Source organism: Juglans regia, chromosome 7, assembly GCF_001411555.2.
Source record: "Juglans regia cultivar Chandler chromosome 7, Walnut 2.0, whole genome shotgun sequence".
NCBI classification, from domain to species: Eukaryota; Viridiplantae; Streptophyta; class Magnoliopsida; order Fagales; family Juglandaceae; genus Juglans; species Juglans regia.
Window position 1 is genome coordinate 14484503 of NC_049907.1, and position 72089 is coordinate 14556591.

Below are 72089 nucleotides of genomic sequence, written 5' to 3' on the forward strand. Positions count from 1 at the left end.
TGGATAATTTTACAGTCTCTCATTGCCTTACCAGTCTCTCAATACAATGAAGGAGATTAGATTTTCTAGAGGTTGAAGGCTCATCCATGGTAATAAACAATAAATAAATATATAAAATATAAATAAAAAGAGACAGAGATTTACGTGGTTCGGTGTGCAGCTATGTCCACCTTTTTTTTGGAATCGAAATTCACTATGATGGATAATTTTACAGTCTATCATTGCCTTACTAGTCTCTCAATACAACGAAGAATATTAAATTTTCTAGAGGTTGAAGAAGATGTCATACTTATGAGAAGATAATATGTTTAGAGTTGCTCCATGTAGTGGAATCCCCCAAATATGAGGAGATTCTCTACCTTTATAAATGTCTTTTTCTTTGAAGTAATTGGGTCATACTTGTTTTATGAAGCCCTTTCATTTCAGTGATGATCAACTATTCTTATGTCTTCTTGATAGGCTTCATTCTTGGCTGTATAAAAATTCTTTGGTCTTTCATTTTATACCCAACACACCGTACAGAGAATGTGTTATCAGTGGGACACTCGAATCGGCCTCTTGTCCTAGTGTTAGACAGCACGGGTGTAGCTGCTAGGCATTAGCAATGTCCGTGACAAGTGTGTAATAGAGAGAAGACCACTTTCAAGTAATATTAAGAAAGCATAACATGGGACAACACCATATATTACAACCTACACTAACGAACTCCAACTAGGTTGTAATGTTACATAATTGATTGTCTTTCGACTTTTGCCTTAGTTTAATTATTTCAACACGCTAAAGAAATTATTGGTGGACTAAGCTTAAGCCAAAACTCTTATAGGTCATAATTGGAAATAATACAAGCATAAAAATATTTAGTTCACATTAAAAATTAATTTCCTAGCACTTTTTTTTATGGCATTATGCTACAGCTTGGTTTCATGAACATTTACAAGAGTAAACCCGGCTCTTATTAGAAGCGGCACGACTTCAATGTTCATATAGGCGAATTTCCTTCACGTCCTTATTAAGAAGTAAGTTTTATTTCTAACATATGAACTTCATTTAGAGTATAACTCATTTTTCACAATCATAACAGCCTGCACATATCCATCTTAAGTGGGACTTAAATATTTATGTGCTGCACTAATCATGGATAAGTAACTTCTTGTTACTCACTAAATCTTTTATTAGATTTTAGTCCAAAAAAACTTGGGTTTCCATTACTTGTGATTTTTAAAAAGTTTTTCAATCCAATTCCAATTGATGCTACTCTTACCAATGTTTTAGATAAACCTTTGACAAAAGGATTTGCCAAGATATTACCTGACCTTAGACAATTGTTATTATATTCCCTTGAGAATTAGTTGTTTAACATTCTCATGTCATATACTTCACTTTTCTTTGTACACATTACTGTGTGCTCTAGACATGGTAACTTCACTATCGTAATGCAAGAAAAGAAATTATTCACATCAGTCACTATTTACCACCTCACACCCTATGAAAAACACCTCCACATCCTATAAAAAAATTATAGGTGTGCGAGTATACGAGTTAATAGTAACTGATACAAAGCATTCCTCGGAAGAAAATAACTGACATTGGTTGTAGCCACAACTTTTTATCTAATAACATATTCCTAAGTCTCTTTCAAACATTAATAATAGTTGTCAATCTGCACATATTCCTCATCAAATAGAATTGTTAATAGACGAGGAAAGCAAATGGGTGAGCATCCAAGAGTTAATACCTACAATAAGATAAAGTCGTTTTTCTTTATTGGAAAAGTAATAATAAAATGATAGAACAATTAAGTGAGAACGTCGTAGGGACAAGTAATAAATCAATTACTACTATTAGGGATGGCAATATGTGACACGACCCGTTAATCCAATACGAACACGACACGATAAAAGCGGGTTAGGGTTTAACTTTAACGGGTTCGGGTCAAAACGGGTTGACTTGTTATGACACAATTGCTTAACGGGTCACTAACGGGCAACCTGTTATGACCCGTTAAGAAAATTAAATTTACCTTTATACCCTTAGACCTAAAGGGCAAAAAGGATGCTCCACTTTCTTCTTCAAGTTCTAAATTTGTTTAGATCTGTATTTTAAATTTTTTATTATATTTGGGATTGTAACATTAATATATTAACATGATATGTTTTGTTTATTATATTTGATAATGAATATTATTATAAAAATTGTGGATCATATTTGTTTGAATTGTAATTTTAGACTTGTAGTTAATTTTTTATTTTTTATAGATATTATTTATATTTAAATATTTATATAAAATCAATTAAGTCAATCGGGTCGTGTCGTGTCATATCGTGTCAATTTATTTATTATTTATTAACGGGTCATAACGGGTCGTATCGTGTCAACCCGTTATCTTACCGTATCGTGTTCGGTTTGAAATTTTGACACGAAATTCTTAACGGGTCGTGTTCGTGTTGACCCGTTAAGTGTAATGTACATGTCTTGACACGACACGAATATGACCCGTTAACACGATTTGACACCCCCTAACTACTATGCTATGAAAAGTCTTTTTTTCCCTTTTATTGTATTAAATATCATAAATTGTAGAAATTTCAGACTTTTAAAAAAAAAAAAAAATTAATGTCAAAAAGTTGAGTGGGTTTATTATTGTATGAAAAACAATACAATGAAAGGTGCTTTTAGCATGTGAAAGTTTGGGATATCTCAATAAATAAAATGAAATAATGAAATGCTCAATAGAATAAGAGGAAAATGATCATAAATTATATAGGTAATAGATTCTTATAGATGCTTCAGGCAACTTCCCACAAATAAAAAATTTGAACATCTACTAAGCATCCCAGGGCATAACTAAGTATCCGCACTGAACCATCCCAGGGCTGCAAGTATTTACAAAGTCAGGTGACAAGTAAAAGAAGAAAAGGTAGAGTTTGCTGATCTCTAAAATGTGAGACACATTGAGTCTTGTTTCCCAGATGAAAGAAACCGGATGCACTACATGCAGTGAAACGGCTATTTCTGCAAATTGCATACTCGACCCTTGTGTATTAGTTTCCAAAGAGCCGCTTTGGCTTCCTCTAATGTTTCAACAGCATGCCCTTCTTCAAATGATATCCTTTGTATGTTGAACTGTAAGTAAATAAGACAAATGAACATGTCTATAGTTGAAGCACCAGGAAAAAGGTAAATCTACAAAAGGTTGCTCCCTTGAGTTGATTCTAGAAAAGAATCCTTTAGAGAAGTACCTGTGCGCCTTGACGAACTCTTATATCGATTCCCTTGCTGTCTATTGATATGAGAGCAGCATCATCTACCTCAGTTTCGGTGGACAAAAGCTCTTTCAGGGGCTTTGAGAAGATTGCGTTCAGTTCCTAAAAAGAGCAAACTAAAACCAATTATACCTTTTGAATTGCATTTATCGATAAAGCACTCTGAGCAAAATTCTGGTTGAAGACCCATACAAGCTGATGATTACTACAAGCGGCCATACATATAACCAGGGGTAATAAAATCTATTAAACAAAGCCTGATCTATCTCAGGTCTATTAAAAAGTACATACAGCATTTCATTGCTGAAGAAGAATCATATTGTAATGTCCCAATGGAAGGCCCAAACCACATGACCTATACTCCAAAAGGACTAGTCAATGATACAATTGGAGCCCCATTGACACCTTATAAAGAGCAAGAACTTCTCCTTCCCAAGCAATGTGAGATCCCATACACCACCTATCCTTATCCATATCATATGGGGTATCACACATATCCTCTTCAAAACTGATGTGCACAGCAATTAAAAGGCTAATAATGACCAGCTAACAATAAAGGAGGAAATAGAATCAAAGAAAAATAGTCATTCTACATCATAAGTCAAAACTAAAGAGCCTGCAAAAAATTCCAAAGCCTCTTCTTTCTTTCTTCTTTACAGTTATTGCTTTTGTGTGGTTTGCAAGAACTCAGTTTACCTTTAAGTTTTGCTCGCCTCCATCAACTGCAATCTTATCAGGTTGAAGGGTCTCATATTCGTTGACATCAACCCAAGCAACAGTGCCAAAACCTCCAATAAAATAGACGTCACTGAAAGCAAAAAATGAACATAGACAACTAAAAATTCATCCCAAATTTTTCATAGAGAATTATCACAAGAAAGTGCCATATAGAGAAGAACAAAATTAGAGTACAGGTCACCATTATCCTGGGTGCAGCACACTTCACCCACATTCAAAAGATTGGATAGTCAATGAATTGTAAATCAATAAAAATCTTCCGAGAGAGAGAGAGAGAGGTTTCATGGAGAGGAAGGAAAGGATGAGAGGAAGGAAAGGATTTATATTAAACTTGCAATTACTTTTATAGATGCATTTTTGGCCAGGCACCCACTAGCAAGATTAAGCAATTAGCAAGCCCAACTTGGAAATTCAGAGCTCATCTTGGTCCATGGAGCCTTTGCATGCTCTCTAAACTGAGGTCCAAAGAATCAGCGGGAGGTAGCACGGAAGGAGTGAAAATTTAAGCTTTGACTAAATCAGCGGGATGTCCCATAGTGTATTGGAGGGGATTTCAATGTGACAAGGTTTCTGAGTGAGAGATCGGGGGAGAGACGACAAAACCATGCAATGGTTGAATTCTCTGATTTCATACTCGAGTTGGAGCTCATGCAAGTTTTTCATGAATTTTTCACTTTTGGGAAATTTGACGAGTTTAAATGCTACATTTATTGCACTTATCCTAAAAAGACTGGTGCAATAGAGGTGCAAGATTTCCGACCTATTAGTCTTGTGGGAAGTATGTACAAGATAATATCAAAAGTCCTTGCTAATAGGATGAGCACAGTTATGGATAAAATCATCTCTAAGTCTCAAAATGCATTTGTTGAGGGTAGACAAATATTGGACTTGGTCCTTATTGCTAACGAATGTTTGGACAGCAGGATCAAGTTAGGAGTCTCAGTTATTTTATGCAAACTAGACATGGAGAAGGTCTATGATCACATTAATTGGGAATTCATGTGTTATTTATTGAGGAGATGTGGTTTTGGAGAGAGATGGAGGGTGTGGATGCAGCATTGTGTATCAATGGTTCGCTTCTCGATCTTGGTAAATGGTGATCCCTTGGGTTTCTTTAACAGTTCGTGGGGGTTGCGAAAAGGTGATCCATTATCACCCCTCTTATTTGTTATAGTCATGGAGACCCTAAGAAGAATGTTTTCGGCTACAATGGAGGGTGGCTTCTTCTCAGGTTATTCAATGGGGGATACTAACCATGGTGTTACCATTATCTCGCATCTTTTGTTTGCAGATGATACGTTATTATTTTGGGAGGCAAACCCAGGTCATATTCAATCCTTAAAGGCTGTCTTGCTGTGTTTTGAAGCGGTCTCCAGGTTAGAAATAAATCTCTCTAGAATGGAGATGGTTGATGTGTAAGTCTCCGTTGTAAGTCTGTCTTGTGTTGTGGCATTGTTGTAAGTCTCATGGGAATGATGGAGTTATTGGTTCGACCATGAGAAGGCAACCATGCTTAAATCCTAATGAGTATGGTTTGTCTAGGGTTTTCTTTTCTAAGAGACCAAATCCTTGATGGCAAATTGGAAAGGGAGAGAGACCTTCGTAGAAATAAGACATGCTCGGCCATCACTAGGGTTTCATGTAGGGATTAACTTAGTCACTTTTTGAAGAAGTCCAATCTTGAGTGCCATGCACTTTCGGCTATTAGGGTTGTTGGATGAAGCCGTACTTGTCATACACACACTCACTTGTGTTTCTCAAGCCATGCGTTTGTGTGATTCAAGTATCACAAAAGAAAGCTTTTTAGCCAATTAGGGTTAGGAGCACAGACCCCAGAACACGAAACGTATCTTTGGTTTTTCCAAAGTCTAATAGTTACAATATATACTTTCAGCTTGCTTGAATATTAGAAAATAATACTTTGTGGAGCTTTATAAGTTAGCCGCTAACTTACTCTTGGATAATGTACTTATGTTTACGTGTAAACTCTGCATTTTGATTGCTTAAATTGATTATTGAATTGCTACTTGTCGCCTGTTATGATTAAATTGTACCTTATATGTGCATGTTATGTTCAAATGATACTTACTAAAATAGTTGGTTCAAATGACATGTTTGGAGTTTTGGAAAGATGAAATATGCCTTGTTAAGCGTTCATATATTATGCTCATGTATATGTATCTGAATGTTGATGCTACCGGCATAGGAAAATGACGTTTTAGCTCAAAAATAATCATCTGTCGACTTTGAGGGTGAGGAAATAGTGGGGGGAAATCAAAGCATGTTTGGGAAGGCTGAAATGGAAGGAGCTTTGGTTTAATTTGAGTCTACTGGAGGTGGAGTGAAGCAATAGTCGTCAAAACTAGTGGTGGAAGGGGAGGAGTACACAGGGATGGGCAGGACACCAAATGAAGGGGAAGAACCTATTCCTCTAAACTTATTTCACCCTAACGTGTCCAATTTGGTAATTCAAAAAGCTATGGAGATTAAGCATTGTGTAGGGATCATGTGCAAGGGTTTTGAAGATGTATTCATGGCTTTACTCACAGCTATAGAGCCTGGATATTCCCATCCCAACTCGGATCCATCTCTCCATTCAGCCAAAACAAGAGAGAAAGAACTAAAGAGGCATACTTGAGCAATAAATGATGATGTAGAAGAAAGGAGCTCTAACGGGGGGTGACACAAGGTTAGAGCAAAGATGGTCTCTTATGAAAGCAAAAATTATATCATGGAATGTAAGGGGGCTAAATGAGAGTAAGAAGTTGCTCCAAGTTAGAAACTTCATTAATGGAAGGGTGATATAATTTGTTTGCAGGAGACCAAGCTGAAATTTATCACAAGAGAATTAGCTCGGAGCCTATGGAGATGCCAACAAGTTGGTTGGTCGTACTTGCCATCTAAAGGGGCAGTCGGGGGTGTTTTATTTATGTATTATAAAAGGGTGGTAAAGAGACCGGATGAATATGTGGGAGAGTTTACTGTGGCTTGCTCCTTTAAGAATATAAAAGACGAATTCATGCGGGCTTTTGGAGTATATGGCCCTAATCTTGATTCAAAAGAAGTTTGTTGTGGGAAGTGTTGTCGGGGCTTCCTAGTTGGTGGGAGATATCAAGCTGTAATGTGGGGGGGAAGGGGGGGCACTCACTTTCCGAGCAAAAGATTGAGTGCGTCTCACATTAACCCCGCTATGAAGGATTACTCTGATTTCATTTTCAAACATGATCTTATGGGTTTTCCATTATCTGGAGGCACGTTCACATGGTCCAACAACCGGGACGACCCATCTTGCTCAGGATTAATGGGTTTTTTATAACTCCAGATTGGCAGTTACATTTTCTGGATGTAATTCAAAAAAGACTAGCAAGGTTATATTTTGATCATTTCCCTATCATCTTAGACTGTGGAGACATCCAAGGGGGCAAAAGGTATTTTAAATTTGAGAACATGTGACTTAAATTAGACAATTTTGTAGATAGGATCGAACAATGGTAATTGTCTTACTGCTTCCAAGACTCCCCAAGCTTCATAATGGAAGTTAAAAGTGCTGAAAATTGATCTAGAGCGATGAAATGAACAAGCTTTTGGAAATGTGACTCAACAAAGGTGCTCTCTCTCTCTCTTTGAGGAGTTACAGAGTCTCAAGGGTGAGGAGGAGGCAAGAACTCTATCTAAATATGAGAGAACTCGCATGGAGACAAAAATTCAGGGCACTATGGCTGAAGGAGGGAGACAAGTGCACGAAGTTCGTCCATCGGTTGGCTAATTCACATAGGAGGAACAATGCAATTGAGATGTTGATGGTAGACAGAGCAGTTTCCTCAGACCAGTTTTCCATCAAGAATCACATCGTACAGTACTACGAGCATCTTCTCTCAGAATAGTACGCATGGATAGTGAAAGTTGATGGATTAAGTTTTGAATCATTAGACCACAAGGTTCAGGGTGGCTTCAGAGGCCCTTCGAAGAAGATGAAGTGTAAAAGTGATCCATAGCATGGTTAGTAACAAGGCTCCATGCCCTGGCATTTTTTTATTTTTATTTTTATAAGAAATTTTATTAATCACATAATTAGGCATAGCCCAGGTACACAAGAAGTATACAAGAGGTGAACCTAATTATAAGCTAAGTGCTGGGAAAATCAGCATAAAAGTCATTAAGGCTAGTCTCATTCAATACAATGGTTGAAGCCCAAAGTAACAATATATGGTAGAAAAAGTCCCTAAACCCTTCCATTGACCATGCCCTGTTGTCAAAGCAACAACCATTCCTTTCGTTCCAAGTACACCACATTAAACATAGAGGCACCATCTTCCAAACAGCCGCTATTTGATGATTACCCTGAATTCGTCTCCAGCATAACAATAAATCAGCCACCTTCCTAGGCATGACCCAAGCAATGCCAAGCCTAGAGAAGATATCGTCCCATAAAGCCTTGACCATTTCACAATGTAAAAGAAGATGATCCGCTGTTTCTCCAATGCTTTTACACATAAAAAACACCAATCCATTATTAGGAATCCTCGCTTTCTTAGCTTACCAATAGTCAATATTTTTCCATGGGAAGCCAGCCAGCTAAAAAAAGTAACTTTTAAGTGGAACATAACTCCTCCAAATACTCTTCCAAGGGAAAGCAATAGAAGAATGTGGCGACAAAACCTTGTAGAAGGATTTGACTGAGAAGAAGTTGTTACCGGTATGCTTCCAACGCAACCTGTCCTCCCCTTCAGCTTTTAGGTTCAGCACGTAAAATGCCCTGCAAAGTTCTGTAATGTCTCCCACCTCCCAATCCTGGACAGCTCTAGTAAACCTCACCAACCATTGGAAGGAACCAGCGGAAGTGACCATGTTATCAGCCACTAAAGCATCCTTGTCCAACGCGATCCTATAGAGTGAAGGGAAAGCGTTCTTCAAGGCTATATCACCACACCATATGTCAGACCAGAATCTGGTTCACGTTCCCCCTTCCCACCTCAATTCTGGAATTGTAGGAGAAATCTGCACATCCGTTCCTGATACATTTCCAAACTCAGACCCCATATGCTCCTCTTACTTCATTAGAGCACCATCCTCCCCAAATGCTCCTGTATTTTACTTCAATGACATTTCTCCAAAGAGCATCCCCTCCCAATGGTACCGCCATAGCCATTTCCCTAATACAGCAGAATTGAAGATTCTCAACTTTCTAATCCCCAAGCCGCCACAAGATAGAGGGGTGCAGATTTTCTCCCACTTGATTAAGTGGAATTTTTTCTCATCTTCTAGGCCTCCCTACAAGAAATCATGAAAAATCTTCTCCAATCTATTAGCCACCCCTACAGGCAAGAGAAATAAAGATAGGAAATATGTTGGGAGATTGGATAGTGTTCTCTTGATTAGGGTCATTCTACCACTTTTGGACAAATAGATCCGTTTCCAACCTGCCAATTTACATTCAATCTTTTTGAAAATTCCATCCCACATTGCCTTGGATTTATGAGGAGCCCCCAAAGGAAGACCAAGATACTTCATAGGCAAGGATGACACTGTGCAGCCCAAGATGGCAGCCAATTCACCTAAGTTATGAACCAACCCAACAAGAACCATTTCAGACTTAGATAAATTCACCTTAAGGCCGAAGATAGCTTCGAAGCCAAGCAATAGTGCCTTAAAGGAGCGAATCTGGTCGGGATCAGGCTCGCAAAGAATCAAGGTGTCGTCGACAAAAAGGAGGTGAGATACCTGTAAAGAACCATTCGAGGAGCTGACCACCGAGAAACCCAAGATTATAACCCTGTCCACCACCGCATTCAACATTCTGCTCATCACATCCATTACTAAACAAATAGGAAAGGGGACAGAGGGTCCCCTAGTCGCAAACCCCGAGAGCTATTGAAAAAGCCTTTTGGAGTGCCATTACCAAGACCAAGAATCTGACGGTTATGATGCAATCTTTTAGCCATTGACACCATCTCTCCCCGAATCCGTGTCTACCAAGGATATAAACAAAAAAGTCCCAATTTACGTGATCGAACACCTTCTCTATATCCATGTTAAAAAGGATACCGAGGTGCCGACTTTGAGTCTGCTGTCCAAACATTCATTGGCAATGAGTCCGGAGTCTAGAATCCGTCTTCCCTTGACAAAAGAATTTTGTGACTTCGAGATGATCTTCACCATGACTTTGCTCATCTGAATAGCTAGGACTTTTGAAATGATCTTATATACCCCGCTTACCAGGCTTATGGGACGAAAATCTTTCACCTCCACCGACCTTGCCCTTTTAGGAATAAGAGCAATGAATGATGCGTTAAGGCTTTTCACAAATTTCATGGTTGAGTGAAATTCAAGAAAAACCTTCATGACGTCCTCCCTAACAATATGCCAGGAACCTGAAAGAAAGCTATTGAGAAGCCATCTGGGCCTAGTGCCTTATCTTTATCCATCCCTCTTAGCACGCCAAGTACCTCATCCTCATCAAATGCTTGCTCCAACCAAGTCACACTTGCCAGATCTATTGAATCAAAAACCAGCATGTCTACCTTAGGCCTCCAAGTGTGTTGTTCTGTGAGTAGTTTAGCATAGAAGTGAACAATGTGATCCTTAATTTCTACATTGTCCGTGACCACCATGCCTTCCGAATGGAGAACCTCAATGGCATTATTTCTTCGGTGGGAGTTGGCTACTCGGTGATAAAACTGTGCTTTTGTCCCCTTCCTTTAACCAAAGAGCCCAGGATTTTTGTCACCAAGAAATCTCCTCCATGAGGGTGATTTTTTCCAGCTCAACCTTGATGACCCTTTTCCTTGCCTTGTCTTCATTTGAGAGAGCCCCATCAGACTCCTTTTCATCAAAATTCTGCAACTCTTGAAAAAGAATTTTCCATTGGTCATTAATGTTCGCAAAGACTTCCTTGTTCTATTTTTTCAGATCACTTTTCAAAGCTTTAAGTTTCCTACCCAACACAAAACTAGGAGTGCCCGAAAAGTGATAGGAGGACCACCATGAGCTTACTTTATCCATGAACCCATCTACTTTCAGCCACATGTTTTCGGATTAAAAGTATCTTCACCCCTCATGGAGGCCCCCACAATCCAATAAGAGGGGAAATGATCAGAGCATAGTCCGGGAAGGCGTTTTTGGCATAATTTAGGAAAGTGGACCTCCCAAGAAGGAGAGACAATAAATATGTCCAGTCTGGACCAGGTCCTCCCATTGGATGACTAGGTATAGTCTCCTTCCGCCAGAGGTAGATCAACCAAATTCAGCTCGAAAACTAGGGATAAAAATATGCCATGGCTGGCCTGATACTAGAGTCCCCTGACCTTTCACTCGGGAATCTTGTGATGTTAAAATCCCCTCCAATACACCACAAGCAGCCCCACCAACTACACAAGCCTACGATCTCATCCCATAAAAGTCTTCTATTGATGTCGACATTAGGCCCATATACTCCTGCAAAACCAAACTTCTGATTATATTCCTGTCAACAATCTTCAACTTAGTCTTCTTCAAGCAGATTACATCAACCTTCCATTCCCGAATTAGGTTCTTCACCCGTAGGCGCTTGTTCGGGTCATTCAGCCCCCAAACATTCCATGACAAAATCTTAGGCTTCATGGGGCACCAAGATGTGCCCTATCATTATGCCTCCCCCTGTTGGCACTTCCTTCCCTGACTCTTCCAGGCCCTTGCAATTTTACCATGGGTTTCTTCCAAGTTTATTGGAAAGTGATCAAGGATGATCTCATGAGGGTGTCTCAAGAGTTTCATGCTAATGAAAGGTTTGAAAAAGTCTCAACGCTACTTTTTTAGCCCTCATTCCCAAAAAGATGGGATTCATGGATGTTTGGGATTACTGCCCTATTTGCCTTGAAAATGGGGTGTATAATATCCTTTCTAAAGTTTTAGCGAATAGATTGAGTAAGGCAATGGAGAAGTTAATTTCGAAACCTCAAAATGTATTCTTCATAAATAGACAAATTCTTGATTCAGTATTAATTGCAAATGAATGTTTGGACGGACTACTCAAATCTCAAGAACCTGGGTTACTTTGCAAACTAGACATGGAGAAAGTTTATGATCATTTCAACTAGAACTTCTTGCTTTATCTACTTGCAAGAAGTGGTTTTGGGGAAAAATGGTGTGCTTGGGCCGAATTGTATTTCTATTGTTCACTTTTCTATCTTGGTGGCTGGTTCTCTGGTGAGTTTCTTTGACACCTCCTATGGTTTGAGAACGGGGGATCCACTCTCTCCAATACTCTTCATTATTGTCATAGAAACTCTCAACAAGATGATCTCGGGCCTTGTGGAAGGCGATTTTTTCTACGTCTTTTCGGTGGAGAATGGTGATTATGGCTCTATTGATATTCTCATTTGCTTTCTACCGATGATACTCTCATCTTTTGTGAAGCAAATCATGGCCTCATTCAATCTTTGAGGACACTTCTTTGTTTTGAAGCTCTCTGGTTTGAGAGTGAACCTTTCAAAGTCAGAATTGGTCCCGGTGGTGGTTGTCCCTAATGCGGTGAATCTAGCTCGCCCCTTGGGATGCAAGATATCTTCTCCACCCATGAAATATGCCAACTGTTGGGTGCTTCCTTCAAATCAGAGGGGATTTGGAATGCTTTGATTGAAAAGGTGGAGCGTAAATTGGCTACTTGGAAGATGTTATACTTGTCTAAAGTGGGTAGGCTTACTCTAATCAAAAGTACCATTTCTAACCTACCCACCTATTTCCTATTCTTGTGCCCGCTCCCTATAAAGGTTGCCAACCGTATTGAGAAACTACAACGAAATTTATTGAGGAGTGGGATGGAGGAAGAGTTCAAATTTCATCTAGTACATTGGCAATTGTTTGCACAGCAATATCTGGAGGTGGATTGGGGATCCATAGCTCGATGAAGTTCAAGCAAACTCTTTTGGGTACATGGTTGTGGCGGTACCAACAAGAAAGGGGGGCTATGTGGAAGACATATTGATTCGAAGTCCAGGAAACTTGTGGAGGATGGTGCTTGAATTACTACACGGACCATATGGGGTAGGTTTCTGCAAACACATTAAAAAATGATGGGAGATTTTTCTAAGACATGCACGTATTGAGGTGAGTGACGGTTCTCAAGTCAAATTTTGGTATGAAAAATGGTGTGGTGAACAAAGCCTCAAAGACACATTCCCTACCATTTTCGAGCTTGTATGGGCAAAGGACACCTCAGTAGCTGATTTCTTGGTCTTCTCTGATTGCTCCCTTGAATGGAATGTAGATTTCAATAGAGTAACACAAGATTAGGAGTTGGAGGTTATCATCGAGTTTTTTGCTTTATTGTATTCCGTAAGAGTGACTAAGGCACCATAGACAAGATCAGCGAGAGCCCCTCCAAGTAAGGTAGATTCACAGTCATATCATTCTACCAAGTTCTAACTAGTCACAGTATGACCACTTTTCCTTGGAGGAATATATGGAGGACAAAAACTGCTCTAAAAGCAGCTTTTTTTGTTTGGACAACCACCTTAGGCAAGATTTTTACCTAGACAATTTGAGGAAACATCATGTAATGATGTTGGATTGGTGTTGCATGTGTAATAAGAAGGGAAATTAGTAGGTCACCTGCTTCTACATTGTGAGGTGGCTAGGACCATGTGGGATGCGGGAATTGGAATATCATGGGTCATGCCTCGTAGGCTTGTGGATTTTCTAGCAAGCTGGAGAGGCCTCCAAGGCAATCCCCAAGTGACAACTATATGGAAGATGGCCCCTATATGTATGTGTTTGTGCATTTGGTGGGAGAGAAATGATAGAAGATTCAAGGATCGCGAGAGGAAAATGGATGAGCTTAAAGTTCTCTTTTTCTAAAACTTCGTTCTTATGGGTGGGGGTCATTGATTATAATGGGCTAAATGTCCAAGATTTTCTACTTTTGGTTGTAAACTCTAGTAGGTACTTTTCATGTATACATCCACTGTACTTGGGCTATGCCTTCTTTTCTTATGAATAAAACTTCTTGTTTACCTTAAAAAAAATGCAAATTATAGCATGTGCAAATCCAAACTAAGATTTAAAGCATTTGGAGAAAAAGAAACAATCAGATTTTTGAGGATATGCAAAAAAAGGCCAAGAATCTTAAGGATGGTAAGGAGTTGCCTCTGGGTATCCCACCAAAAATTGTGAAGTTTTTTTTTAATCGGTAAAAAAAGATTTTATTGATCAAGTAAATAGGCAAAATTCAAGTACACAAGAAGTTTACATGGATAAAACCTAGTTACAAGTTAGGAACTAGAAATGGATACAAGAAAATCATGAGAACTAGTCCATTGAGGACAATCGCAGAAGCCCACAAAAACAAAGTATGAAAGAAGAAACATCTAAGATCATCCAAAGAGCATTCTTGATCTTCAAAACTCCAACCATTCCTTTCCAGCCAAATACACTAAAAGTTGTAACTAATTGGACATCTCTCTTCTTAAGACCCAGGAGAGCTAAATACAAAGATTATGACTACTTGGGTGCCCTTGAGGTAAACTAGCTCTCCTAGATAAGAAAACCTATAGGGTGATCTCTCAAACCATCAAGAAGCTTCTAAGGTACCATATTTTCTCTGAAAACTATTCCCTTTGGAAGGTCAGAAACCCCCTTGAATACTGTACTTTGAGTTGAAAAAAATTTCATTGTCACTCCATCTTGCTTATCATCTAAGAGAAATTTCCTCTCCATTGTTCGAATACCATCCTTTTAGGTAAGTTCCATTCCAAGTAAGATTCAGAAAAAAATGGCACTGAGGAGCTAGTTTTTATTTTTTATTTTTTTTATAAGTAAACAATTGTATTAACAGAATAGGCATAGCCCAAGTACACAAGATGTTATACAAGAGGAAACACCTATCTAGTTTATACTGAGGAGCTAGTTTTCAATATGCAACCTATTCATTTGCAGATCTTCATTTCTAATAGCCTACAGCATAGTGGATTTAACCCCCACAAGGGGCCTGTACGTAAAGGTTAAAGTGATCTCTCCTTGTCCATGACAGGTTCCTCATTCCAACTTGTATGTTTGCACTTAAATTAAACTTCTAATAAAAAATAAAAAAAAACTGTAGTTTCCAGACTTACAGAACAGACACTGTGCAAGGGAGGTCAGAGAACAAGAACGTGTCTGGTTAACGAAATTACTAAAGACAGACCTTATGTTCTGCATCCTGAAGTAGTAGAAGTTACCCCACTGTTGAGAGGGCCCTTGTTGATGCTTTGCTATGTACTGCTTATGAGCCCATTCCTAGAAACAAAACCAAAGTTAATTGAGTGATAAATAATAATTTTGCCTGGGGTAGGAAACCAAAGTCAATAGAGTGATAAATAATAATTTTGCCTGGGGTAGGTTCGACCTACCTGTTTTCCGCTTTCATTCTAGAGAATAAATAAAAATAAAAGAAAGACTAAAAGAACGTTAGAACCATCATAGCTCCTGGAAGAACTAACAGAGGATCATTGAACGACATGTCGTGCAAATCTACCTTTTACAGATCTAATTTTCAAACCCAAATCGTTCTCAAAATTTTGTGAATAGTAGTGAAATGGTTTGAGTGTAGATGTTTTATTGGGCTTTGGGAAAGGAGAGAAAAATTTGAATAAAAATATATTTTAAAATAAGTATTGTATTGGAGTTTGTGAAAGTGAATAGATAAAGTTAAAAATTGTTTGAATGAAATTTTTTAATACTATTTTTGTTTTGAAGTTTGTAAGAGTTTATTAATTTTTCTGTTTAAGTAATGAATAGGTAATGATTAGATTAAAAAGTTGAAAATGTGAAATTGAAAAATATTTTGTGTTTGAGTGATGTTTAGGAATAAAGTTATGAGAAATTTTGAGAATTTTGAAAATTCTCAAGTTGGCCAAATATGCCCTAAATCTATAACATTCTTTAAATTTATAGAAAAATAAAAATATATAGTACCCTTTATAACTATCAAATCAAGTGAATAGATGTCAAAGATATAAACTAAATGTCGTAAGAAATTAGGGAATTTTTCTTTAAAACTCTATGTCTATGGGTTACGGCCATTGTAATGAATGGTGATGAAATGTTGGAGTTTTTCTAGTTTTTTCTTTCCTTTTAGACGCTGTATGTAGGTATTTTCTCTTGTATACTTCCTGTGTACTTGGGTTATGCCTATTTATGGTAATAAATCTCTTATTAATTATCAATAAATATATATAAACTAAAAAATATCTAAAACCATGTTGCATGCCCAGCTTATAATGAGAACCCATTGTTGGGACAAGATTCATGATGGGCCCCATGCTTTGTCTTCCACGTCATTCTTAAGGGCATGGAAGAAAAGCAAGTACTTCCAACTACTTTCAGGCCTACCCCAATACTTCCTTCGCTATATATCAATTAGAGAAATCACCTGTTGATGCTCTGGAAGCGGGTAGACATCACCAAATATAGTTACCCTAGCATTTGACAAGCCACTCCATCCAGGTATCTATGAAACCAACTGTCAATAAAGTCCATACATGGATAACAACAACTAGTGCAAATACAATTAGTGAGAGAAAACATCATATAGCTACCTGCACAACAAGTGTGCATCTGGGATCTGCTAACAAGTTTCGTGTGTGGATGGCCAATGGCGAAAACGAAAATAATGGATCTGTAGATAAAACGTACAACAAAAACAATTAACACAATTACACTTATTAGTGACCATCATTACACATACAAACGATAGTCAATGGTCCAAGATGAGGACCATAAGAAATTAAATGGTTCAACATATCGAATTATAGGGCATACACTATACAACAAAGGCCATCATTGAATACTTAGTTAGGTGGTCACAATATACTTTCCTGTGAACCAGTAGCATGAGGAAAAGTTGAACCATATAACGGCACAATAAATTTAATAGATGGAAAAAAAGACTAGATCTTTCAACATAATTATAAAAAACTCAATGACTTACGCCCCATTGAATCAGGTGCAAAATCTACCAAAGATCCGAATGGATACCCTTCTCGTCGGTGGTGCATCCGAGACATCACCGTGCACAAATGAGCAAATCTGGCCTTAAATTACAAAGCAAGACACACATTCAAAAGTTGAAAACAACAAAACATGAGGAAGCTGCTAATATGATGTGATAAAAAGTTGACCCCAAAGAAGGGTAAGTACGAAAAAAATTACCAGAAATAATATTACCTAGGAGCAAACAAACAGCATTTACCTGCTCCATTAGATTACGAACTGCTAAGGCTGGTCTAGGTAAACCATGAGCTGAGGTGGCACTCTGAACTCCACCAGAAATTGGTGTCCTAAAAAGCCCAGCTCGGGTTCCTCCTCCTGCTACGCTTACACCTGGAGTCGTAAGAGACATGTCCATTTTTAGGGCCTCAGCTGCATCATTCTCAATACTTTGACTGCAATCTAAATTATCCTACACAACACAGCAAAGGCCATTACAACTGAAGCCATGTAAATAAGATGTTACACATATGAAGCAGGCACGTAGCAGAATTGTAAGCCAATCATGGTTACAGACATCCTTCAAATTCCTTTAATCCTTCACCTACATAAAAATAAAATAAATATATAAAAGAAAACAATAAAAATATCCTTTAACCTTTCTGGGAAAATATGGAAAGATGTTAAATTGCATAAAAGGATAGAGAAAATGTAGCATCTAGAATCAAATTTTATAGGCTTTAGAAGTTTGGACCACGGGCCCAATTTTGTTACAGCTCGAAGGAAGATTATTTTATTGGGCCATTAGCCCGTTTGTATTATTTGAGGATCTAGTATTGCAGAGATAGGACTGGATACGAAATTATGGATCTAGATTCAAAATAGAGTAGGTTCGGCCCATTAGGCCCAAATATGGATGGATCCCCATTTGATTTTTAGTTGTTAAATTCGTGATAATTGGAGGAGTTTGCTATCTAAATGTTGTGGCCTACTGATTTCTCTCTCCTAGAAAATTCTCTCCGTACACATGCACACTTTTCTTCTCGTTCTAGTTCCTGTATCATTTTTCATCATCAATGTTGCGTTTGATTGAGTTTTTCTGACATGGTGATGGTTAAGATGGATCGTTTTAGAGAAGTAGTTATTGAATCAAAGTGCTTTACTTTGGCAAAATGTGGAGGTGGTGGTTTGAGAGTCATTGAGTGAAGTTGGAAAACAGAGAACTCGCTGTTGTTGGGATATTCTTCTATTCAGTGGCTTGGGAAGATGTTAGAGGAGAGCCTAAGTAGGGGGAAAAAGGAGGTGTACTCGGCAACACGCAATAGTTTTTGTAGTATTATTGCTCAACGTTGTGCAAATAGGAGAGGGAGATATATTGAAATTACAGAGTATAATCAGGGGGGGAGAAGGAATATTCTATGTATTCCAGAAGGTGAGAATGGATGGGGTTGGAGGAAGATGAGGGAGGCGTTGGTAGAGCAAGGGAAAGAAGACACTAAGGTAGGTGGTCTGCCTGGAGGAGACCAACCGAGTGATGGAAGAGGGAGACTGAAGCACCATGCGCGGTCGTATAAGGAGGTTCTCGCGACGTCGATACCAAAATCTGTGAAGGAGAAGGTGGCTGGTGCTAAGGTTTCTGACAGCGGTAAGGGGCGTTGGCGTTGTGATGGTACGTTGAACCATACCCATGGCAGGGCCTTTGTGGCATGTCAGACATGGGAGGTGCAACGGAAGCTGTTGGAAATGTAGGGGCAGTTGCGTGCCTTGCAGAGGGATATGGCTGCAATTGTAGCCTTTGTCGGTTCATTTAAGGAAAAGGAAGGAGCTGATAAGTTAAAAAGCCATGAAATGGGAAGTGGGCGGAGTAAAATCCATAAAGGGGCTCAACAGAAAAATAAAAGGGATAAGGGCTAGAATGTATGGCGTCGGGCCACGTCACAAGACCCGTTTGGTGGGGCTGGGCCGTCTCAACCCAGGGCCCAAAGCAGCGGGCTTCAATTCAGGGCCAAGAGCAACGGGTCTCTACCGCCCAGAACTGTGGGTCACAACCTATGGCCCAAATAGGCGGGTCTCAACCCAGGGCCCAAATAGGCAGGTCTGGACCTGAGCCAGAAGATATCGAGAACCCGAGCCCTAGCCCGATACCCTCCACTGAGCTTCACAGCCTCGGGTTTGTGCCGAACAGCTTACCGACGACAAGGGGTCAAGCTGCGGGGATACAGACGTCGCCGATGGAGGTAGTGGGGGTCGCCGGTGAGGTCTCGCCGGAGTTTTGCGCGCAACAGACCTTGGTAGGCTTAGAATCTCGGGTTTCTTCGTCTCTGGAGATCCAGAGCTCGCAGATGAGTGGTGCCAGGGTGTTTCTGGCCCCGGCGGCAGTGTCAGTGAAACCGGTTGAGGAGCTCGAGTTGGCTAAGGTTGAAGATGACTCAGATGATTTTATGCATTCCGTGGAAGATGAACTTTTCATCCCCGAGGCCTGTGGGTTGGAGGAGTTTTCAATGGGGATTTCAGAAATTTCAGAATAATAAGATGGGGAATCTTATCCCATTAAATTACTATTTTCCAGATCAAGCATCAGATTGAGTTATACATAAAGCTAAAGAAATTCAACATGTTGTGGGAATTGAATGTGATGGGTATGAGGAGCAGTTTATAGCCTTGTTAACTGCTATAGAAGCTGGACACCACCAAAAAAAGAGGGGGAACATAAAGAAAAGTCGGGAATTAAAAAAATTGATGTGGTTGATGAACTCGGAAGCTAGTTCCAGCAGGAATAAGGCAAAAGGGAAGGGGCTGAATGTTCCCCAATGAAGCCCAAGATTGTATCTTGGAATGTCCGGGTCTAAACGAGGTAGAGAAGCGTCTTCGGATTCGACGTCTACTCTGTGAGTGGAAAGCGATCATTGTATGCTTACAGGAGACGAAACTGAAAATGATTAGTAGGAGGATTATTCGGAGTTTATGGAGTAATATTTATGTTGATTGGGTATATTTGGCCTCTTCAGGGGCTTCGGGAGGAGTTGTGGTAATGTGGGATAGACGGGTGGTAGTGAAAGTAGAGGAGTACATAGGGAGATATATGGTAGCTTGTTCTTTTAAGTGTGTGTCAGATGATTTCTTGTGGGCATTTGTAGGTGTGTATGGGCCTAACTTAGATGTCAACATAAGTTTATTGTGGGATGAGCTTGCAGGGGTACAAAGTTGGTGGGAGCTCCCTTGGTGTATTGGGGGGGATTTCCATGTGGTTCGTTTCCAGAGTGAAAGTCTGGGAAGCAGAAGATTGAGGCCATCAAGCCTGGAGTTCTCAGAGTGTATCTTTAATTTGAACTTGATAAACCTTCCACTAGAAGGGGGTCCAGCTACTTGGTCAAATAATCAGACTTGGTCCCGCTTGGATCGTTTTTTGATTTCTCCGGAGTTTGAAAGCCATTTTCCGGATGTATGGAAAAAGTGTTTGATTCGTATAACCTCGGACCATTGGCCTATTTTGCTGGATTGTGGAGGTATTTGTAACAGCAGAAGGTATTTTAAATTCGAAAATGTGGTTGAAGTCAGAAGGTTTTGTGGAAAGTGTCAAACAATAGTGGACTTCATATCATTTTGAAGGTACACCCAGTTTCATTTTTGCAAACAAACTGAAAGCCTTAAGAAGGGATTTAAAGGAGTGGAATAAACAATCTTTTGGTAATGTGGAGGAGAGCAAAAATACCAAATTGATGGAAATTCAGTATTTAGAAAGACTGCAAGAAGGGAGGCCACTTAATGAGGAACAAGCACAAAAAATTTTGTTGGTTGCTGATCTTGAGAGGATAATCTTACAGGAAAAAATCTCATGGCGTCAAAAATCAAGAGCTCTTTGGTTGAAGGAAGGGGACCGGAGTATGAAGTTTTTCCATAGAATTGCAAACTCACATAGAAGAAATAATAACATTGAATTGCTGAGAATTGAGGGGGCCGAGAATAGAGAAGAAGAAATTATTCAAGACCATGTAGTTGTTTTCTTTGAAAAGTTTCTCACGAAGGAGGTGGGTTGGAGGCCTTCTTTAGATGGATTGGCTTTTGACACTATTGAACCAAGGGATGTTACCAGATTGGAGAGGGCTTTTGAAGAGGAAGAGGTTTTTGCAGTGATAAGAAAGATGGCAAAATATAAGGCTCCCGGACCGGATGGTTTCTCTATGGATTTTTTCCAAGAATGTTGGGAGGTGATTAAAGCGGATCTTTTGAAGGTATTTCAAGAGTTCTTCTTGGTAGGAAAATTTGAGAAAAATCTTAACACTACTTTTCTTGCATTAATCCCTAAAAAGGTAGGGGTCATTGAGATTACAGATTTTCGGCCCATTAGTTTAGTGAATGGTGCTTATAAGATCATTGCAAAAGTGCTTGCCAATCGATTAAGTGGGATATTGGGGAAGATTATTACTAAACCACAAAATGCTTTTGTTAAGGGTAGACAGATCCTTGATGCGGCTTTAATTGCCAATGAATGCTTCGACAGTAGATTGAACGCTGGCAACTCAGCGATTATGTACAAACTAGATATGGAAAAGGCGTATGATCATGTTAATTGGGATTTCCTTCTTTATTTACTGGGTAGGTGTGGGTTTGGAGAGAGGTGGAGGTCTTGGATCAGATGGTGTATATCTACGGTACGGTTCTCGGTGTTGATTAATGGTAGTCTAGAGGGTTTCTTCCCAAGCTCTCGTAGCTTGAGACAAGGGAATTCGTTATCTCCTTTACTTTTTGTTATTGTTATGGAGGCATTAAGTAGGATGATCTCAGCCTTAGTGACTAATGGTTCTATCAGTGGTTTCTAGATTGGATCACCGAATAGGGATAATACAACTATTTCTCATTTGCTGTTTGCAGATGACACGCTTATCATGTGCGAGGCTAATCAAACCCAGTTGAGGGTTGTGAAGGCACTACTGCTGTGTTTTGAAGCAGTGTCTGGTTTAAAAGTGAATTATGATAAATCTGAGTTGGTACCGATTGGAGAAGTTCAGGATATAAGGGAGTTGGCTGGCTAGCTGGCATTTTGGGTTGTAAGATAGCGTTTCTACCTATGACTTATCTGGGATTGTCGTTGGGTATAGCACCGAGGTCTCATATGATTTGGGATACAATGATTGAAAAAGTAGAGAGGAGACTAGCAGGGTGGAAGAGAATGTATTTGTCGAAAGGGGGCCGGACTACATTAATCAAAATTACACTTTCTAACCTACCCACCTACTTTCTATCATTATTTCCTTTACCGGCAAGTGTGACAGGTCGACTTGAGAAGTTACAGAGAGATTTTATGTGGGGGGCTTAGAAGATGAGTTTAAATTCCACTTAGTTAAGTAGGAAATGATATGTCGTCCTATCTCCAATGGCGGTTTGGGTGTCAGAAATTTGAGGTTATTTAGGCCTCATTTGTATTCACAGCCCATCTCAATTCATCTTAACTTATCTCAACTCATTTCACTATTATTCACTACTATTCAGCAACTTTAACTTACAAATTTCACTATTTTTCACAACCCATCTTAACTCATCTCAACTCATCTCAACTCATCTTCGAATCCAAACGACACCTTAATCAGACTTTACTTGGCAAATGGTTGTGGCGATATACCAAGGAACCAGAGGCCTTATGGAAGACTGTGATCGAGAGCAAATATGGTGATCTAGGCAAGGGGTGGTGTAGCAGAGAAGTTAGAGGAGCATCTGGATTGGGGTTATGGAAACATATTAGAAGAGGATGGGAGGTTTTATATCGTTACACTAGATTGCAATTGGGGACAAGTTCCAAGATCAGATTTTGGAAGGATGCTTGGTGTAGTAACAATGTTCTACTAGATCTGTTTCCGTCTCTTTTATTGATTGCAAGCACCAAAGATGCCACAGTGGCAGAGGTTATGAAAGTCTCAGGTAGGAACATTCACTGGAACATCAATTTCAACCGAGCGGCACAGGACTGGGAGATGGAGGGTTTTGTAGATTTTTATAGTCTCTTATATTCTCATCGTCCAAATATCCACTAGGAAGATGAGTTATGGTGGCGTCTTGCAAGGAAATGGGTGTTCTCTGTTCGCTCTTTCTATAAGGTTCTCACACAAGTTCCAGAGATACAGTTTCCCTGGAGAAAACTTTGGTGTCATAAGACTCCTCCCAAAGCCTTTCTTTGTGTGGGCAGCGTCTTTGGGTAAGATCCTCACTACGTATAATCTAAGAAAGAGGAGGATAATTATTGCAGATTGGTGTTGTATGTGTAAAAGCGGGGGTGAGTTGGTAAATCATTTACTTTTACACTGTGAGATAGCCAAGACTATTTGGGACGAGGTGTTTAAAAGAATGGATTTGGCGTGGGTTATGCCGGAAACAGTTTTGGATGTATTGGCATGCTGGACTTCAATCCGTGGGGTGAGACAGATCAAAGCAGTGTGGAAGATGATCCATATCTGTATTATGTGGTGTTTATGGCAGGAACGCAATGAGAGGACTTCTAAAGACAAATAGAGATCTTTGGAGGAGCTAAAATTGTTATTTTTTAGGACTCTTTGTACTTGGGCCATTGTTGTAGACTTAAATGACATGGACCTTCATGACTTCCTAGTTTCTAATATGCCTACATAATTAGGGCATTTTTCTTTGTATCTTGACACTTGGTGATTTAATAAAGTCTTGTTTTACTTATCAAAAAAAAAAAAATTTCGTGATAATTGGAAACCAGTCCCTAACCCGAGATAACTCATGCAAGTTCAGGAGATCGAAAAAAGAAACAACCTCATCCTATCAAGTCCAACCCTTTTCCAGCAATTCAAGCAGGTGATTATCAACGCATTTGTTATCAATAGAAGCAAAGATGTAAGTAGCATTATCATACCCTTACATGTATGGTAAACAATGTTATTTTTAAGTATTATATATGTATGACCCTTTATTGAAAGCTCCTTTTTACGTACCCAATTATGATATGATGATAGTGAGTTTCAATGTCATGTTTTTTTGATAAGTAATAAAGTTTTTATTCATCGAATGAAATAGACGAAACCCATGTACACAGGAAGTATACAAAAAAAACACTTAATTACATTCTAGAAATATGAAATGAAAACAAAAACTCATGAACAGTCTGTCCATTAAGTACAACAGCTGAAAACCATTGAAGCAAGTAAAACACAAAAAGTTTCCAGATTTCCTCTAAAGTACGCTCCTTGTTGTTAAAACACCGCTCATTCCTTTCCATCAAAATACACCGCATAATGCACAAATGAATCATCTTCCACGTAGCTGTCACTTGAGAACAACTATAAGGCCTATTCCAACACGCAAGTCCACCACTTTTTTAGGCATTACCCAAACCAGCCCCGCTCTACTAAACACACCATCCCATATTGCCTTAGCCACCTCACAATGTAAAAGTAAATAATCCACCGATTCACCATATTTCTTACACATGAAGCACCACTCCATAACTATCATGCCACGCTTTCTCAAATTGTGAACTGTCATAATATTCCCAAATGATGCTGTCCAAATAAAAAAGGCAACCTTGGACGCCACATGAACTCTCCAAATACTCTTTCACGGAAAAGTGATGCTGAACAGTTAACACCTTATTATGATACCCCATATGATAAGGATAAGGGTAGGTGGTGTATGGGATCCCACATTGATTGGGAAGGAGAAGTTCTTGCTCTTTATAAGGTTTTGTTTTAATGGGGCTCCAATTGTATCAATGACTAGTCCTTTTGGAGTATAGGCATTTCTATTGGGGCGTTACAAATGGTATCAGAGCCTATCCCAACCAGAAATGTGGGACTTGAATCGTGCCACCTACGAAGGACAGACCCGACGAGGACGTCGGGAATTTAAGGGGGGGAGATTGTGATACCTCATATGATAAGAATAAGAGTAGGTGGTGTATGAGATCCCACATTGCTTGGGAATAAGAAGTTCTTGCTCTTTATAAGGTTCTAATGAGGCTCCAATTGTATCATTGACTAGTCCTTTTGGAGTATAGGTCATGTGATTTGAGCCTTCTATTGGGGCGTTACACTTATAGTATGATCGAACAGTGAACTTTTTACTTGCCGTGTGCTTCCATAACATTTGATCCCTCTCATTTCCTCCAATAACCAGAGAATACAACAAATTGAAAAAATCTGCAACCTCACCAAGTTCCCAATCCTGAACAACTCTAATAAAAGTAAAATCCCATCGCACAACTCCATTAGAATGAATCAACAAATCGGAAATGGAAGCCTGCTTATTTATGATAGTTATGGAGTGGTGCTTAGCAAGGAAAACACGAATAAAAAAATCTCATCTTATTATATGTTTTACATGCATCATAATATGTTCTCATTTATGATTAAGATAAGCTATGTCATAATATGCTCTACATGCATCATGGTAAGAAAAATAAAAGACAAATTATGAAAATCCTTTAAGAATGGCCATAAGAGATGCATGGTACCAATGCAATTATGGGTGGATGTGTAAGACACGGATCTAAGCGTGTTCACCATAATATGTTATATAAGTTAACCGGTTTCCCTTATGGCAGCAGGCAAGAGAACCGGTGCACAACCCTGCACACGGGAGTTAAGGTGTGCTGGCTATTAAAGAAAGGGAAAAATAAGTTTAATAAGCTATGCATAGTACATGATGTTACATGTTTATCTTAGTATAGGTATAAGTATTAAGTCTGCATGCTTTCAAGAAAACCCTATGTTTATTATGTTTACTATAAGATGTACTACTTATTAATTATTCGACTCATTTTGGTTGTTTGTTTTTTTTTTATGTTTTAAAATATCCATGTAAAGAAGATGGTGTTGACAAGCTGACGACCCGGCATAGATCATGTGTCAAGAGATTTTCAGACTAAGTTCAAGTTTTTTCTTTTCATGAAAAGATCAATTTTAAATTTTCTTGCTATGAGACAATATTGTTGCTACTTTTTGGGAATTTATTTTCAATCAATTAGGTACTTTTATTATGTTGAGTCTCTTTACTGGGCACAGTTATGAAAGCACGTAACACTCCTAACATGCGAGAAGGGTATTACAGAGAAAGTGTTTCTTCTCTAGTCATTGAAAAGAAAAAATCTTTACAAGTGCGTCAAAGTTGTCATATTAGTTTTCCCTTCATGCTACAAGAATATAATAGAGCTCTTGCTCAGCTATGGAGAGGGTTGCTGAACAATTCAACAAAACTAACTCATTCGTAACAAGCACACGGAAATATAGTGTAGAACAAAATCATCAATAAATCATAAAGTAATACTTTATAGCAGTGATACACTAAAATAGAGGGGCAGAAAAATCCAAAATTTGGTGCTCATTCCTAATGATTATTAGAAGTGGGCTGGTGCTCTATTGAGGTTCATGGAGCAGATGGAGTGAGATTGTGGAAGATATTAGAAGAGGATGGAAGAGATTCTCTTGACACATTAGATTGGTGGTGGGTAATGGCTCCAGGATCAACTTCTGGCACGATTTATGGGCTAGAGATGTGTAACGCCCCAATGGAAGGCCCAAACCACATGGCCTATACTCCAAAAGGACTAGTCAATGATACAATTAGAGCCCCATTGGAACCTTATAAAGAGCAAGAACTTATCCTTCCCAAGCAATGTGGGATCCCATACACCACCCACCCTTATCCATATCATATGGGGTATCACAATCTACCCCCCTTAAATTCCCGACGTCCTCGTCGAGCCTGTCCATTATAGGTGGCACGGCTCAAGTCCCACATTTCTGGTTGGGATAGGCTCTGATACCATTGTAACGCCCCAACGGAAGGCCCAAACCACATGGCCTATACTCCAAAAGGACTAGTCAATGATACAATTAGAGCCCCATTGGAATCTTATAAAGAGCAAGAACTTCTCCTTCCCAAGCAATGTGGGATCCCATACACCACCTACCCTTATCCATATCATATGGGGTATCACAAGATGAGGCTCTCAATGTACATTTCCTGCAAACTATATTGTTACACATGAGCAGGGTGCTCGGTGGCTGAGCTTATGGGAATCTCAGGTGGCTTAATTCAGTCAAATGGCAACTTCCACAGGGTGGTTCAGGATTGGGAACATTTGGAGGAATAAGGCACCTCTTAAGGCAGCCTTCTTTGTATGGTCATTTTTCCTAGGAAAGATTCTGAACGTGGATAACCTAAGGAAGCGTCGGATAACCATTATTGATTGGTGTTGCGTGTGGAGAAACATAGGACCATTTGCTACTTCATTGTGAGGTTGCTAGGGCTATATTAGTTGATTTTTTTAGTAGAGTTAGAAAATGGGTTATACGAAGGAAAGTGCTTGATCTTCTTGCCAATTGGAGAGGTTTCTATGGCATCCCAAAAATTATGGCAATTTGGAAAATGGTTTCCATATCTGAGGCAAGTTTGGAGAGAAAAGAACCGCCAGAACTTTGATGATAAGGAACGCTCCCGGGAAGAACTTAAGAGTCTTTTTTTGAATAATTTGCTACTATTGGCGACTTTAGTGACTTCATTTTCTATTATTTCATTGTATTTATTTCTAGCTTTTAAATTGGTGTTTTCTCTTGTACACGTTCTGTGTACTTGGGCTTCACCTATGTTAGAAACCTTGTTGTGAATCACTGTATTGTACTAAGGAAAGGAAATGGAAATGCAATGATGGACACTGCAATAAAATCAGGGAATGCAAATGAAGTGTTTGTGAAAATGCAAAGGATAGTCACAAAATTCTATCGATCATAGGAATGCTTCAAGAGCTTCCCAACCTCCATACAAACTTCAGAAAAGCTTTGATAAAATTTCCGATAATTCCTCTCTTCCCTTCTACCCCACTAAGGACCCGTGTATTCCTTCCCATAACAGACTAACATGTAAAAAGACCAAACTAACCTTCTAACAAACATAATATCTCTGCCCAAAACGTAGAGTTTTAACAAAGTAAAATACTAGCATTAACACTACAAAATTGTGCCGTTACAGTCATCCCCAAACGACACCATCACAGTCAGGTTCATAACAAATCTCCTCCTTTTAAATAATCTTGTCCTGAAGGTTTAGAGCAAGGTTGCAATTGTTGAACAGTTTCCAAACTACTTCCATGACAGTAGCAACTCAAGAAGCTTGGTTGGATAAGAACCTTGATGTCCTCTGGTATTCTTGAACCTCGTAGGCAAAACCACATGGAAACCTTGGAAGTAGATTACAATTAGGAGGATCAATGCTATAGCTATCAAGTTTGTCACATTTAGAAGATTCTAGAGACAGTGGAAAGCTATTGCATAGAAGTTGACTTCAGGTAAATTCAAGACTAAGGACTGGGCAATTAATGCTGCCATCGATTCTAACTTCTGAAATGGAAGAGCTTGAGTAGGTCTCATTTTTTTTTCCTTTTCCCCTATCAAAGGGCCAATGAGGTAACATTATAAAGTCCTTGAGGTAGAACTCACAATTTTCAAACCCAATTATGTCTTCCCAGAGCTGTGCAAGTCCAAGCTGCCAGGCACATTGAGTCATCAAGTGACCTACTACATCATGAGCCACCACAGTTTCTACAAGATCTCCACCAACAACTTTAACATGTATTCCACCATCCCCAAATTTTGGGCACAAAATCCGTGAGATGAAACCCGTCTCACCCATCACAATTCCTATAATTGGAACGCTGCTTACTTGATAATGCATAGTTATTCGGAAAACACATGCCACATCAATGATCTTCATAGCAGTTGTTGCAGTCTTCACTATATCAGCACCTGTCACTTGTATTCATGCCACAAGGTTGCCATGGTCCTCCACAAATGGAGTATTTAGATAATTGTGAGAGGATGCAATGACTTTGAACTTTTCAGGCTTCTTTCCATAAATGGAATCATTGAATTCACGAACAACCTGAAATCTCAATATCAATGTAATCAGCTCCTAACTGCATGGCTAATCCAAGGGCATCCAATCGTTTCTTTTCCTCACCATTATGCTGACCACCTTGTAAAGAAATTGGGCCAACCACAGGGGCAAAGTTTTCTACATTTGGATGGTTCTTCAATGAAATTTATTAACAGCAAGTATATGGTCAATCTCTTCCACAAATTCTATGATACCCCTGGCTGATCTTGTCTTAGGCTTGAGTTTATTAAGTGTTGACGAAATATTTTCCTTGACCAGTTTTCTTGCACGCTCCTTAAATAAGCCCATGGCAAGCTCGTCAGAAATCCGACAAGAACGCTGTGATTCTCTAAGGCTAACCAGAAACTCTGCATCAATATCTCGGTTAACTGATTTTAGCTTAGAAGTGTACCATTGCTGGGCATTATCACGGATAGCAATCTCAACCTGGGAGTCAGTGACCTTGAAAACACATTTCCAAGGTAAAAGGAAACTCAATGCTTCTCCAAACACAAGAGTTAAAACATAAATGAGCTTTTGAAATACCCAGCGCTGCTCTATGTCCCCATCAAGATCCCCAGTCTCAAGCCTTTGCCTAAACATTCGCCTACCAATACGCATGGTGGCTGCATCTGGGTCATCCATGCCCAAAGCTTTTTTAAAGTTGATTATCGTATCAGCTTCATCTTGCTTGCTAACACCATATCTTGCTTTTGAGTATTTCAGAGTTGTGGAATCCATCTTGTCGCAACAGCAAATCATTTGCTCAATACCTAGTGTGAAACCAAGGAAAGCATGCTCACAGTTTTGTCCATTTATTGATCTCTTTGTGCAACCCCAAGATTTGCTTCCACTATCCATGATGGGCTTGTCTTTCGTAGGCTTCCTCTCTGTCACAACTTAAAAAAGGTGGCTAGATCATCTCTGTAATGCTGACAGGACTCGAAAGTCTACGCGCATTTCCGCAAAAACTTGGGGGGTTCTCTTTGTAAGGTTGAGGAGGCCACTCGAGTGCGTGGGTCTCCCATGGGGGATGTCATACGAGGTGTGCAAGGAGTAGGTCAGAGATTAGGGTTGTTGGCTTGCTGAGGAGAGGGGCCTTCCCCTATGCGATGAAAGGGTCTACATATGAGGAAATGTGAATGCTGGAGCCATCGCCGTTGAGCTTCAGTGGAGTAAAAAGAGTGAAACCGAGCTCTGAATTGGCCTTAAGTAGAGAATGGCCATCATAGCTAGGGAATGGCCATCCTCAGACTGTCCTCCGTTGACTATGAGACGCTGCTGGTTGGGCAAGATGCCCTTTTTTTCTTGGACTTCAGCCTTCACCTAGTCGATGGTAATGATATTGTTCACTTTCTTCCTCTGCAAAGGCTCAAGATTAAAGCCTTGCCTTGATTCGACCAAGAGTGAGGTGTGGGAAGAGGTGGAAATTATCCTTGCCGATGATTACTTAGGCACTAATTTTCCTATAACTGTATTCTAATTACGGAATTTATTCTGATTTTCCATGAAGGTCTGCGCCATCTCCATCAGTTGATTCAAGTCATCCCTGATATCCCGAAGACTCTTCTCCTGAGAGTCTAGGCGGTGTTGTAAGATCTCTTGTTGTTGTTTGAAAAGTGGGTCATCCTCCATGGATCGTCAACTCTAGATACCAATTGTTAGAAACCTTGTTGTGAGTCACTGTACTGTACTAAGGAAAGGAAATGGAAATGCGATGATGGACACTGCAGTGAAATCAAGCAATGCAAATGAAGTGTTTGTGAATATGCAAAGGAGAGTCACAGAATTCTATTGATCACGAGAATGCTTCGAGGGCTTTCCAACCTCCATACAAACTTCAGAAAAGCTTTGATAAAATTCCTGATAATTCCTCTCTTCCCTTCTCAAGTACCCGTGTATTCCTTTCCATAACAGATTAACATGTAAAAAGACCAAACATCAAAGTACTAGCATTAACACTACAAAAATGTGCCATTTCGGTAATCCCCAAACGACAATGTCACAGTCAGGTTCATAACAACCTATTTCTTTGTTAGTGTTAAATAAAACTTCTTTTTACTTGTCATGAAAAAAAAAAACGAGGGGTTTCAGGTTTGTGATTATTTCCCTTTTGCCTCAATTTCCATACTCCATCAAGCCTTAATCCACGAGCCAGTTACTAAAATTTTCTTGACATCTCAGAATTTCATATAAATTCAATGGCTACCTAATTATCTCGGAAGTGAAAATTGTCCTCGCACGTATAATAACACATCCAAACACCCATAAAGGAATAGCATTCAAACATCTAACCGTCCATATTTTCCTCAACTTTCTCATCAACAAAACAGAAAAGTAACAAGTCTGAATTGCCGAACTTCAAAAACAAATAGATCATATATGGAGCGGTGTTGATATAAATACCCGAGACAAAGACGAACTGCCTTCAGAAAGAAAGCCAAACCCACTATTCAACGGCTTACTCTCTTCATCTTCACCACCAGGAACCTCACGTGCGTGAGCGAGAACACGAAGACCATGCAAGTGAGGTGTTTCGCAGATTTTGACAGACCCAGGTCGCTTATTAGATGCTCGGATCGAAGAAGACGGACTACTGTGAAGCGCACCAGTCTCTGGGAACTTGGTGACGAATACAGAACTTGCAACGGCATCCATCAGAGAGACGGTAAAGTTTCGGGAAAAAGTAGCCTTTTTAACTTCTAAGGGTTCGGGACGCGGGACTGGACGTCGGGCACAAAATAGAGTTCGTGGGGTTGAGCGCTGGCCTTCAAAAACACGCACACGCGCGCAACATACATTTTTTAACTCTTGATTTTGGTCCTCCGCCTATGGTCGTTTTCTTTTTCCATGGTTTTTTTTTTTTTTTGAGCCGGGGAGGGGGTTGAACCCAAGACATCTATTTTTTTTATAGAACAGAACATTGTCATTTATAATAAGAGGAGTGTTGTGATAACCCGGACTTTGTCAAGTCTCCGTTCATATTTTTATTCGATATTATTTTAGTTATTGGATAAGTGCTAAGTATTAGAAGAAAGCCATAACTTATGTTTTGTTTTGGACTTTAGAGTTTTAGACTTAGAGAGCCCACAAGAGAAAGAAGAGGAAAAAGCCCACAAATGCCCATGTGGATTTCGGCCAACTAGGATGGAATTAGGGTTTGGAAGCCCAAAGTTGATTTATAAGGTTTGTGGAGGCGCCACATGGCATAAGATGAGCATTTTTGTTCTTTTCTAGAAACTCATCATTTGGAATCTAGGAAAATAGCCAATGTGACACTTATCCAACATGCATAAGGTTCTAGAAGGAGTGAGTGGAAGAGACAAAAGATGAGGTCATCGGATTAGGGTTTACATGCCCATAGGCAAGGTGTAAAGACCCCATAAAAAACCACCCTAGGACAAGGTCCTAGACATGCATGGACAACTAAGATTGGGCCACTTCCGAAGTCAAGACCAACCTTAGAGGACTTCCCTAGGGGTCTAGTGTATGCCCTAGGAAGATTGCAAGAAAGGCACGGGTCAATTAGAACATGGCTCACATTTGCCCATTTGACTGTGTCATGGTTCAGCCTTGACAGCCCCTAGACACTACCGCTGACATGCCATGACAACCCCTTGATACTGCTGCCGACATGCTAGGTGTAACACCCCATATTTTAGTGTATTTTTATTGAATGATTATTTTTATTTTATTCAAAAATTATTCTTTTGTTTTAAAATTATTGGATTTTAATTGGATTATTTTTAAGATTTTTAATTGGGAAAAATTAAATTTTTATGTACTTTCTTAATATTTATTTATTGCTGTGCATTTAAATTGTTTTCCATATTTAATTAATTACTGTGGGATTTAATTATTTCAATTTGACTTTACCATTACGTTTAAATTATTTTATTTAACTTGTGGTTTTGAAATCGTTTCCGTTGGATCATTTTTGTGACCCAAGTTATGAGGATTGGACCTCATTTCTTTTCCCTCTATTTTTCTTTCCTCATTTTCTTTTCCCTTTCTTTTCTTTTCTTCCTTATTTCTCCTTCGGTTTCCTTCTCCCGCGCAACGCACCCCTCCCTCTCTCTTCCGTTCGATTTCTCCTCCACCCAGCCCGCCGCCGTGCGCTGCCCGTGACCAACACCGCCCCTTCAGTTCCCCTCCCCATCGGCCGGCGACCCTTCCCCGTAAATCTCAGCCCCTATCTCGCCGCCGTTAGCCTCCACGCGCAACACCCTGTCGCGGCCTTCACTTCCTTCGCGCGCCGCCGTCGCGCCACCTACGGCCACCGTATTCCTACCACTTCATCCCCGACCTCTTGGCAACCCAATGGACCCAACCCCGGCTCCGATCCGTCACCGGTGAAGCACAACCAAGCCCATCTCCGATTTCGGCATTTTTGGCCTAAAAACACCTCTTGCACCGCCACCCATGGTAAACCACCACCACCACTAGCTTCACCGACCTCCCTAGGCCCTACCCTATCATTTTTGGGTCTTCGTTTGTCTCCGTTGAAAAGTGGGTATCTGTGACCCACGGCCACAGTGTATTTTACACTGTTCTGTAGCTGTTTTTCCACCTCTTGCAACTTCGTGATCCTTCAGAAATTGCTATATAGCGCTGTAAGTATTTTTCAAAAAATTCTTGTGAATTTAATGTATTTTTGCACTAATACATTTCACTGTATTTGTTTGACATGCCTGACTGAGTCCGAGGAGTTCGGGGGTCGATGGATTTATGATTGGAGTTGTTTAGGTTGGTTGATTGGATTGGTTAATGGTTATTGAGGAATGTGGATTTGTGTTGGTACATGTGCATATCATTATTTCATGCATGATCATGTTTGTAAAGAAAACTGGGTTTTCATGTATTGCATTCATGCTCATGTGTGATTTGGAAAGTTATGATTTTATGTGAGAATATTTTTGGGTGCGTGTGTATCACAACCCCAAGCCGAGATGGGGCATTATCTCGGGGGAGCTTCTCTGGTTACTCGGGAGCGGAATATACTGAGTAACGTCCACTGGATTGTCGCTGGGCGACAATGGGATCGGACGAGAGATTCGTGCCGACTCCGTGGTCCTTCTGCTGGCGGGGACTAGAGGATGTCTGGCCATGTACGCTCTGGGCGCGGAACTGGGCATCGCTCGTTGCGTAGTGGGTGCTCGGCCATGAACGTGCTGGGCGTGGAACTGGGCATCGCTACGAAGCCAGGACGTGCGGATGGTCCCTAGGGGAGGCCATGGTGCATAGGGTAATGATGGATTAAATGGACTATTTTCTGGGAAAATAGTGTGAGTTGGATTTTGTGTAAATTATTTTCTGGGAAAATGTTTTACGGATTATTTTTGGGCCAAATGGGATTTTGGCGTGTGTTGGAAAATTATCATTTTCGGAGAAAAATGATGTTTTGAGGAAAAATGCATATTTCATCATATGCATGCATGTTGGTTGCATTAAATGCATTTTATTCCTGAGAATTATTTGGGTTATACTTACCTGCGGTACCATTCTGTGGTATCGCAGATTTTGATGCAGATGAGGAGGAGTCGGGCGAGCCTGAGGAGACGGCTCCGCCCGAGGAGTGATCTGGGATCACTGGCTTAGTTATTTTATTTTACTCATTTGTATTTTGGAACATGTGTTAAACTTTATTTTGGATGACTGTATAACTATTTAAACCATTTTACTGATGTTTAGATTGTATTTAAATTCTGGTACTTAGTTGACTAATCCTCTACGTTGTTATTGTACACTGTTGCATGTACACACACTTGGCACTTTCGTTGGGATGCGTGACCGTGTTGTCATCATCCCGGCGTCTCGATTCCCGTGTTCTCTTACATGGGGGTCGGGGGCGCCACACTAGGACAGCCCCTTGACATTGTCGCTAACATGCCTGGACAACCCCCTTGCACAGCCCTTGACATTGTCCCTGACATGCCATGGCATGCCCAACAGCAGCCCAGTGCCTATCAGCATGCCCACCAGCCCACCAACAGCATCAGCAGGCCATCAGCAAGCCCACAGGCATGCCATGGCCCTTACCATGGCACGCCCAGGACAGGCCTGTAGACAGGCCATGGCGCCCACCTGATAGCACCAAGACAGCCCCACAAGCATGCCATGGCCCATGCCATGACATGCCCTTAACATGCCCAGGATGCCCAATGAGGCTAGTGACCAGGCCAGCCCGCTCAGCCTGCCTAGCGCACCTACCCAAAGCCCACGTCCTGCGCGCCCAATGTCCGCATAGGCCAACACGCACGCCCAGCGCTCAGGCCCTTGCCTAGGCCATGCCAACCATGCCCATGGCCCATGCCATGGGCCAACTAAGGCCACCAAGGGCCAATGCAGTGGGTCCCCATGGCCCCACGGCCCTATCAACTATTTCTTTATTAATTAATTTTATTTATCAAGGGACCAATTAGGGTTTCCACCTTGTATTCTCTATAAATAGGATCCTTAGGCATTTAGTTTACATCTTTTAAACCTTTGGCAAATTCTCTAGGTGGGTAGACTTGTTCTTGAGATCACTCTTTCGGTGCTAGGCATTTGGGCTACTTGGGTGCAATTCGTGAATCTCTAGTAGAAAATCATGACTTTACAATTTGTGAATAGGTGTGATTCAACTTATCTTGTTCTTGCAACTTGGTGCAATTCGTGAATCAAAGTTGTGTTATCTTTGTTATTTTCAAGTTTATCAATCTATGATATTTATTTCAACTATTGTGCAATCTGTGAATTAATAGTTGAAGTGCTATCTTGTTCATCCATTATCTTCATTGTTCTTATTTTTAATCTTGTTCATCTACACTTTCTTGCATATATAATTATTCATATAAATCAAAAAGAGTCTTCATATTCTTTTATTGAGTCCATTCATCTTTGTGCATTCTTGACTTGGTGGTGAAGTTGTTCATCATTGTGTTCTTGAATGTTCATACGTGTTCATTCATATTGTTCATCCATATATTTCATTGCATTCATTTGATCCACCCAAACACTAGGTCTTGCCCACTATAGTGTTTGCCCTAGTCCATTTACCATAAATTACCTTGCTGCCCCCTCCATAAAACCCTAACCATATTTCCCACATACATTACTCGACCAACCCTAGTGTCGCCCTACTTTCCATAATAATTCACTTTCCATAATTGCCCTTCATCCCTCAAACACATAGCTCTAGCCGTGAGTCATACTTACCATACTTGGTTTGCCCATAAATCTTCTCAACCATAAAACTCTAGCCGTCCACCTCAAGTCCCTATAAGGTAATCAATTCCTTTTAGGAGTCTTGCCTCCATCCACTCCCACAAACCCTAGACATCCCTCAACAGTCCCATTTGGCAACTTCCTTAATTCAAGGAAAGTTGACTCATTCCAATCACTCATCCAATTTCTTAAAACTTTCAACTCATTCCGTAGACCTAGTCAACTCAAGACTCCATCCTCTTGCCATATTCAAAGCCAAATCCTATCTTCATTATCTTATCCTAGCCAATCCCTAAAGTCAAGGAGCGACCCTTGACTCATTCAAACTCCATCTCATCTACCATATCCAATCCTTCAAATCTCTCATTCCCTACAATCACTCAAGTCAACCAAAGATTCCAAACCTATCTTATCATATTCAAATCCTATCTTCCATCTCCTAATCCCTAAAATCAAGGAGCAACCCTAGACTCATTCAAACACTTTCTAAACCCTAGCATCTCATCCAAGACACCAACCCTAGTCCATCTCTTACCAATCTCGAAATCACCCTTAGCCACCGTACAAAACCCTAGCTACACTTCACTATACCAACCCTAATCATCTTCCAAATGACCCCAACATCAAGGGCAACCTTCTAGCCATTCCCCTTAGCATCAAACACCCATATTCATCACCTTCACCAACCTAGGAACTCATTATCTTCATCATTTAGCCACTAAACACCATTCCTTTGTTTAAGGCCAAGCAAGTTGGCAAGGTCACTCGGTCATCATCCTCACCAAGGGGAAAAACAACACCAACAAAGTTTCGGTTCTAGGGCTTCCCACATGAACACACACTTTCACTTTAGAAACTAGGATTTTTCTTCAAGGAAAGAAGGGACCCGAAATATTCTTCTTGTTTTAAGCACATGAACACGAGGTATAGAGTGAATGAAAGGCACAACCACCACTTGGAAGAAACGCTAGGGTTTTTCTCCTTGAGGGTTTCAGATTCTAGGGTTTTTTTTCCATGAGAAAGCATTTTTCGAAAACTTTAGACACTCACACTCACCCTTATTTCGAGATTAGGGTTTCTCTAGTCATCTTCTAATATGTCTTATATAAATATTTCAGATTTTGCTATTTTATATGTTGGATTTTTGTAAGTAAACTTCGACCTTACTCTTGATAACACTTGCATATATTTCATGAACTCTTGTTTGCTTATCATTACTTGAAACTTGTTATCTTGTTATATATATGCTCGGTTTTGATGAAAAGATGAGATGTCATGTTTTCATGATGGTTGTTGAAGCATATTTCGAATATGTTATGTTGAGGTTTCTGTTTTGACATGTATATGTGCTATGCATGTTTGTTTTGATATATGAATGTGTAGAAGTATGAGCATATGTTTTGTGATGATGAAAATCCATGTTTGGAGGACTTGTATGAATCGGCTAAGGCTATATCAAGGGTATACGAATTTGTTTTGTGTTTGGGCAAGTATGATTCGACTATGTTTACATGTATTCGTCATATAGTTGCATGTTTTAATATTTTCAAGCCATATTGTGAGATGCATGTTGCTAATTAGGTTATATGTGTTTCGGTTTTTACATGTTCATGAGTATGATAAAGTGTAGCATCATGTGTCCATGTCTCATGCATATGAGTCTACGTTTTGAAAAAGAAAAAAAAAAGGTCAAAGTAGGTTTTATCACGACCTCAAATGCTAAGATGGGGAAATGCCTTAGTAGAACTCTCATATTCAGTCTAGAGTGTTTAAAGTCGAGTGGCGACCCCTGGGTGCTATATGGTGAAGGCGAAATAAGCGAACTGCCGTAAAAGAATATGTTTATGTTATGATGTAATCACCTCGATCGAGTGGATCATTGGTTGATGCGGTAACTAGCGAGGAACACACAGTGTTTAGGAGAGTCGTGATGTATCCAACCATATGAATTAGGAAATGAATAAGGTATTTGAGCTCCATGTTATGATACAATATGACATGCTATGATATGTTATGTTATGCCTTGATATGTTATGATATGATATGAAATGACATGAAAGAATGTGATATGATCACAATATGATATGTTATGTTATGAAATGATAAGAATGACATGATATGTCATGACAAGAACAAGGACCCGAGCTCAAATGATATAAACATGTGTTAAGAAGTCTAAAAGATGAAAAGTTGTTTTATGAAAAAGTCTATGTCGCATATGTCAAAGTTTTACGTCAAAGTTCATGTCCATACATTCATTTGTGGTTTACTTTTATATGCCTGTGATATCTACTGTATGTTGACTATTTACTTGCTGAGATTTCTCGAAATCTCACTGTAGTAATTTCCACTACCATTCCCCCACCTGAAATGATAAAAGTTGTTACAACTACCTTGGACACTATAGAACCTTGAACCAAGATGGTTCAATGATAGAGGACGAGTTCACCTTGAAAGCTCATCACGACTTTACAGCTGACGTTTTTAAGTACACGACCCCGCTTCTCCAGAAAATTCTAGCTAGTCTTAACGAGGCCGATATTTATACTACGCTTACCAACCCATTGAAGAACTTGAGATTTTGGTGGAATATGGACCACAGTTTCCTTAAGCGAGCTAGTGAGACTACAGTTAAGGCAAAAGAGATAGCAAATGACTTAGGACTTTTGACACCTGAGCCTTAGAAGTCACATGGAGTCTTTTTTTGTTTGACTGAAGATGGAGCAATAGCATTGGGAAAACTAAGAACCTAAATTGTCTTGGGGAGAAAAATAAATGACTCATGGTTTTTGTGAAAACAGTTTTTTATGGTCCCTTGTTTTGGGAGTCTTTTGAAACAATTATCTATTTTGGAATACTATTATGAAATTTAAACTTTTGGGATGCTTACATTTGGTACCATGATTATTATATTACCACCCTCCCTATGTAGTTAAAAGAATATTTTCGCTGCAAATTATTGCATACTATTAGATTTATAGGTACATTACATCTTATTTGTTATGTACGAGGGGTATGTAGCGTTGACTTATATGTATCGACGCTTTAGTCACCATCCAATCACAAGCGGGGGCTAGGGGCGTCACAGAGCGGTGGTATTGTATCCATTATGTCTCTGGGTAAACCCACAAGTTGTGCAAGGATACATGGTACCTGAAATTAGGTTTCAAATCTTATAGTTATAGGTTTTTAATCTTATAGCTATATGTTTGAATCTTTAAGGAAGCATGCTTGGACGAAAGTATGCAGTTTAGACTACGACTAAGAAGTGGAGAAGAAGTAGTACCTCTATGAGAAAAAGCTGATGAGCATTGATTTTATACGTTTCAGGAGGAAAAGGATCGATGGTGCACAGACGATGTGAGAATGTTTCTCCAAGATCACAAGATCAGGAGGCTAGGAACCCTCCACTGGAAGGAGGACAAGCAATAGCGGAGGCTATCTGCCAAATGATGGAAGTGGTGTGGAACCAGATAGAAGAAGGACATAATGTTAGGCAAGAACCGCCTAGAGGAGATAACCGAAGATGTCCGTTTGAGAGGTCCTTGGCGCATAGATACCTAAATTTCGTAGGCACGAAAGGAGCCGTGAGAGCTAACAAGTGGCTTATTGACTTGGATTGGACCTTTGATATTAGTGGGTGTACAGAAGAGCAAAAAGTCCAGTATGCCGGACACTTGCTTCAAGGAGAAGCTGGAATATGGTGGGATATGAAGAGACAGTTGTTGGCATGAGAATTGGGAGATGTGGGTACTCTCACTTGGGAGCGATTTAAGAAGGAATTTGATAGTCGTTTCTTTCCAGAGATGGGCAAGCAGTAGAAGGCGTTGGAATTTGTGAACTTAATGCAAGGGAATATGACGGTAGAACAATATACAACTTGATTTATGGAATTAGGAAGATTTGCCCCTCATCTAATTGAACGGAGAAGATGCAAGTTAGGAAGTTTCAAGACGGATTGCAACCGAGGATTCAGAATTAGGTCGCATGTTTGTGGATAGAGAACTTCCAAGAATTGGTGAACGTTGCGTCAATCACGGAAGCGGAACAAAAGAGTTTGATTTCTCAAGTTCATGTGAACCGGAAGAGAGGAATGCCCTACTCACGGGGAAAAGATGCGGGAAAAAGGAAGGTTCCCTATGTGATGGAAAAAGGAAAGGGGAAAGTAGTTGGAAATGCAGTACCGATTACACCCCCACCATGCCGAAGATGCGGACGAAAGCATAGCAGTGAATGTCGATTTGCCATGGGAGCATGTTTTAGATGTGGTCAGATCGGCCATATGATTCGAGATTGTCCACAGAATACGCATGAGGAACAACGACGTCAGGAGGCAAAGGAAAAACCCATATGAAGGCCAAATTTTATGCTATCACGCCAGGAGAGGTAGATTTGGAAACCGATGAGGCAACTGATGCCGGAGTAATCACTAGTAATACTTCCAACCTTACTCTAATTGGTAGCTTGTATTTGTAGTGAATCTTTGAGTCTTAGTTACCCTTTTAGATAAGGTTAAATTGATGCAACACATGTCATGTGCTCTATTTGACTCTGGAGCATTGTGATCTTTTGTCTTATGATTGTGTCCAAAGATGTGAGTTGAATATGGAACCCTTGTCCAGAAGAGTCGTAATAGTTATTCCGGACAGGAAGATAGTTGGATATACTCGTGTAGTTAAGAATTGTCCATTGGAAGTCACTTATTTATCCTTAATCGCTGACCTAATCATTTTCCATCTAATGGAGTTCGATTTAATTTTAGGACTGAAATTGCTATCAAGGCACTACACTGAGATAGATTGTCAAATGAGGGAGGTAGTTTTTGATTTATCATCAAATGACAAAATTTGTTACATGGGAGAAGTGATTAGATTAACTCCGTCAGTGGTAACGACATGACGAGTTAAGAACAGTATGATGAAAGGAGCTGCCACTTATCTCATAGTCATGATTAGTCCAACGGATGAGCTTAAAGGAGTCAAGGGGATTCCGGTGATAGAAGATTTTCTTGAAGTGTTTGCTGATGATTTGCCTTGATCACCCCTGGACCGAGAAACAGAGTTTATGATTGAGCTAGAGCCAGCTACGGCTCCAATACACCTTACCAAATGACCCCGACGGAATTAAAAGAGTTGAAGGTGCAGATTGAAGAACTTCTCAAGAAGGGTTTTATTCACCCTAGTTCGTCTCCTTAGGGAGTGCCAGTACTACTTGTGAAGAAGAAGGATGGAACCTTGAGAATGTGTATCGATTGCCGAGATCTGAATAAGGTGACCACTAAGAACAAGTATCCACTACCATGGATAGATGACTTATTGGATCAGTTACAAGGAGCGTCAGTGTTTTCGAAGATAGATCTGCGATCAGGTTATCACTAGCTTAAGATCAAAGATCAAGATATACCTAAGATAGTGTTTCGAACTCATTATGGTAGAGATCGACTAATGTCCATGAGATAAGTAGTATTTTTGGTTTGGCAGGTTACTACCGAAGGTTCGTTGAAAGATTTCCCAAACTCTCTAGTCCAATAACGGCATTGACTAGGAAGAATGTCAAGTTTGTTTGGAGCGAGGAGTGTGAAAGAAGCTTTCACTAAAAGGAGGTTAACCACAACACCGGTATTGGCTTTGCCTGAACTACACAAGCCTTATGTGGTATACAATGATGCCTCTAAGATGGGATTAGGATGCGTCTTGATGTAGGAAGGATGAGTAGTTGCCTATGCTTTGCGACAACTTAAAGATCAGGAGCAGAATTATCCTATGCATGACTTGGAATTAGCTGTAGTAGTGTTTGCGTTGAAGATTTGGAGACATTACTTATATGGAGAGAAGTGCGAGGTATATACAGATCATAAAAGTCTTGAGTACTTGTTTAGTTAGAAGAACTTGAATATGAGACAGAGAAGGTGGGTCGAGACAATAAGTGATTTTCAGTATGAGATAAAGTATCACCCTAGAAAGGCTAATATAGTAGCGGATGCCCTTAGTCGCAAGACTCAGGCTGGCATGCCATCGATTTTGGCAGGAATGAGGAACCTGTTGATCGGAGAACTGCCAAGAGATGTTTTGTTAACATTAGTACAAGAGATTGTACCATTAACTGAGGAGAGGAGATCATAGAAGGACAAAACAAGGATGAGAAGTTGGAGAGGCTTCGACAAAGGATTTCAAGATCTGAAGGACCGCAACATTTTACGATTGGAAATGATGGAATGTAGTGTTATGATTGTACCCGTTACATTGCTCATCTCGGCAGCACAAAGATGTATAGGGATTTGAAATGTCAATTTTGGTGGGAATGAATCAAGAAGGATGTAGCAAAATTCATTACAAAATGTTCAATTTGCCAACTAGTGAAGGCCGAACATCAAAGGCCAGCGGGAGAATTGCAACCATTGTTGATTCCAGAATGGAAATGGGAGGATGCGTCGATGGATTTTGTGAAGGTTTGCTGAAAACGTCTTCAGAGAAGAATTCAATTTGGGTTATAATCGACAGGCTTACGAAGAGTGCGCATTTTCTACCCATAGCTAATACAGACTCTATGGATAAGTTTTCTCGGATTTATGTCAAAGAAGTTGTTCGATTGCAAGGAGTACCTAAGCCCATAGTATCGGACCGAGATACGCGATTAACTTCACGATTCTGACAGAGTTTGCAAAAGATGTTAGGCACGAATTTGAGGTTTAGTAATCCATATCATCCGTAGACGGATAGACAGACTGAACGTACCATTCAGACGCAAGAAGATATGTTGCGTGCATGTGTGTTGGAACTAAGTGGCGATTGGGAAAGCCATTTGCCATTGATAGAGTTTGCTTACAACAATAGTTTTCAAGCCACGATACAGATGGTGCCTTACGAAGCATTGTATGAAAAAAAGTGTAGATCCCCTCTATATTGGGATGAAGTTGAAGAAATGAGTATTTTAGGGCCTGAATATTTGCAGGAGGTGCGAAAGCAAGTAGCACTGATCTAAGAAAGGATGAAAGCTGCTCAAAATTGACAGAAAAGTTATGCCAATAAAAGACGAAAAACTCTGGAATTTGTTGTAGGTGATTGGGTATGTGTTAAGATCTCACCTATGAAGGGAGTCGTACAGTTTGACAAGAAAGGAAAATTAAGTCCCCGTTATGTAGGACCGTATGAAGTTGTAGAAAGAGTTGGTGCAGTGGCATATCAACTAGATCTACCGGTCGAAATGCAAGGAGTGCATAATGTCTTCCACGTATCATCTTTAAGGACGACCCATAGTGATGGAGCCTAAAAGTATTCGACTTCGACCTAACTTATCTTACGAGGAATGGCCAGTGCAAATTGTGGATAGGAAGGAGCAAGAGCTTAGGAATCAAAAGATACCCTCAGTGAAGGTGCTCTGGAATAATCCAGATTTTCAAGAAGTGACATGTAAACATAGTCGAATTATACTTGCCCAAACACAAAACAGATTCGTATACACTTGATATAGCCTTGGTCGATTCATACAAGTCCTCTAAACATGTATTTTCATCATCATAACACATATGCTCATACTTCTACACATTCATATATCAAAACAAACATGCATGATACATATACATGTCAAAACCGAAACCTCAAAATGACATATTCAAAATATGCTTCAACAACCATCATGAAAACATGGCATATCATCCTTTCATCAAAATCGAGCATATATATAACAAGATAACAAGATCCAAGCAATGATAAGTAAACAAGAGTTTACCAAATATATACAAGTGTTATCAAGAGTAAGTTGGAAGTTTACTTACAAAAATCCAAAGTATAAAATTGTAAAATCTGAAATATTTATAAAAGACATATTAGAAGATAACTAGAGAAACCCTAATCTCAAAATAAGGGTGAGTGTGAGTGTTTAAGGTTTTCAAAAAATGCTTTCTCATGGAAAGAAACCCTAGAATCCAAAACCCTCAAGGATAAAAACCCTAGCCTTTCGTCCAAGTAGTGGTTGTGCCCTTCATTCACTCTATACCTCTTGTTCATGTGCTTAAAACAAGATGAATATTTCGGGTTCCTTCTTTCCTTGAAGAAAAATCCTAGTTTCTAAAGTGAAAGTGTGTGATCATGTGGGAAACCCTAGAACTGAAACTTTGTTAGTGTTGTTTTTCCTCTTGGTCATGCGTATATGTGCAAGAAATAGTGGGGAGGTTTAGATCATTTGAAATTTTTTTAAAGCAGCAAAAGTCTCAGTGTCATCTACTTCAAATAACCCAACTTCTTTTTGACTCAAAGCAAATAAAACATCACCATTATCATCTCTTAAAATAACTTCAACACCCGCATAGTTAGAAGAATGAAATAATGCACCATCAAAATTAAGTTTTACTGTACCTTGGTGGGGAGGTTTCGAAGAGAGTACAATTTCCTTACGTACAATCAATTGTTGCATTTTAATGGTAGTATACCCCTCAACATATGCTAAGCAACTATCAACAACATCTTGAAGCACACAATTAGAATTTTGAAATGAGCAATGCTCCTCAACCTCCACACACCACACTTTTTTACATTTTAATATTTTAAATATTTTTTTTGAGTTTATTCTTTTTAAAATAATTTAATTTTTCTATTCATTATTCATATATTAAATATTTAATAAAAGAAAAAAATAATAAAAATTAAAAAATATGTGGTGTGTCGAGGTTGTGTGAATAGTAGGAAGTTGTGTAGATTTTTTATTTTGAAATAACTTCGAATTCCTATGCTTCCATACACCACACAAAATAATAATGAAAATAGGAACTAAAGTTAAATAAAATTGCATCAAATCCCAAAGCAAATCAACAAAATGACCACCATACTGCAACAAAGGTAAAACTGAAGGACAACATACAAGCAACACCTTTTTTTACATCTGAACAACCCCAAAAATTGTGACAGATGTCTTCCATAGCCAATTGACAAAGAGGACAACTCGAATTAGAAATAATACATTGCTTCAGAAAATTCAGTCTTATAGGGAGGCTATCCTTACGAGCACACCACCCAAGATTTTAACTTTATTCGAAAGATTCAGATTCTAAAACTGACGGCAAAAGATGGAAGGACTCTGGGAATGAGAACTTTTAGCACCTACTATAGATTCAAACATTGTCAATGCTAAATGATATTCAAACTTAAATAAATACAAATCATTCTTAGTGTCATTCCATACAAATTTATCTTCATACTCTTTTGAAAGTAAAGGAAGTTAAAATTGCATTAGCAACAAAAGGAGTAAAAATAGATTGTATCAAATCCACAACCCAAGAGCCATTATTCTAATGCATAAGTCATCTTGAATAACATAGTTAGGTGGGAGTGACTGAGATAACCAAAATATTGGAACCCATTTCTCCTGAACTATCCTAACCTTATCACCCTTCCCTATCCTCCAAATACACCCATTTTGTAAAAGAGGTTTAGCAGCACAAATGCTTCTCCATATATAAGAGGGCTTCCTACCCAAATTTGAATGCAAAAAATTTGTAGTAGGAAAATACTTCACTTTATAAACCCAAGACAGGAAGGAATTAGGATTTTGAATCAAGTGCCAACCTTATTTTGCAAGCAAAGCCAAATTAAAAAAATTCAAGGTTCTTAAAACCATACCCCTCCCATCTTTAAAGAACACAATTTTGACCAACTAATCCAATGCATCTTACGTTCAAACCGGCATTGCCCCCACCAGAATTTTGCAAACAATCATTCTAACTCCCTACAAAAAGATTTGGGAGACAAAAAATAACTCATAGTGTAAGTTGGCAATGCTTGCACTACCGCTTTGATCAACACTTCTCTACCGGCTTGTGAAAGCAACTTTTCCTTCCAACCTTGTAACTTTTGCCAAACCCTATCTTTTATCTTCTTAAAAGTATTACATTTAGAACGGCTAACCAAAGAAGGAAGATCCAAATACCTATCATGATGTTGGAAAGGATGCACATCCCAAATAGCCATAATTGCATCAACTTCTTTTACTCTTGTGTTTTGGCTTATCAAAAGTTTAGATTTATCCATGTTAATCTGCTAACTCGAAGCTAACCCATTCACTTGTGTCAACTGCTTCAAATTTTCATTTTGAGGCCAAGTAGCTTTGCAAAATAATAGGCTATTATTTGCAAAGAAAATAAATGAGTAATAGGAGGAGCTCTAGGACAAACTTCACACCTTTTATAAGTTGTCTTTGCTCAGCAACTCAAAGAAGAGAAGATAACCCCGCATCACATAGAACAAACCCGTGAAGCATCAAATGAAGAAGTAGGCACCCCATTAATAAGCACCTTATAAGAGACTAAATTAATACAAGATAACATGAGAGCCACCCATCTTTGATCAAAACCAAGTTTCAACTTAATTTTTCATGACCATTCCACCCGATCATAAGCTTTACTTATATCCAATTTCAAGGACATTACACCCCTACACACTATCTTCTTTTTACGAATACAATGCATAGTGTGACGCCCCCAAACTTCGCTTGAGATTTGATGGAGGTTGAAATGTCGAGACATGCAACATAAGGTCACATACCCTCATTCATGACAGTTAAAGATGTAATGCACCTAGTATGCATATAATAATATGCAGTATTCGAATCAGATATTTTTTTCCTTTGAGCAGTACACAATTACCAAAAAACTATATCCGAAAGCATAAACATGCCTTCATAAATATTTGCATATCCAAATTTATATAATGAGTTTACATCAAAACACGAACTGGAGACTGCACTCCATAAGTACTGGCATAAAATAAAACTACTGCACTAAACACCAAGCCACTCACGTAGCTCAGCTATAAGCACCAAAATAGAATCCAAAACCTAGAGCACTAACTCGATGAGCTCCTCAAGCGTCCTCTGCAGTCTAGTCGACCTTGCCTAGCTAGTCGGATCCCCGCTTCCATGACACATCGTCTACCATTCCGAGAGAAATGGTAGTTGGGACTACCAAGTGAGACTTTTACCAATCTCAACAAGTAAACTCCTAAACTACAAATAGTATACATAGGCATGCCTGACAGTAAAATAACATGCACACATCATGACATTAACTTGAACATGCGTGATGTGACTTGTAAATAACATGACTATACATGAACTTAACATGACTTTAACTTGAACGTGGCATGACTTTGTTACGTATACATGTTTGTTTAACATGAATTGTGGATGCTTCACGGCTCCACAATGGTTGTGTGCTCATGTTGCTATCGCATCACATCACAGACATATGGGCCTGTTGTGTGTACGTCATGATAAGTAAATAGATAAAACTGTTAAAAGTGTAGTTGGCATCATCGGTGTTGGGTGCCTGACTTCACTCCGATAACCAGTTACTTAGGTTCTATTGAAAGCCAGTTGACTGTACTTTGCTCCACCCAGAATTGTAGTATAATGTAAAGCGAAGCATAAAAAGGTGTAAACTGTAATGAGATATTTTCTAAGGTTACAAAATCTCACTAAAATATTATAAAAATAAAACTTGCTAACTTAGGGTTAAATTTGCAAGGTTACCTCTCTACTTATGGAAAATTACAAATTTTTCCATAAAATAACGATTTTGCAAACGAACTCCAATACTTTCCAAAATTTACATTCCTTATGTAATTTTCATCCTAAATCCAAATATGAACTCAAAATAAATTTAAAACTATTCACAACTGGGCCAATTCCCTCTTGGGCAATTCACCCTTGGGCAAAAACTATGATTTTGTTGCTTTTTGACCATCCAACATACTAACAAGCTTAAATAGAATTTATCAACTCTAAAAAATCATATCCTTAGTTCTAAAATATACTAACTACTAAGACAAAATTTACACATTCCATAAAAACTTGGACGCACTACATCAAAGAAAATGCCAAAACATCAAGATTAGGTCATAATGAATCAACTCTTGACGTTCTTGGTCTAATACTTTCCAATCAACTCCAAGGACTCCAAAATTCTATTATTACTCTCTTAACATGTTTATCATTCAAACCTAAGTGGTAGCATACTTGACTAAATAACCAAAAATCAAAAAATACAACTTAGAACAATTGATTTGCATAAAAACTATGAAACTGAGTATAGCATGCTTTGGACTTGAAACAAAGGGACTAGATCCTTAATTTCTATACAATAAATCTTCAAATAACATAAACATATACCGCACATTCAAGTTATAACTTGATCTAAGCATTAGATCTTGCATGTCATGGAAAAATTTCATCAAAACATATGATCAACCCTGAGAGCCTCTTTATGGTTTAGACCTTTAAAACAAACTCTTGCATGTTTATCATCACTCCAACAAAGATCTAAACTATAGATTTTCAAAAATAAACTCTTAATGCATAGATCAAAACCTCAAGAACAACATATATGAAAACCAAAGCCATAGGATCAAGTTTATAAAACCAAACTCACAAATTAATCCAAAACCGAAACTGATTTGAGCCAAACGATTTCTAACACTTTGAAGATCATGCAAAACTCTTTTATAAAAACCTAACATGCTCAAATCATATTATAAACTTTCATATCAACATGTTAACACTTCATCATATCAAGATATACCCCTCATTTCATCAAATTTTTCATAAAAGACCAAAGTTCATCACAAATCTCAAAATCTGTCAACACCAAACCTTTCAACCAAAAACACTAACCTTCATCCATCAAAACTCCAAGGAAAAATTCACCAATGCACACCTAAGTAAACTAGACTCAATAATAAATAAAATACAAGATAATTTAGCCAAAGAAATCAACTTACAAAAGCTGAGAACCCTAGAACACAAAGATGACAGAAAACTTTCTCAACTCTTTCTTGGTTTGGTCTTGAAAGAATGGATGAAATGTGCTAAGTGTGGAGGCCAAAAGAAATGGGTGTGGGGTATATGAAAGGGTTGACTTGGGTGGGTGAATGAAAAAATGATGTGAGGTAGATTGTGAAAATGGAGGAGAAAAAGGTTCAAGTGAGGATTGTCCTGCTGTTGGCCGAATGGATGAGGGTATGATGGGTGGCTTTTTGACTTACCATCAAGACTCTATTTGGGTCCAATCATGAGGTGGCATGATAGCTATGGTATGACCTTGAAAGGAGGATGAAGCTTGCTCAAGAATCTTGGGCTAAGTGGTGGTTTGAATGGGACCATTGGGGCTAACCGAATGGTCTCTAGTTTGGGGTTTAGTTAGGGTTTCCGTCATGGCTTGGTTCAAATGCAACTTTTATTGGTTAAATGTAATTACAAGATGTAAGGGAGTGGTAAAGGGTGTAAGAGTGTGTAATTGAGTGGTTAATTTCATGTGGAAGTGATTTAACAAAGTGAGAAATCACATAATCAAAATCTGGTGTGTTTAGGGTTTTGGAAACCAATTTGAGGTTTCACTTTCCTCCCAAGATTTAGGGTTTTGGTTGGCTTCCAATGCTTTAGGCTTTCATTAGGGTTGAAACCATCTTTTTGGTTGACCAAATAATGTTTAGTTGGATGAAATAGGGTTTGATGTAAGAGGCATGATAACAAGCTTGAATTTCCATCTCTTACACACTTTGTCATCCTCTTGACATGTGTCTTAGGGTTTCTAATTGGATTGCGAGGATTGTGCCACATGTCCAAATAAAAAGCTTTTCGTGTGATTCTCAGTAGATTTGGAAATCCTATATGGTGGTTTGACTGTTGTTTGAACTAGTTGTCAAGTGACACGTTCTCGAAGAGTTACTATTCACCTGAAAAGCTCAAAATGTTTTATTGCATCATAAAATCTTAAATATTCTTACGAGTCTAATGGTGCAACTCGTTTAAAAAAATTATATTCCTAAGTGCCTTAGTTAAATAGAAAGGAAAATCCATCACCATAATGGATCGAGATCTAACTATACTAATGAACTAAAACCTAATTTATCGCTCGATTCGTGTGATGCCCCCAAACCCCCACTTGGGATGGAATGTAGACTTGGAGCATTGGGACACGCAATGCAAGGTTACATACTCCCGTTTATAGCAGTCAATATGCAATGCAACCTAGTATGCAATAATCGCAGCGAAAAATAGGGTGACTAATAAAAATTTATGACAAAATGAATTAAACATTCCAATAATATTAATAACCATAAGTTCAAACTTAAGGATAGCATTTTCTTAATACAAAATACTTAATTCAAGTTTCATAATTAGATCAACTCTTTCATACGCTTTGAAGTATGAAGAGTCGATGCTTATAAGCATCAAAATTATATCTAGTCTTCACTCAAGGTTTGGCTCATCTTCAATCATCTTTATCCAGTGGTCCATCATATTCATCCTCTACTAATCCTGACACAACTTCTATCATTTCGGGTGGTAGTGAGTCCACAATGGTGATATTTATTTGAAATCTCAGTAAGTTATACAACCAACGTGCACAAAGATAAATTATGCATGATAAATGATAAATATGAAATGCATGCTATGCAGAAAACTAGTATTTGTCTTCCATCCAAATTCCTCAACATTTTCAGAAAAACTTTGATGCACATTTTCTTACAGAGAACATTTTTTCAATTAAACTTTCAAAAACATAACATTTCATTATCGTTAAGCATCACCATTAGTAACTCACATTAATATTAACCATAACAATAACATCATAACATATTTTATCATCACAATTCCCCATATGCACTGAATACTTGCTAGTGACCATAGTACAACTCATGTTGAAACTATGTTATCTACAGACTCGTTTTCAATGCATTGGTAATATAACATAACATCATCATAGTATCATAACATATACACCCACTTGTCTTAGGTGTCATAACATTTGACTTCGCTTCAGCATCCCTTAAAAGGAATCCAATCGAAACTCATTGACTGTTCTTTGTCAATCCAGGGGTTACCATTATATTCTTAAACACTCCAAAGTGGACAGAGGAGTTCCACTAGGATAATTTCCCCACCCTAGCCTTTGGGATTGTGACAAAAATTTATTTTCATGCAATACTTGAAAAATGTATTTTATGACATGTGCATATGTAGCAAGCTTCTTGTGAAAATGACATTTATATGCAATATACTAAAAATGGCGAAAATCACACGTGTTATGTAAGAAATTAATCAGATACTCAATGTATCATATAAAATTTCATGCTAAAATGACATTTATAATATGATTGTTGCTTTTATACAAAAATTATAAATAAATTATCTAAGAGTAAGTTAGAGGTTAACTTACAAACTTGTCTAGTGCTTAGAAAATTGGTGTGACTGTAATAAGAGTTGTTATAAGTTAGGCATTGCATAAGTAAGGAAGATGTTCATAACCAAAATGGTTCAAGAATTGGTATTTTCAAAATTGCCCTTATACTTAGCAAAATTTCACTAAAGCCCTAAATTTTCACTATTTGCAATTAGGCTCCAAAATTTACCAAACTTCACATACCCATATTTTCTATATTCTAGATTCATATATGACCTTAGAATTTTAAGAATCAAAGTGAAACTATGCTAATGACACTCAACCCCTGGCATGCATTTCATTAAGGCCAAGATGTGATTTCAACTATTCAACCTCTATAGATGCATGTGTACTCAAATTCATCAAGTGCCAATAGTAATTATAACCTTAGGGATAATTAAAACTTAGGCATCAGGTCATACAAGTTCATCCCAACACTTAAGCATGGCTTCAAGACCTTAATTCTCACTAAACCATCCATTAAGCATATGCATAATGTTTTCTAACTTTCCTTACCCAAAGATGTTTCAAAACTTAGTTAAATAATATATTTTCAGTCTTATCCCAATCACAAAGGTTTTTCTAAATGCACATTATTCAAACCTAAGTAAATTAATCAAACTTCCATAAGTTAAGCATAAATTAATCAAACTCGATGCATGCTAGATGATCAACACAAGATAGAATTAAAGCCTACTATGACATGCTTCCAACCTCAAAATTAAACCTTCAAAATTCATTACAAGACATTAGTGAATCGTATAAAATCATATCAAGTCATGCCATGGTTAAAAATTTGACCCAAAGTAATTTAGTTAATCATATCAAGTCATGACATTAGCATGCTAAACCTGAATTAAAATCAATCAAAACCTCATTTCCATTCCATAAATTCAAGCCTAACATGTCATTCTAACACTTAGCAAAGATAGGGCAAGATTACTTACAGAAATCGTGGCCTTTAAAGCTCCCAAAACAAATTCACTCAAGAACACTCAAGAACTCTTAAGAACTTCACTCGGTTTCACTCTATTGCTCACTAAGGGAGAGAAATGCTCTAAAGACTCAAGAGAATGCTTGGGGGAGAGGTGTGGATAAATGAGGAAGTGAGGGAGAGATTTATAGGCTTCAAGAAGGGGGGGGACATTGGCCTTGGATGAAGATGAGGCTTTCGATTGGTGGAGGTGGGAGGTGGAGTGATGAGTGAAGTTTTCAGCATTGTGTCATGCTTGGTTAGTTGAATAGTGCCCTATATTTTCATGATTTCTTCAGGTCAGGTGTAAGAGTGAGTCTATAGGTGTGGGCGGCTACATTGGTGCAGAAAATAATACAAAAAAAAAAACAAAAGAGAAAAACACAAAGGAGGTCAACAGTTTTGAATGAAAATTGTCCAAAGTTTGGTTCCCTTCTAGTCTTTTCTCCTTGGTCTGAATTGGGGGCATTATTATCACCATTTTGTGGATTTTTTAGGTGGTTAAGGGACCTACATGGTGGTATGGGGAGTGGCTCAACCAAGAGCAGAAAATTTTATTGAAACCCAAGGCCACTCGGTTTGGTTTCAACTAGGCTTGTAATGGAATTAGTTGGGTTTCTTAGCTTGGCTTCTTAGAGCCAATTTGTCCAATGCTAGAATTGAACTAGGAGAATTAAGGTGGAGTGTAAATGATGAAATTTCCCTTGAGAAAATGGTGTAAAATGCATGGACTATGGGCTGATTTGGTGCAATGCACATAAGGGTGCACCTAGGTGCTGATTGGTGGTGATTTGGGCATTGACATGGATTTGCTTCTATTGACATGTGTTGGTTCAAGATTAAACTTCTAAATTAGTCTAAGAATAATGAAAATAAATAATAAAATAAAATAATTTCAGATAAAAAAATGTGAGAAATCATTTGAAAAACATTGAGCTTAAAACATGATTTAGAGGTCACTAATCAAGTGTAAGTTGATTAATGCTCTTGACTCAAGTTAGAAGCTTAATTATGGTCAAGTGGGAACCTTAGGGGTGTGTGACACTTCTTGAGATAGAGGAAAACCAATGGTATGGTGTATGTAGGCTTCCATTAGAAGGATAAAAATAAAAGACAAGGCTTGTTGGGCCTGTGAGTTGGGCTTGTTGGGCCATTTGTGTAAGACTTGGAGGTGGGCTTGGTTATGTGTTATTGAATGGACCTTATGTCCATATTTGAGGACTCGTCTAAGTCCTCAAAGGCCTACCATGTTTGGGTCCAAATGACAAGTCTTTCTAAGGTTGGGCCAAAGGCCTTCACTCTCACTAAGTTAGGCCCAATGGCTTTATACCCATCACATAAGGGGCCTAATTTCTAAGGTTCTTCAAGAAATGTCTATATTCTTATAACTCCCAAATTGGTCTAGGGCTTATGGTACCTATTCTTAGCCCATCTCGTTCTTAGTGAATTAGGACCCTAAAGTCTTATGTCCGTCAAGTAGGGTCTAAAGTCTTATTTCTCCCAAGTTACGCCTAAAGTCTTTGTGTCTATCCTTAGCCTTTATACCCAAAAATCTTGGGCCCTTAGTAAACCACTTTTTGGACCTTCTCCAATTTCATCAAATATTTAATCCAAATTACTTAGCCTATTAATGTGGCAACCCTCCAATATGTCATGTGTCATTCCCTTATGGGCCTCTTGATTTCTTATCCTCAAAATTAATAAAGCACTAAAATCTTCTAAAAATACTAACTAAATTGGTAATATAAGCTCCTTTGCCAACTCAAACTCCAAAAATTTCCTTTCCTTTCTTCAAAAATCACAATCTTATACTTGCTAGGATCATTGGTGCTAAGGCCAAGTCCTAAAGGGTTTTTTCGGTGGATTGTTACAATTCGTGAAAGCATTTCGGGATTTCATGAAATTTCTAAAGTCGAAAGAAATTCAGTTCGTTCGGGTTGTTACACACAATTTATGTGGTACCCCTGTGATCAACCACTCATTTTCCTCTTGATTGGTCACAGTCTCTCCTATACATTTTAAATCTCAAACCTTTGTTTTTAAATTTAGCATATGATTTTTAAATTTAGCCAAGTGTTTTAAAACCTTCTAAATATTTTATGAGTCCCAAATTATCTTAATGGGGATTTTAGTCTTATTGGATCAAGCCTAATTTTCAAGTAAACCTTTTTAATTTTTGGAGCCCGAAAAATAATAGAGTTTTAGAAAATCATTTATCAAATGATTTTATTTCTTTAGGAGTATTATTTAATATTCATCGTTTTAGTTATGTTAAAAACTCCATTTATTTAGAGGGTTTTATTTCTTTAAGAAATATTTATTAAAACCCATCTTTTTATCTTATGATGAAAAGTATTATTTTTGGATCAATATATCAAAGTTGAGAGTTTTAATATAGTTTCATTCCATGTTATTTTCATTTCTCTGTTTCTTTTATTTAGTTTATTTTCATTTTCTCTATGCTTAATCTCTACCCTTGGATTAAAGTTAGTAACCCCAAGTTGTAGAGCTAGGATCGATTTTGAAGAAAAACCCTAGTTCCCCATTCTCTTTCCCTCTCTTTCTTTTCCTTCTCCCTCTTCCCTGCACTTGTGTTGTCCCCTCTCATGGCCCCCCAACATGCCTCCCTGTAAGTCAGCGCCTCCACCGTCGATAGCACCGCTTCTGTAACTCCCCGGCAACTACCGCCTCCTCCCTCTCTGCCTCACCCTCATCCAATAGATCTCCCTTCCTTCTTCTCAACCACAAACCACCCATATCTTCGCTCTCTATGCGACAATCTCTCTCTCTCTCTCTCTCTCTCTCTCTCTCTCTCTCTCTCTCTCTCACGGTAGCCATCCTCGCACCATTGCATGCCACCAAGGACTAGTCATAGACGAAAGCTTAACTTAGAAGGCACCTCGAGCCACCGTCGTAAATCACCTAGCCCCAACACCCCTCTCTCTTCCTTTCTGTTTCTCTATTTCTCTCCCTGCCGTTGCCATTTTCACGACAGCCACCGTCCATGGTCAACTATGCAAAATCGAGAGCCAAACCCTCCATGCAACACCCATCATTGCAACCCACCTTAGCCAACCCCTATTTTTACACCAGATGAAACAGGGTATCTCTCCTCCATTGTGAAACACCTTTGGCACTGCCAGCTTATGACGCCCCCAGGTCACTACTTGGGATGTAACAGAGACTTGGAGCGTCAGGACATGTAACACAAGGTTACATACCCCCGTTCATGATAGTTAATATCCAGTGCATCCTAGAATGCAACTAGCAGTATGCAAGAATCGCAGTGGAATAAGGGTGACTAAACAAAACTTATGCCATAATGAACTAAAACATCACAATAGCATTGATAAAAATGATAAGTACAAAACTTAAAGGTAGCATATCCTCATTACAAAATACTTACAGCCAAGTCTCAACAATTAAATCAACTCTCTCATACGCTCTATCATATGCATAGTTAGTGCTATGAACATCAGTATTAGATCTAATCTCCTTTCTAGGTCCGGCTTGTCCTCAACCAATCGTATCCATTGGTCCATCCTGGTCGGTCTCCTTCAGTCTTGATACAACTTCTATCATTCAGAGTGGGATGATAGTTGTGACGCCCCCAACCTCCGCTTGAGATGGAAACGAGACTTGGAGTGGAGTGTCAGGACATGCAATATAAGGTTACATACCACCGTTCATGACAGTTAATATGCAGTTTATTCTAGTATGCAATAATCACAGTGGAAATAAGGGTGATAAATAATTGATGCCAGAATGAACTAAACATCCCAATGATTTATAAACAACAAATAGGTATTTCCTCACTTAAGAGGTTCACTTGAGTTCAACATAACATAGGAGATAGAATCTCCATAAAATAGAATCTTCATAGTCAGACTAACTCTTCATAATCAAACTAACTCTCGCATTTGCTCTATAATATATAGAGTTGTAGCTACAAAAGTTCAAATCAAGTCCAGCCACTTCTCCAAATCGGGCTCCTTTTCAACCATCTGAAGTCAGCGGTTCATCCTGCTCATCGTATGCTGGGCCTGGCACAACTTCTACGATATGGGTCCAAAAGGGTGAGATTTACTTGAAATCTCAGTAAGTTAACCAACCAATTTGCACAAAGACAAAATATGCTTGATAAATTATAAACATGAGATGCATGCTATGCAGAAAATCAGTATTGTACTTCATCATCTGTGTCCCAATGCTCTCACCAAAATTGATGTCTTGGTATTGTACTGGAAAACTCTACCTCAAACAGAATAGGAGCTACTGCTAGTACTCCACCAGTCTCCTTCAGCTATGCAACACTTGATAATATTTTAGAAAACCCTCTCTCTTGAACACCAAATTGTCTATTCAATAACTTGAGTTGTTCCATTAATGTAACCTACGGGTATAAAGTACATGTTTTGCATAGGTTATGTGGTGTAGAATGAATGGGACAAATTTGAGCTTCAATTGAAATGGTTTTCTTGTAATGCATATAAGTGTTATCTAAGCATTTAAAGCTAGTTTGTAATTGCATATTATGCTTGGTTTGGGTTATGTTGAAGTGTTCGATTGAATTATGCATAAATGGAGGAAGGGAGTGATGGAGTTGATAGGATTAGTGCCCTGGACTTTAAAAGTGAAGTATGGTGGTTCAGTTTTAAGTATAAGGCTATGAAGTTGGCAAGGTGACCTCAAGTGGGTCACAAATTATGACTTCGAAATAAAGAAAGAGTAGTAAATGAATGTATGGAGGATGGATTTGGATAATAGAATATGTCTAAGTAAATGAAGTTTAAGTCAATGGTAGTTTTATACAAGTACTGCGTTTAAGTTGCATTTGTAGGAAACGGCATTCAATTATGAATGCATATAGGTTGCTACCTAACATGCATATGAATGGACAACATGAAATGAAAATAACATGAAGTCCTAGTAAGTATTATTTCATACTCTTCTTGAATTTTCTAAATAATATGAAAATGAAAATGAAAAGCTTTTATAAAAAATGTTCTTTTTATTCAATGAAGAAAAATGAAAGGATGGTTTATGAGTGTGCTAAAGTATTAATGTTTAAGGTATACGTATGTAATTGCCTTATTTGGCAATTCCTTTTTATGCACCTCAAAAATAGTTGTGTGCATGTGTAATGGATGTTATATGTAGTAGTTATTGTCTTTATGTCCAATGAAATGAAATGACAATGCTTATGATCGAGGCTGTGACATGATGTTTATAAAATGAAATAGATTGATGAATGAAAAGGAAAGGAAATGCAAGGAATGTTTTGAAAGTATGAAGCTACGTAACGACCATGAGGAAATGAATGATGGTACCAAGAGGAAAGGGGCGGATTGCAATGCTAGATCGATTTCATTGGTAGTGCACTCATTGGTTCTATCCTAGCGGAAAGGGATTCCCAACTTGTGGTCACAGGCATAGTCTAGGTCCAAAAGACTGCTAACCCTAACACATGGAGCGTAACAATGTGTATTGGCCAATGGAAAATGATGACAATTAAATTGAATGTTGTGAAGATTTTTAGCTCTTTATGAAGGAATGTACAAGGTGTGAGAAACATTTTATTAGAAATAAAAATATTTTTAAAGAAAAACCCCACCTTATAATATTTTTAAAGGAAATAAATTATTTATGCAAAGTATGTTGAGGAATGATAAATGCATGAATGAAAACCTATGTTAATATGTTTTTACAGTATGAAGCAATGCTTATTGAGTAGTTAACTCATTTTATTTTTATGTATGTCCCTCCCCTTCAAAGGAATAAAATGAGGACGAAGCGTCAGGACAGACATGGCCAGAGGAAAAAGGTAACAGAAGCCTAGGCAACCTTTATTAAATGTATGAACTCACATTTCATATAAGGACTGTATATTTTAAATGAATTCTGCCGCAAACTCTCTTTTAGATTTATAAAACAGGTTTTAAATCTTGATGACAAAATCTTTTATAACTTGGGGAGGAAATGAAAAAGTTTGAAAAAGTTAAGTAATTCTTGTCTTATTTTCTAAAGTCTCACCATAAGGACGGGCATTACAACCCCGATTTAAAGCTAGGACTCTGAGGTCATGTTAAGTCTTTATTCGATCCTAAGTAATTATAGAATTAGTCGACCTTGGCGCCCATGCTACATGTCCCTTAGAGTTCCAATGGAGCAAATGATTATGGAGAGAAAGAGAGAGATTTCAGTTTTGGCAAGAACATGCCACTTAGCACTCATGCTCATGTGAGACTCTTAAGTTTCCAAGAGAGCCATGATAAGGAAGATATAGGGAGATTTTGGCTAGTGCCACTTGGCACTCATGCAAGACACCTCTTGGGTTCCCAAACGAAATAATCATGAGGAGGATGAAGAGTGTGCTTGGTTTTGGGTAGGGTTAGTGCCACTTGGCATTCATACAAGCTGTTCTTTAGGGTTTCAAGAAGACAATCATGAGGAGAAGAAGAGTGCAACTCGGATTGACCAAGAGCTCGCCACATTGCATCCATGCCATGGTTCCCTAAACTCAAAATAGAAATAAGGAGTGATAAAAGAGTATCATATATACCTTTTTACATAAAGAAATTCAATTTGGGGCATCATGCCCTTTTACATATATACCCTTTATTGATACATGTGATATATGAATGAAATGGATTGTATGTTTTTTAGTGTAGTTATATAGTATCACTATGTATTAAATGAATGAAAGATAAGGACAAAAAAGGCTAAATGAAAATGAAAGGAAACAAATTAAAATGCATGTTTGATTGTTTGAGGTAAAATACTTAAAAGGGTCATAACAGTGTAGATGGTACCATGAGGTTAAGGGGAGGATTGCAACGTTGGAATAGATCACTGGTGGTGCACCTAGTGATGTCCACTCATGATGTTAGGTTCTTATCCACTAGCCACGGAAAGAACCATGACTGCAAGGGTCATTAACCCTAATACACAGGAGTTAACAATGTGTACCCGCCATAAGGTTAAAGGAGGAAAGATCGCAAATGCATAAATGAGACTAAAGTTTGACTAAATGAGATTGCATGATTCAATTGTATGATTGAGACCTCGAGAAAGCAAGGGGAATGCATATATACATATTAATGTGACTGAATGTAATGTATGTGATTGTGAATGCATTTTTATATTGTTTATAATATGAAGTAGTTCTTATCAAGTATTCGACTCATTTTTATTTTAATGTTTGACTATCCCAAGAAATGTTTGAGCTGAGATTTGAAGCCGAAGAATGGAACTTGGCTCAGGGAGAAGAGGTAGAAAACTAGGTCATGTTTTGAGGTTTTATTTTATGCTTTCGATAGAAAGAGATTTTGATAAATTTAATAAATTCTTCCACAGACTCACATTTATTTTTAAATGAATCCTTTATACTTGGTACTTCTTTAAGAGTAGCATTTCAGCCCCTCCATACTGTAGAATTAATAATTAACATCATTTGTTTCCTAGGGGGATGGGGTATTACAATTTTCTTCTATATTCATCTCTTTTCAGGAAGGAATATGCTCATACTAGTGCAGTCAGCACATAGTCATCAGGCACATGTTGCACCATTGCCTTCTACACCAGCCGATCGGCACATGGGTCACCAGTGGTATGCATGATGTATGATTTCCGGCCCCTTCGCTAAGAATCTAGAGAATGAGAAAATGGGTATATCCAAGAGGGTATATCCATCGGCCATTCCAAAACAATGATGGTACATCATACTCTATTGGACTAACAGTAACCAATCAAGGTGGCTCTTCTTTGCTTTGAGCAAGGATATGGGAATAAGTCATGTAACGTTCCAATAGAAAGCCCAAGTCACATAACCTATACTCCAAAAGGACTAGTCAATGATACAACTAGAACCCTATTGAAACATTATAAAAAGCAATAACTTATAATTCCTAAGCAATGTGTGTCAAATTCCCAACATGCTCGTCAGGCCAGTCCATCGTAGGTGGCACAGCTCAAGTTCCACATTTCTAATTGGGATAGGCTCTAATATTATTTGTAATGCCCCAATGGAAGACTCAAGTCACATGGCCTATACTCCAAAAAGACTAGTCAATGATACAATTTGAGCTCCATTGGAATATTATGAAGAGTAAGAACTTCTCCTTCCCAAACAATGTGGGATCCCATATCCATATCATATCGGAGTATCACCAGTCAAGACCAATTTGTGGTTCTATATATGCACTATATGCATTGTAATGAGGTGTTAGTTGGAGCCTTTAATCTTTACTAATTAGAATGCTTTGTTAGAAAAACAAGTATTGGAGGGTGATGAGTGATTACTTATGCCAAGATTGAACTAATTGAGAGCTATGAGGACGAAATATGCTTTTGAGAAGGGTTGGTTGGTGAGTGGGGAAGGCCAGATAATTGTTGTTGCTTTATAATGTCGCTTCAAAGAATCCGAAAGAGAGATGGTGTGAAATCATGTCCAACCACAAAGTTTGCCTTTGTTTGTAGCAATGTGCTGAAATCATTGGGGTGAGGCCTCAATTCTTAACCATGAGCTTTATTCGGTTGCTAGTCATGATTGAAGATTGTTGTCAATGTTGTTATATAATAATGACGCTACCTAATATGTAACTATATTCTCAAGATAACTTGCTTGTAGTTCACTTAATCCCACCAAAAACAATAAGAATTGAAATAAATATCTGAAGTTAGTTTCTAATTTAGATTGATCTTCCATCACATCTTTGGTTGGCCAGATTCATTCGATCTCCATGGACAGGAAAAATTAGTTGGGACTCGAGCGTGAAAAATGATAATATAATCCAGGGTCCAAATTTCAAACAATGTCATCTTTGATTTGTTTACTTTCAAAATAACTTTTGTGGTATTAAGAGCTTAAACTGCACGCCTTGCAGGGTCGCACTCACCAATGACTTGATTTTGAAGGGGTTACAGTAATCACTAGGGGTGTAAATTGATCTGGTCCGGTCTGTCCATCATTTTTCCCAGATCGGACTGGACCAGTAGCTATCGGTTCGGCCTAATTATTTTTTATTTTTTATTCTCCTTTTTCTTAATAAATTAATAAAAAAACCCGCAAATATCCCTATTATTTTGGCATAGTAATATAGGTAGAGTATCTTAATAATATAATATAAATAACTAAATATGTTTCTTTCTATTACCTTAAACTATTGTGACAAATGAAAATTTTACATGTTATCAGAGTAGGGATCTTGAATTCGAACCTTGACTCTACACTCTATTTTATTTAATTAAATATTCTACGTCTAGTTCACACGTAAGGGAAAGTATTAAAAATCTAATATAAATAATTAAATCTATATATTTGTTGAAAAGTCCTACACGTTTTAGGAACAAACTCATCCTGAATTTTATAAGGAGTTATTTCACTCCTCCTATTAAGTCTTTTATGAGGAGAAATGAGAGTCTCTATATGGTATCAGAACCTGCCACAGGACGAATGAGGTCCACAGTACTTACCCCGTGACAAGGACTAGAAAAAAAATACTAGCTTGCACAAGAGGGAAAGTGTTAAGGAATAATCTTACATTACTTGTGGACAATGTCTTGGACATGTTTATAAGGAATGAACAATCATCTCTTGTAAAACTAATTTTATAAGATGAGTTAGACCCAAAAATTTCTTCATATTCTTTTAGGACAAGTGGTAATTTCACAGAGTAATCTAATAGAGCCAAGTTAGAAAAAGGTCTCTGCGGCAGAATTTTTGTTGGTTGTTACAAGAAAACCTTCGTCTTATTTTGAAGGGAAAAATAGATTAGTAGCGATGATTCGTCTTATCAAATGGAAATATTTTTCTCCATCGAAAGTGGTATCGTGGTGATCGAATGCATGTAACTTTTTTAAGAATCTCTCTTTGCGCTTATAATAATTAGTTAACCCAAAAAATGAAGGATCATACACAAAATTATTCCCAAATACTCAATTATTTGGATGCCATCCTCCGCATGCAGTTAACAATACTTACAAACTTTACCAAATTGAGAACACCTACGATCAAGATGTTAAGAAGATTTTATAGAGTTTTACTATGTACAAGCAAATTTGCGTACCAATCTGCGTATTAATATTGTTGTCTTCATATTTTAAATTCAAATTAGTACTGTTTTCAATAAAATCTACTTTCTGACCAATCATATTGAATAAGTGCGCGTATTAGTACGCAGAATTGCTTACAATTAGATTTTCCCAATTTTATATTGTACACGGACATGATTGAGTGCTTCTCAGTCTCCCCTCCCTCACAAGCCTTTTGAGAAAATGTCCGAGCTTGATGCCATAAGAACCTGGCTTCACAGCATTAATGTTACCCCGAGTGGAGCACAAGTACTCGGCCTCCCCCTTTGAAGAAGCTGCCTCCATGCTCTGGTTCTTCCTTCCATTGTCGGAGCACCATTCTCCGGGAATCAGCCCATTTGGTGGACGTTTTAAGATTTTTTTATCGATTTTTTGCAGCACTCTATCACCTTCTTGAAACGGCCTTGCAAAAACTGCCCCGCTGGCTAACATTTTATTATAGTGAAACATGTTTAGGACATCGGGTGCACCTTGTGCGGTGTTCCAAATGATGTACCTTAAATCATTGTCCACTGTGGTGTTTCGGAACTCGGCTATGTTGCACAGGACTGTGTGGAAGTAGGATTCAAGCGGGTAGGCCAGATTGCTAAAGTACATTAGCAGTTTTCTAGGGAAATTGTCCCATCCTTCGACGCAATATTCCATGAATGCTCTTGAAAGAATAACCCAAGGTGAACCTGCATGCATGTAATTGACAAAATCATCAGAAAATCTGCAACATCAGAATTTTTGTGGAAATTAATGAACCATATGTATAGATATATATATATATATATATATATATATATATATATATCGTATGCTAGAGGAACTGACCTTCAAACAGTGTAAAAGCATCTGGTGTTTCTCGGGTCTCCACAGCGTAGAAAAGTGGACTCTTGCGGATTGGATTATGTAAACTAGGATCCACTACAATTTGATTGACTTTTTCCCGCCTGAGACCAAAACATTCTATCAGCTGTTTTGTTTTCACAGACCATTTGATCTTATTTCATCTAATCATTATAATTTTTCTAAACTTTAGAATAAAATACAAAAAACAATTCAAGTTTTTCAAATTCTACAATAAAAATTATATTAAAAAATTATATTCTAATAATATTTTATTTAACCTTCAACTTCCATCTCATCTTATCTGTATAACCAAATGATATTGGATAATGTTCTTGGAACTAAAGTCCAATAAATGATATCTTTTATAGATGCAGGCTGGACATATTGCAGACATGCTTCCCTACAAAACCGGCTGATATGTACGTAGAATACTTGGGAAAGCATATGAAATATTTAATTAGTGACTAGCGCTTACTCTTTCCAAATCCAGCTGGTCTTGTTAGTATAATGAACAAAATTGAGATCCCTCGGCAAGAAAGTGAAAGCATGGAGGAGATCTGCAACAAGAGATCAGATCATGATTTTCTCTTTCTGGACTAGTTTCTAAAATCTCGAAGTATAAAAAAAAAAAAATGATTATATGCGTGCAAAATATAGACTTGATTTTAATCTCAACAGGGTTAATTCGTATATAATATTTATTTACCATCCTGACTCATAAGTGGATAGTCTGAAGAACTTAATGTGATGAACCAGTCCCAATCAGTGCTAATCTTAAGAAGCAAAGCAGCAGCATGAAGTGTTGCAGCAAGAGCCGATGGACCCATCTGGTTAACTGTGTAACTTTTGCCAAGAACATTAACATTTTCATAGGCTCGGAACACCTGCTCGGATCGTACTGAAACTAACAATTCTTCCCTCTCGGAGTCTGATGAATCAGCATCAAGTTGCAACAGATACTGGTTTCTTGGATGGTATATTGCCTTCAACAGCCTCAGCATTTTCTCCTTGTCTCCTTTCGTACCACAAATCCAATAAGCAAAAACTGGGGGGTAGCTGTTCCCTTTTGATACTAGATACTGATATTCAATACTTTCACCAGAATACCCAATTCGAGATAATCGCGTTGATGCTCCTAACAACAGTAAGCTAATTGCAAATACCATAATCCATAGATGGTAACCTGAGATCCAAGCGGAAGCTTTGGATATTGATCTCATTGGTGTGGTAGCTTGTGGATTTACTGAGGAGCCGTTGAAAGTTCTGGCATCCAGTAAGTTAAAAGCTCCAAACTGTCAGACCTCTTCAGATCATGGCAAGTTCGCGCAGATCTTTCAACCATGGAGTAAAGACACCAGAAATTTGGATCAGTAATATTAAACATGTCAGTTTTTTCATATGTCAATCACTTCAGACAAACAAGAAAACTATTTTATCTTGCAAAATTATATGAAACATAATTGAAAGTAAATGTGGGTTTCATGCACCGACTATAAAAATTCCAATATTTGAGACAGTTCCTTAACAGACTTTGGAAAAATCAGTGGAAGAACCAATACCTTAAAGAACCACCAAAAAGCATCAATGAACTTTAAACACAAGCCAAGAGTAGAAAAATGGCCAGCTTAAGTATATGAAAAACAGGAGGTTGGTAGGACAAAGGTACAGGTTGAGAGAGAAAAAAAAAAAAAAAAAGGTGATAAATGGGTAGCCACCAAACTAACTGCTGTAAAACTTCAGCTGAAAAGGAACAAATATTACAAGAAAATTACAAGTTATTTTCAATAAAAATGATTATTTTTCGTTAAAATGAATCTGTTTTGTTGCAAATAATCATTATTATCGTAAATAATCAGTCATAAATATTTATTTTTCTTGTAATTTAATTAATTATATAATATATAATTAATTAAATTTAGGAGGATTAGATTGCAAATATAGCAAAAGATGTGACAAGCCACTGTTTAAAAACGGTGGAACGGTGGGTAGGGGGGGACTCTAGAACATGCTTTGTGGCCATCTAAAAATGAGAAAAATCTTTATTTCTAGTTTTTAATTGCTTGTTCAATTGATTAGCGCGGTTAGGACAGTTCCCGAACCTCCTTTGACTGGATCAATCCACTGCGGTGGTAGAACCAGGAATTAATTTGTTTATGGGGACAAGCGAAGCTAAAAAATATAAGAAGAATATTTGTTTGTTCTATTTCTATATTGTTTTTCCTATTGTATAAAAAAATATGATTTAATCTTTACGGTATTGTATTTCAGCCTTGAAGATGATGTTTTAAGGGAATGTTGACTTTTTTGTCCATAGGGAGTGTGTCGATTTCAAGCTGAGATGTGATATTCATTGAGTCCCTTGGAAGCATGTAATAATAGAGTGACGTCTCATGAGTTAACGCTAGACTATCAATAGGCTTGGACAAGATGATAACGCTCTCGAGTTGAGTTATAGTCTCTCGACTGATAGAAACTAGAGAACGCTTGTGGTGAAGTACAAGTGTGTGAAGCCAAAACCATTCTTGAGAGAGTCATACTGGCAGACATTAATATCTATAATATGGCTAAGGAAGCCAGAGTGTGCATGGCTATTTTAGAAAATGTAGTGGTGCATACATTAAAGAGAAAGGAAGGGTTAATATGTGTTAGAGCATGTGACCCTGCCATAGAGGATAACTCCTCACCAGCTAAGTTCAGTCCACTCGAACCTGCCATAGAGGATAACTCCTCACCAGCTAAGTCCAGTGCACTCATAGCGCATCCTCAACAGAATGGCACTGCCATTGCCTCTGTTGCTCGTTCAAAACAACATGCATAACAGACTCTGCTCTTATGGAATAATACGAAAACTTCTAGAATAAAATCTCTTGTGTATATTTCTGCTATGCTGTGTAAATATTTCTGCTATAAATACTAGTGTCATTGTACTGAGGAAAGGAGAGGAGAAACACAGAACACTTTATTCAAAGATGTTTTCATTTAGACATTATTGCAAACACCTGTGCTACATTCATTGTTTCACTGGTTCAAACATGGTATCGAGAGCCTGAATAGGGCCAACGCCCATTTTTCTTTCTCCGATCATCATGGCACCACCCAAATCATCTTCTCCGAATCCCTCTATCACCAACTCCGCTGCTCAGCTCATAACCATTAAACTCTCTACCGAAAATTACTTACTCTGGCACGCCCAAATCACCACCTTCCTCTGCGGCAACCAACTGTTTGGCTATGTCGACGGATCCACTCCCATGCCTCCCTCCATTGTTGATGATGCTCCTAATCCAAGCTATATCTCCTGGCGCACTCAAGATCAACTCATCATGTCAGCTATTTATTCCTCCCTCACCGAGACAGTCCTCTCTCAAATTCTCAATTGTCCCACCTCCCAGCAAATATGGAAAACTCTTCATGAACTATACTCAGCTCAATCCACCGCCCATCTCATGAATACGAAATTTCAACTTGCAACTCTCAAAAAAGGGTCCGATTCCATCTCCACTTATTTCCACAAAGCCAAAGCACTCTCTGCTTCTCTCAATGCCGCAGGACATCCTCTCCCTGAGTCTGAATTCATCATTTATTTTTTGACAGGATTAGGTTCTGATTTCGAGTCCGTAGTGTCTTCCATCACTACGCGTCCCGATCCTCTCTCTATTTCTCAGGTCTATAGTTTTCTTGTCAACCATGAATCATGTCTTGCTCACCAAACACACTCTCTACTTTCCCAGAATTCCTTCACTGCCAACTCCAGTGTGCGTGGCTCGTTTACCCCTCCAAATCGAAGCCGTGGTCGTGGCTTTCAGCCTGGAAGGGGTGGCCGAAATTTTTCCCCATCTCCCTCGAATATTTTTTCCTCTTCTCAGAACAATCGACCTACATGTCAACTCTGTAATCGCATTGGTCACACTGTTATTTCCTGTTATCATAGGTTTGATCATGCATATCAGTCTCCACCACCTCCTTCTCTCTCAGCTAATTTTACCAATTTTTCAAACACGTCCGCACCATCTTCAAACTAGTTTCCAGACACTGCTGCCTCCACTCACTTCACCTCTGATTTTTCCAAACTTAAGCTCGAGTCCTCACCTTATCATGGGCCAGATCAAGTAACAATTGGAGATGGATCATCCCTTGCTATACAAAATTCTGGCTCTGGCTGACTTCCGACACCTTTTGGCAATTTCCTTCTCCGTCAATTACTTCATGTTCCCTTAATTTCTCAAAATTTATTATCTATTCGACAATTTTGTTTGGATAATTCCGTTTTCTTTGAATTTAATTCTTCTGGTTTTTTTGTGAAGGATTTACGTTCCCAGGAAGTACTTCTTCAGGGCCCCGTTAAGAATGGCTTGTACGTCCTTCCAACTGATGATGCGGATGTCACTCCTCCCTCACGGCATGCGTTCATTGGCGAACGGACCTCATCCAACATATGGCATGCTCGTCTTGGTCACCCATCTCCTCGGATCACCTCCTTTACAATACGACATCACCATCTTCCAGTCACTTCCACATCCACTTTGTCCCCTTGCTCGACATGTCTCCAAGCCAAGTCTCACGCTCTTCCTCATCCGCTCTCCCCTTCTCAATCTCAATTTCCCTTTCAGTTGTTATTTCTAGATGTCTGGGGACCTGTGCCTGTGATATCCTCCAATGGCTTTAGATTTTATTTTTCTATTATAGATGACTTTACAAAGTATGTTTGGCTTTTTCCTTTATATGCAAAATCTGATGTCTCTCAAATTTTTCTAAACTTTGTCACATTTGTTTGCAATACATTTTCCAAAAATATTATAGCTGTTCAATCAGATTGGGGGGGTGAGTTCCGCCCCTTTCATGATATTTTTCAAAAACTCGGCATTTCCCATAGAATTTCTTGTCCTTACTCTCATGCACAAAATGGTAGCATTGAACGGCGTCATCGCCATATTGTTGAAACTGGGCTTTCTCTTCTTGCCCAGTCTTCAACTCCTCTCAAATATTGGGTTGATGCTTTTAAAATGGCAGTTTTTCTCATAAATAAATGCCTACACCCACTCTTCATATTGGGAGGGCCTGGGTCCTCAGATGATTTTGGCTGATGGAAAACTTGGGGTTCTCAGACTCATGAGCTTTGAGCATTGGATGCTCAGAATTATTTGCTATGTTGAATAGTTATTTTTATTGTTGCTCCGGATTTTCATGGCTTGGTCAAGTTATGATATATATAACTACAAGAAAACTGCTTATTTGCGATCAGTTAATTCCAGCGAAATAACTATTTGCAACTAAAATTAATTGCAAATAATCTTTTGATTATAATAAATTGATCACAAAAGTTCGTTTTTATTATAGGATACTCGGTTTTGATGGTTAAAGGATTTTAAGTTTATGAAACTCTATTGTTCAGTTCCTTACTGTTTAGAGTTTAAATGCATATATAATTATATATTCTTTTTAATGTAAACAAATTAACGGTTTCTTTATGTTCATTCTCTGCATTATTCATTGATATGTTTCCTCATGGTTTTTAACGTATTGAAGTTTCTTAAAATTTCATAGTCTCACTATTGCTCCGGTTGGTGTTTTAATATTATATATGGTGCTCACAATTGTAGTCATAATACATGAATTTATTATTTTCAGCTGTGAATCTTTGTACATGCATATACCGAGCATACCGGCATACACAATGTGACGTCAAAACGGAATAGAAGATTAATTTGACGGCTAGTTAAACAACAAAAGCTAGGGATTGAGATTGAGAAAATTTGCAAATAAAAAGAAACTCTGAGATTAAGGTTTTACTATAAAAAATAAATCAATCCCCTTTTGAAGCCCACAAGTCAGACTTAAATAGTTAACAAAGAATGGCAAAATTGTAATTAAGGCCAAACCATAGAATAAGAAATAAGATAACTATGACTAAAATATAGCCTAAGAATCCGGAATAAAATCGTTATTAAAGATAAACATTACCATAAAAGAAAATTAACCAAAAATGAAAGAGTTGACTAAAGTTGACATTTTGGAGGTAAAAATGGCTAATTTTGGGATCGCAAGGGGCCCACCAATTAAAGCATGGTGGGCCCCTTGCGATTGGGGTCATATGCGCGATTCTGACACCTGTAGCCAAAGTTATAGATAAAATACAGATGTTGAAACTTCTCAGCCTCTCCTGGTTGGAAAGAACCCGTCCTCAAGTTCACGCTATCATTGACAAAGCAAGGGTTGAGGTGTTTGACATTGAACACATCCGAAGTTCTCATAGGACTGGGAAGACGTAGTCTATATGCATTGTCGTTGATCTTTTGGAGAACTTCACAAGGTCCAATCTTCCTATCCTTCAACTTGTTGTACTCACCAACAGGGAAGTGATCACGGGTTAGTACAGCCCAAACAAGATCGCTAACCTCAAAAAGTGTCTGGCGACAACAATTGTCTGCATGAACCTTGTACTTCGCATTGCTCGCCTGAATTTCTTGTTTGACTGGGTTGTGTACTCCCCGAAGGTGCTCTACCATCTCCTCGGCCTTGATGTCCAGGCGACCTGTAACACCCGAACCCACACCAAGCCCAGGCCAAGCTGTGATCTATAATTTTTTTTTAGGTTGTTATTTATTGGAAGCCCATTTGATATTTATTGGGTAATTTTTTATTAGGTAATGGGCAAAAAAATATTATTACAATGGAATATGAATTTTATTGGACTTAATAATTAGGATAAAACCCATTTACTATTTATGGACCAAGCGAGTCCTAAATAATTAAAAATTGACCCAAGAAATTCTTCAAAAGGCTCAAAGATATTATTGGAGGATGGTTTTATTTTGGACATGAAGATTAGGGCCAATTTAAATATTTGTGTCCAATTTCAAACCGATTAGGGTTACAATTGTAAAGTCCCCTTCTCGTTAAAATTCTTAAATATACTACTGATATATATATATATATATATATATATATATATTCAACCCCATACATCATGGCTGGATCTTATTCTTCTTCAAAACCTAGTTTAGTTTTCTGGTTACTTAACCCATGTTCACCACTCTAGTAGCACGATTCTCTCCCACGTCGAAAACTCCACTGTGATGCATTTCGGTGGCACCACACTAGCGCACGTCAAAACGAGTCCTTGGAAATCCCCTCAACATGAGAGCAACAAAAACCAACACAGTTTGAGCCCCAAACACAACAGGCCACTCCTACTTTAGGCGCTGCCTCATGTACTCAAACAGAAACCACCCCCAATAGCCAACGCAACTTCGGTCAAGCTTCACAAGTTACTACAGACCACCATCATCAAAGCCTAATGCCCTACCGTGCGCCACACCCTGCCTTCCACTGAAGTGCACTGTAGTGAAGCAGCATCACCTTCACTCCCTGCCATAAGACGTAGCCACCCAAACACACAGCAACAAGCCGCCAGCCCCACATCATTGAACCATACTCCTCCGTCATGACACCTGGACAGGCCGAGAGAAAATAAAGCCACCCACCACAAAGCTTCCTATCATGGCCAAAGAAGCCCCCACATCTCACTATGTTGCACCCTCACGGACTTCCCTCCTCCCTTGTCGTAAGGAACAGTAGCAAGCCGCTGCAACGTGAGAAGACCCCACTACTACAATCCATTCCCGAAGGTAGAACAATCCCACCGTCAGCCTCTGCCTCCACGAACAACTGACACTACCCATTCCCTCCAAGCATCAATGCCAACGACATGCCCCGTTTTCCTCAACAACAAAAAAAAGCAAGTTGGTGCTCCAACAGTAACCCACGCTTGGCCACCGCTACTCGCCGGAAAGCAAGCCTCCGCCGCCGGACGTTTCCCAATTACGTCCAACATCACTGCCCGTGAGCCTCTTTCCTTCCACGGCCACGTTTGAGAACTAACCAACATGGAAGAGAAGCTTGGTGAACCAGTCAGCCTTCCTCGTTACACTAGTACCGGAAACCTGTGACAGAGGCTCCTCCATTGTCTACCTAAAGCCAACCACTGCACCCCAGTTGCCGACGATGGGAGCTCCACCACTTTGCCGGGACTTGGCCTCTAGGTTCCACCCTCTCCCTCTCTAGGTTAATAGCAACAAACAACTCTCCCTCTCTCTCTCTCTCTCCAGAGTTTCTCCACCACGCACATGGGAAGCAGAGTGCGCCACCGTGAGTTTTGGCTCAAGCCACAGTCCCCACACATGGCAACATTCTTCTCTCAGTAACCTCTACTGCCAACTGTTTTTATTTTGTTTATCTCTCGCTTGTGTTGCTCTCAAATAAAAAAGGGGCTTATAAAACTTATTTTTACAAAGGGTAAGCTTTGAAGTTTTAATTATCTTGCTCACTTAGCCGATTTCTTTTACTGGGTTGTTCACATAGGCTTTTGGTTTTAGGCTAGATGTAATATTGGACTTGTGTTCGAGTTGGGTTTTATGGTAAGATATTATTAAGTTGGGGCATATATTTTTAAGTTGGGCTTGGTTTTAAATTTTATATATATATATATATATATCTTAAGTGGGCCGATTTTCTAATGTGTTAGATTTTTAAGTTGGATTAATTTTAATTCTGGCAGAACACCACTATAATATTTTGTAGTAGGCTAGGCTCAAAAGAGAATTTAAGTGTGAATGTCTTAAATAGGTGATGTTCGGAAAGTTACTTTGGGGTTTAGTAGTAATTGGGTTAGAAGAATTGGAATTATGGAAATTGGTTTCATGGAGACGTTTATTTGTGTTGTTTATTTTAGATGTGTCAGTTTGTTTGTGTAAATAATTTGTATTAATTATGTTTAGGTGACAATCAATTTTGCTTGACACTGTTGTGAAGATTTTCAAAAAAAAATTGAAGAGTCATGTAAGCGGGGTTCCTATGCTAAATTTGCATAAAAATGAAAATGAATTGAGGTTGTTTTATAAAGTGTGCATGTAATGTTTTAAAAGAAATTGTGAAAAAAAATCAG

General features: G+C 38.6%; 2 protein-coding genes across 2 annotated transcripts; both read right to left on the reverse strand.

The window, feature by feature from the left end:
• Positions 1-2735: 2735 nt before the first annotated feature.
• LOC108983664 lies at positions 2736-31617 on the reverse strand. The gene is made up of 9 exons (XM_018955376.2): positions 31236-31617; positions 17206-17415; positions 16945-17047; positions 16553-16632; positions 16387-16464; positions 15160-15251; positions 3960-4071; positions 3240-3365; positions 2736-3123 (listed from the first exon to the last, which is right to left on the reverse strand). Exons 1-9 carry the CDS (start codon positions 31485-31487, stop codon positions 3007-3009), a joined length of 1170 nt encoding a protein of 389 aa, XP_018810921.1. The 5' UTR covers positions 31488-31617; the 3' UTR covers positions 2736-3006.
• Positions 31618-62324: 30707 nt separating this feature from the next.
• LOC108983663 (beta-glucuronosyltransferase GlcAT14C-like) lies at positions 62325-64757 on the reverse strand. The gene is made up of 5 exons (XM_035692497.1): positions 64705-64757; positions 63852-64476; positions 63621-63702; positions 63128-63246; positions 62325-62988 (listed from the first exon to the last, which is right to left on the reverse strand). Exons 2-5 carry the CDS (start codon positions 64363-64365, stop codon positions 62429-62431), a joined length of 1275 nt encoding a protein of 424 aa, XP_035548390.1. The 5' UTR covers positions 64366-64476; positions 64705-64757; the 3' UTR covers positions 62325-62428.
• Between the last annotated feature and the right edge of the window lie 7332 nt (positions 64758-72089).

Coding starts and splice junctions, on each gene's coding strand:
- LOC108983663 (XM_035692497.1), bottom strand. CDS start 64,365: ATGAGATCAATATCCAAAGCTTCCGCTTGGATCTCAGGTTACCATCTA. Junction 63,703..63,851: donor TCCACTTATGAGTCAGGATG/GTAAATAAATAT, acceptor CTCTTGTTGCAG/ATCTCCTCCATGCTTTCACT. Junction 63,247..63,620: donor ACCAGCTGGATTTGGAAAGA/GTAAGCGCTAGT, acceptor TTTTGGTCTCAG/GCGGGAAAAAGTCAATCAAA.
- LOC108983664 (XM_018955376.2), bottom strand. CDS start 31,487: ATGGATGCCGTTGCAAGTTCTGTATTCGTCACCAAGTTCCCAGAGACT. Junction 4,072..15,159: donor TTCAGGATGCAGAACATAAG/GTCTGTCTTTAG, acceptor TTTTGCTTTCAG/TGACGTCTATTTTATTGGAG. Junction 3,124..3,239: donor GAGTTCGTCAAGGCGCACAG/GTACTTCTCTAA, acceptor ATTTACTTACAG/TTCAACATACAAAGGATATC.